Genomic DNA, 72089 nt, shown 5'->3' on the forward strand with positions numbered 1-72089 from the left:
TGATCGTTGTGGCCGCTTCCGAAACCAATTCCGATGCTGCGCTACTCTGATCATTATGCTCAGGTTCATAAACCTTATCAAATTATATTGTCCTCCCACTCAAATACTTCACTAGAAACAATTTCTCGGAAATAAGAAACATTGACAAACACTTTTGTCTTTGTCTCGTGGGAAGAATTCCCAATCAAATCTCTGGGATAACCAACAAAGACATTCATCCGATTTTGGTTGTAAACTTATTTACTTATGCTATGCATACCAAAATTTAAGAAAAGACTATCAGGTTTCTCACCTATGCCATAACTCTTATGGTGTCATTTCAACGGATCATGATGATGCTCTATTTAGTGTAAAAAGCGGTAGTCACTAAAGCATAATCCACAAAAATATAATGGCGTCATAATATTTTTATCTCATCATTAATCCAACAAGGTTTGCATACATATCTTGGATACTATATCATCATTATGATACTCCAAGAAATGTGAGTTGTAGAACAATTTCATAACTCTCTTAGATGTTCGCTAAAACTCGTAATTCAAATATTTCCACCATGATCCAATCATAGATATTTGACTTTTCTATTACGATGATTTCCACTTCATGCTGAAATTTATTTGAATCCATTCAAATGTTTCAAACTTCTTCCTTATTGAATATATCCACATATATATACTCAATTCATTGTTGAAAGTTTTCATAAAGTAGAAGAATCTCCCGCACACAACTATGCCTAGTGAACCACATACATCATCATGTATTTTTCCACTAAGTTAGTTGCCCGTTCAACTTTTGGCCTATGAACGGTATTTTAATCATTCTCTTTAGAAAAGATTTGCAAGCGCCAAATGATTCAAAAATCAAATGACTCCAAAAATCCATTTGCATAGAGTTCCTTCATGCGTTCCTTTCTAACATGACCTAAATGGCGGTTCCACAAATAAGTGGAATTCAAATCATTTGCCTTATGGCATTTTTAGCATCAGTGTTATGTATGTGTGTTTCACCATTAAAATTTATAATAACTTATCCATCGTTCATGGAGTAATGTCATAATTTGAACAACTCATTGTTTTTATTTGACAAGAGCAAAATAACAATTATTAAGTTCTTTATTATAAATTCTAAGGGCTAGATAGAATGCCAATGATGAACATAATAACACTTTATTTTTTGTTCCAGACGTGCATTCCTATCATATTCCTTGTCAGTCACTTAGGCCATTGTATTCTTGTATTGCGTTGTTTTGTATGACACTTCATACCAACCAATATGGTACAAATACCCAAGAATTTCATTGTGTGACCAAACGAGGAATACATCCATAACATGTATATCATTGATATACACCTGAGCTAGACTTTCTAGTCTTTTCTTTTTCTTTCTGCCAGAATATCTTTTGCAGTTTCTCTTTTAGCTTTCCTCATTATTCAGAAAAACACTTCAACATCAATAACTTCTAGGTTTGTTGGTCAAATACCAATAACCTTGAGGTTCTTACTTTGAAGTTGATCATCATATGACAAGTGTTCTAGATTTCACTTATTAGTAACTATGATGAACAATTTCACTCATAATTTTATCCATCAATTCATGACAACTTTTTGTGACCATGTCTGTACATGCTAGGCTCATAAAGTTTAACCTTAGTATTCGCATGTACAAATCTGGCTTGCACCCGTTGTATGCACACGTAGAATCTATCACACCCGATCATCACGTGATGCTTCGAAACGACGAGTCTTAGCAACGGTGCATACTAAGGATGATAACTTCATGGATATGCGAATATTATTAGTGCCCCAATAGTTGGAGGATTGTGACGCCTGGCGTCTTCAACCTTCATACATTCCCATAAAACTTATGAGTTTATGTAGTCTCACCAAATTTATATTCTATCATCTTGCAATAAGGTCTTAGATATCACATATATCTTTATACCTTGATTATTTCTGAAAACTAAATTTTCAGCTCCTTACTTTTCAAACAGATTTGAACTTCAAGTTTCACGGAGACAAGATAACTTTGGGTACTAATTGAAACCATAGCTCTTTGAATCAACAATGCGAGGTTTACTAAAAGTTTGCAATAGGACTTAATCAATTCTTGATACTTTAACAAATATGGTACTAATCCGTAAAGTTTCTTATCAGATTTAACAGTATTTCTATCTCAATAACAAGACTAGCGCATAGTAGTAAACGGATGCCAATACTACAAAATTAATACAAAATACTACTCAGACTATGTTTATGATAATTAGTTCATGTTTTAATCTAATTACTAATGAACTCCCACTTAATACAACATCCCTCATAGTTGTTAAGTGGTACACGATCCAAATCCACTACACCAAAACCGATCATCACGTGAGATGATGTAGCTTCAATGGTGAACATCAACATGTTGATCATATCATCCATATGACTCGTGTTCAACCTTTCGGTTTCCGTTGTCCCGAGGCCATGTCTGTACATGCTAGGCTCGTCAAGCAAACCCAAGTATTCCGCGTGTGCAACATGGCTTACACCCGTTGTATGTGAACGTTGAGTCTATCACATCCGATCATCACGAGATGCTTCGAAACGACGAACTGTGCAACGGTGCATACGAGGGGAGAACACTTTATTATCTTGATATTAATGTGAGGGATCATCTTATAATGCTACCGTCGCGATCTAAGCAAAATAAGATGCATAAAGGATTAACATCACATGCAGTTCATATGTGATATGATATGGCCCTTTTGTCTTTGCGCCTTTGATCTTCATCTCCAAAGCACGGACATGATCTCCATCATCAACGAGCATGATCTCTATCATCGTCGGCGTAGCGTCAAGGTTCATGGCGCCATCTTCATGGTTGTTCACCTCATGTAGCAAATATTACAACTACTTTGAAATACTACTCAACATGAAATTTAAAGACAACCATAAGGCTCCTGCCGGTTGCCACAATACAATAATGATCATCTCATACATATTCATCATCACATTATGGCCATATCACATCACCAAACCCTGCAAAAACAAGTTAGACGTCTCTAATTTGGTTTGCATATTTTACGTGGTTTAGGGTTTTCGAGAGAGATCTAATCTACCTACGAACATGAACCACAACGGTGATACTAATGTTGTCAATAGAAGAGTAAATTGAATCTTCACTATAGTAGGAGAGACAGACACCCGCAAAGCCTCTTATGCAATACAAGTTGCATGTCGAACGAGGAACAAGTCTCATGAACGCGGTCATGTAAAGTTAGTCCGAGCCGCTTCATCCCACTATGCCACAAAGATGCAAAGTACTCAAACTAAAGATAACAAGAGCATCAACGCCCACAAAACCATTGTGTTCTACTCGTGCAACCATCTATGCATAGACACGGCTCTGATACCACTGTAGGATAACGTTGCATAGAAAACAAAAATTTTCCTACCGCGAACACGCAATCCAAGCCAAGATGCAATCTAGAAGACGGTAGCAACGAGGGGGTATCGAGTCTCACCCTTGAAGAGATTCCAAAGCCTACAAGATGAGGCTCTTGTTGCTGCGGTAGACGATCACTTGCCGCTTGCAAAAGCGCGTAGAAGATCTTGATCACGATCGGTTCCGGCGCCACGAACGGGCAGCACCTCCGTACTCGGTCACACGTTCGGTTGTTGATGAAGACGACGTCCACCTCCCCGTTCCAGCGGGCAGCGGAAGTAGTAGCTTCTCTTGAATCCGACAGCACGACGGCGTGGTGTCGGTGGTGGTGGAGAAATCCGGCGGAGCTTCGCTTAAGCGTGCGGGATATGGTGGAGGAAAGAGAGACCGCTAGGGTTTGGGGAGAGGGGTGCCGGCTAGGGCACCCTTGAGGGGTGCGGCCATGGTGGTGGCTTGAGTGGCCGGCCAGCCCCTCTCTCCCCCTCTTTATATAGGTGGAAGCCCCAAGGCTTAGGTCAAAGAGTCCGAATAAGACCCCAACCAAAACCTTCCAAGTGTCCAAACCTAGGGGGAGTGGGACTCCCCCCTTTCCTTGGTGGGGTGGCCGGCCACCATGGTGGGGAGTCCACTTGGGACTCCTCCTCCCTTAGGTTGGCCGGCCAAGGTGGGTGGAGTCCCTTTGGGACTCCACCTTCCATCCTTATTTCTTCCGGACTTTTCTAGAACCTTCCGTAGAACCTTCCGGATCATTTTAATTCACATAAAATGACTTCCCATATATGAATCTTATTCTCCGGACCATTCCGGAACTCCTCGTGATGTCCGGGATCTCATCCGGGACTCCGAACAAATATTCGAACTCCATTCCATATTCAAGTACTACCATTTCAACATCCAACTTTAAGTGTGTCACCCTACGGTTCGTGAACTATGCGGACATGGTTGAGTACTCACTCTGACCAATAACCAATAGCGGGATCTGGAGATCCATAATGGCTCCCACATATTCAACGATGACTTTAGTGATCGAATGAACCATTCACATACTATACCAATTCCCTTTGTCTCGCGATATTTTACTTGTCCGAGGTTTGATCTTCGGTATCACTCTATACCTTGTTCAACCTCGTTTCCTGACAAGTACTCTTTACTCGTACCGTGGTATGTGGTCTCTTATGAACTCATTCATATGCTTGCAAGACATTAGACGACATTCCACCGAGAGGGCCCAGAGTATATCTATCCGTCATCGGGATGGACAAATCCCACTGTTGATCCATATGCCTCAACTCATACTTTCCGGATACTTAATCCCACCTTTATAACCACCCATTTACGCAGTGGCGTTTGGTGTGATCAAAGTACCTTTCCGGTATAAGTGATTTATATGATCTCATGGTCATAAGGACTAGGTAACTATGTATCGAAAGCTTATAGCAAATAACTTAATGACGAGATCTTATGCTACGCTTAATTTGGTGTGTCCATTACATCATTCATATAATGATATAACCTTGTTATTAATAACATCCAATGTTCATGATTATGAAACTAATCATCCATTAATCAACAAGCTAGTTTAAGAGGCATACTAGGGACTTCTTGTTGTCTACATATCACACATGTACTAATGTTTCGGTTAATACAATTATAGCATGATATATAAACATTTATCATAAACATAAAGATATAAATAATAACCACTTTATTATTGCCTCTAGGGCATATCTCCTTCATTCAATACCCCCATAGCCGTCACGTTTAGACTCGGATTTTGATTAGACTAAAAGTTAGCTATTGCTGCAACTCTCGTGTACTTCTTTTGAGGCCAACGCCCAGAATAAGACCGATTATTCGGAATCCCACCTTATTCAATAAATCTTTCATCTTTCATCCGCAATATTCTGATTGCATCATTAGTTCTTACTTGTTCTCGATTTCAGGTTGGAATTAAGACCCTCGCTGGTCAGGCTGATCGTGCATCCGCAAGATCAGTAACTCCCGGAGATTGTCCTAGCGATTGTATTGGCACACGAGCTTTGCACGTTTAGTCGGATCGTCAAGCACGAACTCCACCAACAAATCGATCTATCTTCATCTCATCGAAAGATCGGACACCTTTGCCCTATCAGAAAATGTTGCGAACCATGCACCGAATAAAGTTTTTTTTCCTTAGTCAAGTCTCGGCTCGTAGTAGCCATTGTGCCATACACCTCCACCTCCAAAGAACACACATAGCTTCTCACTCTAATTCGAAGGGTGTTGTACCGTCAGAAGGCTCAACATCTCTCCCTAGAGCACATATGCACACATGGGACGATTTTCCAAGGAACGGGACAACGAACACGAAACCCTCTTTACACGATGTTGTCGACCACAACGTTAACCACCCAGCAAGATGAAAGCTATAGGACGAGGTCACCAAAATAAGACACGGCAAGAAGAAGGTAGCAACATCGGCATGAAATGCGAGAATTCACATGTCCTAGGGCTTCGAATTGCCGGCAAGAAGAACCACTGGTGGAAGAGCTCCAACCGGACATGCCAACACCGCACCTCAGGAAACACTGACACATGTAGACCATGAAGTACACACAACATGACCACCTTCCCGCAGTCCTAAGACGACACCTCCAAGGAGTAAACATCGCTAGAACAACGCCGCCGCCCACTCCGGGGATTAGGGTTTTCACCCGGGTACAGGGGAAGGAGGGGGTGTACCGTGACCTCGCCTGCAAGTAGGGAGACATCGTTTGAAACATCGCTGACATCGTGACTGCCACTGGCGGACCAGAATTTTCTCGGAAAGAGCCCCCGATCAAGCCACCCCGACTATGCCCCAGATCTAGCCAATGAGCACCATGGTCTAAGGCTAGATGGGAGGGAACAACGTGACCGAGGTTGTCGCTTTTAGATCTGCACTGGAGGTCCTCGGGGTGACAAATGCCTCCTAGTACCAATGTCGCCCTCATCTCCTAAGGCTCCCCCTATATGATGAAGTTCTTTGTTGGAGCGCAAGGTCACCTTGTTGGAGAGAAGGAAGAAGTGTGGTGGGGAGGGTGCTGGGAGGCTAGGGTTTGTCGCCTCCGGAGTCGCCCTAGAGCAAAGTGACGCGGGGCCCGAGAGACGACTCTTCCCCTTTTCCTCGGTATGCTATATGCCCCTTCCCTACTCCCATTTTATCCATTTTAGGTCGAAATCCATTTGATCAAGATACCCCCTAGTGACTTGCATGTCAAGCAGTTATTTCCTGCTAATCTTAAGATGTCCTAGTATAAACTGTTTAAAAAGGGAGTTGCCATTTGATCTCAAGTTGTTTGTTTTTGAAATCAGAGCTCTGGAAGCAACCGAGGTGTGCAACCCAAAGGAGCCTATACTAAATCCTTCTTTTCTTATCCTAAGCTTATCATAACCCAAGGATCATGTTAGACTAACAAATTAAGTCCTGACACAAGCCTGAAACATCATAACTGAAATTGCAAGATAAAAACGGTCAAATTAACTTGGATCAGTATATACAGATATATATATATATATATATATATATATATATATATATATATATATATATATATATATATATATATATAGTCATAAATCAAGATTAAACCAATGGAGTAAACTAGATGGCAACTCGCGGACGTCGTCATGCATACTAGCCCCTGACAAACGGAACAGGAAGGCTTGGAACTTGTCAGAGCTAGCTATCGACAAGGTAGCCGTGCTCTGCCCGGAGCTCCTTCTGGGACTCGGCGAGCATCTTCCTCAGCTCGTCGAAGAAGTCGGCCGTCTCGTTATACTTCTTCATCTGCTCGGGGCTGAAGGTGTCGTGCACTTGGCGGTCGAAAGGCTTGTACTCTACGGTGAGGAGATAGTCCACCGCCTCCTTGTTCCCGTCGCCGGAGCCGGTCGGATCCAGCGTCGGCAGCTTGGCTGTCATGGATACCTCCGTCCTCGCCATACCTCCTTTGAAGAAGCACTCCTCACACAGACCGTCGGTCGCTCAATCCGATCTCTCCCTAAAGCAACAATATTGTTATGCTTGTAATCGTGATTTGTTTCATGCATGTGCGCTCAAGGTTTGTTCCACTTGGTTCAAATTTGCTTGACATGCGGTTATAATTTGTTTCAGTTGGTTCCACTTTTCTATTTTATGAACATGAGTAACCTACTCCACCTATTCGAGAGAAACCAACATAACACATGCAAACAAAGCTATTGAGTCGAAGCTATGCCATAAAAGGGGTACACTTAGGCAAATATCAACCTTCACGCGTGTCAGGCATACTCGTGCCACACTCAGATCGCCCCACCCAGCAAAATCGACTTTTATATTTTTCTTTTCTCTAGTAAGTAAAAAAACATGCAAAACATGCTAAGGACAAGGCACCAAAAATAGTAAGTACACATAAACATGAGAAGTACAAACAAACTGTGAAAACAGACTACACGTATACACAAAACAGAGTACGCGCACACTGAAAAAAGTTCAAGTACACCGAAAACGAAATACGTTTATAGAAAACAAAGGGGCACAAGTACACTTATAAACGATATAGATATGCACTAAAAACAGAGTAGGGATACATCAAAAACAGAGTGCACCTACGCTACAAAGCAAAATACACATACACTAACAGGAGAGTACATCGCAGGGTAATTGGCCGTGCGTGGCGCCTATACGCGTATGCTGAAAGAGGAATACACGTATACTAACTTTTGAAGTACAAAAAAAATACTGAAACCTATTATTCGTATGGGATCTTGTTTCAAAGATCTCGATAGGAGGACTACAATGGTGAAAACCACTTATAATTTGGACGCTCCGCTCAAATGAAATTTTGTTCTGAATTTTCATTTATCAAAATAAATGGAAAATGTTAGTCATCCACAGTCTCTTAACCCTCTTTCTCTCACGCTCATCCCGATTATGCTTATTCTTTCGACAAGTGGTGAGCGGGAGACACCTAGAAGGAACCTCACGGAAGGAGAACACAATACAAGGTGCAAGGAGAGCGCGCCAACATGGGCCTTTGATAAGCTCGATCTTTATCTAGAGATCTTGCAGAAAATCATCATGGAAATTCCATGATGTGGTTCACGATGGATAAATGTGTCATCCATGTCATGAATAATACAATGGAAAAAAAGAATACCTTAAAAACTTGCCACGCCTGCCGACTCGAGGGGATCACATCGCTGCCACTATAAAACCCACCAATGAAAATAGGTGTCACATATGTAGCTATGCATGTCATATAACACATGGCGCCATGTCACAAACATGTTAGAAAAGTTAAATGTCACACGCATGTGTCACAACTAAACTTTATTAACCGTGACAAAAAAAGTGCCACATGTCCCTTTTTGTGACAAAATTGTCATGAATATTTTAGCCTGGGCCCTACGTTGGGCCGGTAGACTTTGTGCTCAAGGAACGGTGAGAAACTTCCCTACTCGTGACGAAAATAGATGGTTTCTTCTATAAAACAGCACATACCAATATGTGCCATGATGTGAGTTTTTTTATCGCATAAAATGTCACAAATAGCCACTCATGACAACTTCAACATGTTAGTGACTATCAAAAAATGTCACCGACCTTCCGATTTCTTATAGTATGGTCGATGCACGTCGAAAGATCCTTAAATGGGGGTTTGATTATCCATGACACCTTGATTCCTTAAATTGGTGGGAAGTAATAATATGTAAAAGTTCGCCAAATTTAAGCTCTCAGTGATCATGACATGATGACTTAATCATGCTATCATTTTTGTGATCATGGAAATTGCAAAAGTGGATCATATTAATGACCCTTGAAACTATTAAATGTATTTTCGTTTTCTCAAGTCACATGTATGCCATACTATGAAGAGGGGTAATTTGAATGCATGAGGAAAAGAGAACCCCCACATAACTCCCACACATTTTCGGATCAACTTCCACTCAAATAACCCCCAACTCATATTTTTGAACATACTCGGTACCTCCCACCATGTGAGTTTGAGAGACTTGGCAGAGGAATGTGTTTTTGACATAACTATTTTTTCTGTTAGTACTGCCGAGTATAGTGCAGGCGGACCAATGAGCATTCATTCACTCTATCCATGAAAGTTTTTTGTATAGGGCCGGTAGTAGGGTTTCTAAAATAAAATTGTTCTGTTTGATCTGATACCTCCGAGGTGATTCGCATCTGGTACATTTGAGTGTTCACATTTCTCAGACAAAAATTACCCGTTATCCACACTAGAACCTTTGAGTTTTTTTTCCTTCAATTCTGGGTAAAAACAAACTTTTGAGTGCTTTGTTTGTGTCCGTACCTCCGAGCTCCACTTCTGGTACATCCGAGATCCAGTCTGTTCTCTCATGAATTCAAGTTCTATACATTTCCAGGTTTAACCTTTTGGTAGTATCAACTGGTTCAAATTTCCTACAAAATTCAAATTTCAACAGTTCCCTATAAATAGCGAGCCACCACTAAGGAAAAAAGAAGTGATTCAACGCAGTTTGTTCTGAGAGGATAGAGGCTCCTAGTTTCTCTACCTTTTTTCTATCTCTCATACACATAGATCTACACCCACACCTTCATAGTTTATGAGATCTAGAGTGCAATTTTAGGCCACACCTTTGTACTATCTTTTTTAGAGCTTCAGGAACCGAATCCTAGCCATGTATTGTTAGTTCTTGAGAGGTTGCGCCTCCTAGGCGGCTAGAGAGTCACTTGAAAACCTTTATGATGCTTTGTGAATGAACCAAGAGTTTGTGAATGACGGTGATCACCTAATTCATGTGAAGATCTCCCGTAGTGTTCATGCATGGATCCAAGCTCAAGGGACTGAGGACTTGGTGTCTTTTTTTTTTGAACAAGGACTTGGTGTCTTTTGAGCTTTGTGTCCTAACCATATACAACGAGGAGACAAGGAATCATCAACTATTTGAACCTCGGAATACATCTTTATGCTTGCGATCCCCCTACCTGGCTCCTTTACTTCTTACATTCTACTTTTCCGCAAGTTATACCTTTATAGATGTTCCATGTTTAGGGTGTTTCAGAAAATCATAGAAACAACTTGATAAAACTGCCAACTTTCATTAATATCGTTGATCATCGCCTATTGACTCTCCCTGTAGCTAGGTGACGTAGACAGTCTTTCACATGTGTAGAAGGGTATGGTCTAACCACGACCTACTCCAAAAAGTGTGGCAATAACTCAACATCCGAAATCCGTAATACATGAGAGTTGCATCATAGTCATGAGCCAGAGACGTTAGGCGAACCTCTTGACTCATTTCGTTCTCCTTATTCATGTGTACATCAATATTCAATTCAGAGATTGTTTGAGACTCACAATGACAGCACATTGGACTTCTTTTATATTTTGATATTCGAAAAACAAACTCATCTTAGTATACAACGCTTCATAAGGTGCATGTTTAAATTTACCCTACATACTAAAATGCTCTGGAGTTGCTAAAAGTAAGATAGGCAAATGCTCTCGAGTTGCTAACTGAACTATTACATTCCCAATCATCGATCCTCTCTCGCTGAAAAGGCTTCACTTCCATTTGTCTATCAGCTAGCGGTGCCTGCAGCCTGTGGCTAGATCATAGCCCAACATCTCCCTATACCAATAAATTCAGATCGTCCAATAATATACACCTGGCTAAACATTCTTTGTTGGGAAAATATAGAGAAGCGCCGCACAACTTGGTCCCGTGTGCGGCGGTTCATTACGATTCGTGAAACGTCATCGCGTCCTTATAGAGCACGTTGCTTATCCCCGACCGGGCGACCCCCATCTTATCCTTACCGCTGTGACCACACAATTCTCCTCTCTCTAAAACCACAATCGAAACAGCGCTGCGCCGGAGATGGAAGTGAGGAAAGAGGCCGCCACCGAGCACACAGCAGTGGTGGAGGCCGTCGCCTCTCGAGCACGTACCAGCGGTGGAGGCCGCCGCCGCGTGAGGAGGCACCAGCGGTGGAGGCCGCCGCCGAGCGGGGAGTGGGCGGCGCGTGCCGATGAGCACATCGCCGCCGCGAGAGCACATCGAGCACGCAGCATCCGGGAAGGCCACCGCCGCGCGAGCACGCTACAGAAAGGAAGGTCGCCGCTGAGCAGGTTGTGAGAAGGTGCGTGCCGACGTGCATCGAGGAATTGCCGTGAGGAGTCCTGGACATATCGGTGGTTTTGTCGAGGAGAAGCAGAAGAGCTCGACGGAGCCATGATGGCTGATGAGTTCCATGATGGCACATGGACCTCGCCAGAATCCATACTGTGCTATGCCTTCTCCTTTGTTATTAGGGATTAATTAATCTGGCAATTAGGTGTTGTGAGCCTGGGAATTACGCTTAATTAATCTGGTAACTATAGAACCTAGTTAATATGGTCATTATTTAACATGTAAACCTGGCAATTAGGGCTAATTCATCTGGCAGCGATGAACTACATAATATGGTAGTCAGTAACACGAGATCTAAGCTAATCTTGCTAGCAAACCTGGCAGCTATGCCGAATTGATCAGGTAATTATACAGACGAGAGGTGAGAGAGTGTGTTTTATCACATCGTTCGAGTAAACCTGGCAGCTATGCCGAATTAAACCTGGCAGCTATGCCATGTAGTAATTGGTACTGCAAAATGTCAGGCAATGAAACTCATAGACAGGTACGCTATGGAGTACTAGTGCAGCTCATCCTCTCTGGTGTTCTCATATTTTACTTAGCAAGGAATAACTTTACATCCAAAACGACGTGATAGCCGCACCAAGCGTACCTGTCTATGAGTTTGGCGGTTTTCGTGCGTCCTTTTGTGCTTATCGCTCGGGGCATACTCATAGCCGCCGCACGGATTCACCCATATGCAGCGCCCCCATATAGCAACGTCCTTGTTTGTTATAACCTGCATTATACTAGTGACCGAGGATATATACTATACTGTATTTCTATTTTTCTTGTAGGGACCAAAGGAATAGTTCCCCACGTATAAATGTCATCATGTCTACTTGAGACAGACGTGGCCAGCAATACTACCTTCCTGCAATCAACCAATCGGTCATCCATATACACACTGTCCAGAGCGACGCAAGTTCCAAAGTCAGAGGGGAGTAGTATAATCTCTCTCCAAAGCGATGGAAATCACGATCACAATGATAGTCTGGCAGCAGATGCTAGTCAAAAGGGTACATACTATTTTTAAGGGCTTTGTAGTCAACCATATGATACATTTTTTTTATCAGAGACATGTACTACTGAATACATGAATAATATTAGTTGCAACTTTACTTACAACTGAAAAATATTAGAGCATCTCCGGTCGCGTCTCCCAAACCGCCCTCCAAAGGTATTTGAGACGCGCCGGACAAAGAAACGTTCCCAGCCGCGCGTCCCAAAGACCCTTTTTGTCCGTAGCGGCCCAATACGGTGTCCGGCGTCCCGAGCCCGTCCCCGCTACAGGGGACGCTCCGGGCACGCCGGACACAACGAAATGAGAGGCGAGGACGCGCGGGTCCGACGCGTCAGCGGCTCGGATGCTCAACCACCGCCTACGTAGCGACGGTGCAGTTGCCGGGAAGCGAAACCGTCGCATTGGCAACCGCGTCAACCGACGCGCCAACCGCCGGAATCGCGGACTCCTCGGAAGAGCAACCGCCGCTCTCTTCGACTTCTGCGCTGCCGTTCATCCGCACTCAATAAGACTCGTACGTAGGCGCTTTCGGATCTTCAACCGGCCGCCATTCATCCAAGCTTCCATCCGACACCTCCAACGACGATGAGCTACATCTCCCAGCTTCCATCCGACACCTCCATCGAGGGCAAGACTGTTGGATGGCGCCATTGGTGGGACATAACCCGGACGCCCAGCAGCGACGGCGATTCCCCGCCGCCAGTTGACAGCGCGGAGGAATGGCTGGGCATGGAGGAGAACGCGGAGGAGGAAGGGTCAGAGGAGGCGGCGGCGGCCCGTGTGCGAAGGCGGAGGCGGACGCGAAAGCAAAGGCCAAGGCCAAGGCGCAACCGGCGAGCACCGACGACGATGAGGAGGATACTACTTCCTCCGACGCATCGGCCGATACCGCCTCTTCGGAAGAGGTGATGAGCAGGAAGCACCACCGTGATGACGACGACAAGGCGGGGCCATCATCATCGAAGAAGAAGAAGTAGTTTAAAATAATTTATATATAATTTAATTATGTTTTTTCGAAGTTTTATATGTAATTTGTTCATGTTGAACCGATTTGAATATTAGTAAAGAATTTTCTTCTATCTATTTAAATTATTTTTAATGTTTGGAGGCGGCGTTTGGGGGACGCGACTGAGGAGCGACGTCCCCCAAACGCGGCACGAACAAAACACGTCTCCCAAACGCTCGATCCGGCGCGGTTTATAGGACGATTTGGGGGACGCGACTGGAGATGCTCTTAGCTGCAACATTGTAATCCTACTTGCAACCAACAGTCTCAATTGCAATTCCGCTTAGAACATATAGGCACATGAGTCGCGATGCAAATCAGACGGTTTTTGAGTTGAATGAGTTCTAACTAAATTAGCAAAACCGTTATTTATTATTTGATAAGGTGTTTTTGCCTCCGTTTTAATTTTTTTTGCAGCGTTTCCATCTGAAAATATTAGTATTCTTAGCTACACTGATAATGCAGAGCAGTCACAAAGATCGTGCAACCTTATGGGAAGCATTGCGGGAGCTAGAAGGATACTCCGTCATTATCGTACCTGTTTTTAATTCCTCTCCGAGAGTTAACTAATCATCGGCTTGCCGTGCGTACCACTAATGTACTTCAAGAGTTCGTTCCGTCCATGGTGGATATTAGTAGTGTCGCATAGGAGCTAGGTCTGTCTGCTTTGTGACGTTGTAAAGCTGCAGAGATGAAGGTGCCTCTGCCTCTGAGGAGCAAGAGCTTAAAGAAAAGCAGGGGACATCCTTCATGCAGCCTTTCCCTGCTGCTGCTCATCGCAGGGGTTCAGTTCTTGGTGATAGGTATGTATACAAAAATTCTTTCTCGCAATGCATTGTTTTTTCAGAGAAATGGTTGCGATGTTTGATTAATTCATCAGTACCATGCCAATACTCATCGATTCTTGTAATGGAAATGTGGATTTGACGCTGAGGTTTTAATCTTCAGGCAAGCCTTTTCCATCACTCTTGATGGATAGCAGGAGCTTCTTCAATTTGGCAGGTGTGTATATCATCAACATGCATTATACAATGTGATTGATTAGTTCCTTTTGATCCAGGAAAAAAAATCATGATTTGTGATGTGAATTTGTGCAATGCAGAGGAGGAGTTCGTCCCTGAGCCTCATGTGAGCTGCGAGTTCAACGACACGAGGTCCGACTTCTGCGAGCTGGCCGGCGCTATCCGCGTCCGTGGAAGCACGTCGGAGGTCTTCATCGTGACGCCTCGCCGCGGCACCACCGCGGGGGATGTCGTGGGCGCGAACGCCACATGGATCGCCGCCGACGCGACAAGCTGGAAGATGAAGCCGTACACGCGCAAGGGGGAGTCACGCATCATGAACGGAATCACCGAGTTCACGCTGCGGCTCGCCTCCGCCAGCGAGGCTCCGGCGTGCGACGTGATGCACGAGGACGTGCCCGCCGTGCTCTACTCCAACGGCGGGTACTGCGGCAACTACTACCACGACTTCAACGACAACATCATCCCTCTCTTCATCACCACGCGGCACCTGGGGCGCGAGGTGCAGCTCCTGGTGACATACAAGCAGGCGTGGTGGTTCGGCAAGTACGGCGAGATCGTGGACGGGCTGACGCGGCACGAGGTGGTGGACCTCGACGCCGACGCGCGGGTGCACTGCTACCGGAGCGTGACCGTGGGGCTCAGGAGCCACAAGGACCTGAGCATTGACCCGCGCCGCGCGCCGAACAACGTGTCCATGGTGGACTTCAAGCGGTTCCTCATGTGGCGGTACGGGCTACCCCGGGAGCACGCCATCCGGACGGAGGAGGGTGACGAGGAGAGGAGGAAGCCGCGGCTGCTGGTCGTCACGCGACCGTCGCGGCGACGGTTCATGAACCTGGAGGAGATCATGGCTGCGGCCGAGGACGTCGGGTTCGAGGTGACGGCGTCTGACCTGATGACGCCGGCAAAGAAACCAGGCGACGAGATAGTGAAGGACGACAGCGGGCAGGCGCGGATGGCGGAGGCGTCGGCGACGGTGAACGCGTTCGACGCAATGCTGGCGGTGCACGGTTCCGGGCTGACGAACCTGGTGTTCCTGCCGATGAACGCGGTGGTGATGCAGGTTGTGCCGCTGGGGCGGATGGAGGGGTTGGCCATGGACGAGTACGGGGTGCCGCCGAGGGACATGAACATGAGGTACCTGCAGTACAACATCACGGCGGAGGAGAGCACGCTGTCGGAGCTGTACCCGAGGAGCCACCCGGTGTTCATGGACCCGGGCCCCATACACAAGCAGAGCTGGTCGCTCGTCGATGAGATCTATCTCGGCAAGCAGGACGTCCGGCTCGACATCGCCAGGTTCAGGCCCGTCCTCGAGAAGGCGCTCAAACTCCTCCGGTGACCGTAACAGTCGTGGCACTGATCGACATGACAACCGGCGCCGGCGATCAAAGCATGCACTGGTGTCGACGACAAGTACATTGCACAAACATATAAGACAACCTTTTTTGTTCTTCTTATTCTGTTTTCGCATCGGAACTGAAAATAGTGGTGTGCAATCAGGGTATCTATAATCTTTCTATTCTTAATAGATGGTCCCATTTTTCTGCACATGCAAGATATCCACCTCATCAAGCATCACTCAGCAATCATAACCTGCCACCTAAGCAATTCTTCCACGTCATCATGTACATGACCCATTATTAATATGATCACTAAATGGCAAGAACCATCAGATTAATGCATTTATTCTCCAATAGTACAAGTTGTGGCCTTTGTAAAAACCGATATGTTGAAGCCGCCCTCAATTTAAGCTTCCTCTTCCCCATGATCTCAGCGACGGGCCGTGCTTCAGTGTCCCCCCCCCCCCCCCTCAAAATAAAAGTTGAAGGGGTAAATGTGTGTTTGGTTCGTGACCAAAAAATATGGATGATCCCATCCCAAGAGCTGAATATTTCTTAGAAAAATTGGACTAGATGATCCGCCAATTTCATGACTAATCTCACCAACCGCCACGACCGCGCATGAGAGTCCATGGCCGTCGAAACGACTCCGACACCCGTCATCATCGTCTGTGTGGCTCCACAGCTGTAACATCCCAAAAATTTCAAAAGAAACAAAATGAATTTCCCTAGTTCCAAATTTTGGAACCAACAAAAACTTTTTAAATTAAGTTTGATACATAGCGATCTTGCTTTGATTCTTGTGCTATTGCCATGATTGCTTGTTTAATTAGTATTGGGGTAATCTTAAACCCTAAACCTCACACCACTTTTTACCATCCAAGTTAAAATAAAATAAAAAGAAATTTAAATAAGAAAAGGCCTACGTGCCTATGGCTATTTTTGTAAAGCTATTACCCTAGGCCTTTCCACTTTATTTAGAGGATTGGAAAACCTTCATAAACCTTTTCTAGTACTTCTCAAACCCAATCCAAGTTGAAACAAAAGAAATTAAAAAGAAACTAAAAATGCCATAGAGGCATATGAGAGTAAAATGCAAATTTGTGAATTTGAGGATCTTGACCCTAAGACTTGTGGTGAATGGTTGGATCACTCCTATATACCATTTTAACACTCAACAACATCATTTGGATCAAGTCAAGTCAACTCAAAAACAAATGCAACATATGCATAGAGGCATATGTGACACATAGCCATAATACCCAATTCTTCTCCTATGCCTTTACCTTGACCAAATGGTGTGAAACCATCTCTAAACCTAATCTAACACTAAATGGACCCTAACCTATGCCCAAGTAAAGCAAGGAGAACAAATTACAAGAATAAGAAAAAGTGACACATCACCTCTTATGTGTTATGGCCATTTTTGCAAATCTTTGAGCTAGACCCTTTGGAATGGTTTCAATGGTTTGGAAATGTTCCTAAACTAATAAGAATCACTTTGGAGTCAAGAAAAATCAAATCAAGAAGAGAGAAAACAAATAGGGAGAAAATCTCATTTTCACTCACATACACATTTAGCCATTTTTGCAAATCTTCAACCAAGGCCACTTTGGCTTGTGCCATTGTTTGTAAAACACTTATATATCAATAACAAACACAAATGCATCAAAGAAACCAGAATCAAATCAAAGAAAAATGCATTTTCTAACTTACATATGATAATGGTCATGTGACCCTTTTATATCATCTTCACCACTTTGCACCCCTGGTTTTGACTTTTCCTAAACCAACATTGAACAACTCTTGCCATGCAATCCAATACCATGTTAAGGTGAACCTTTTTTCTGTTGACCACCAGAGCTGACTTTGACCAGGTTGACTAGAATAGAGGAGACAAGATGAGACTTTGAAACAAAGAGAAGATTAACTCAAATTTGAAATCTTGCATACCTTCACCAAATTGACCACCACCACCACCATTCTACTTCAAACAATATATGAATGCAATCCACCAAAAATCTTTCCAAAATTTGAAAATATTTTTCATGCGGCCATTTCTACAAACACCTTGCAGGCCATAACCAAAATTGTGCCCATGCTAGGATTTTGCTTGGACCAAGTCCACCCCTGGCCCTCCTATGCTGCCCTGACACTTCACCTCACCCCTCAGCATCCATCCAAGCCACTGCACCCCTCTCTCTTGGTCACCATGACCAAAACTAAAACCATGCCGGCCCTCATGTCACTCCCCATGCCCTTCCACTCTCCTCTCACATCCACCCTGCACCACCATGTCCAGCATGCTCCTCTCACTTCCCTGCACACGTTGGACCCAGCCCTCGACCGAGTAGACGCGTGCAACGCTCAGCAAAGGACGTGCCCACGACAGCCCAGACACGCCAGAGCGTGCACAAGCATGACGCAGAGCACGCCAGAGCGAGTCGTCGCCTCCAACGTCCCCCTGACCTCAGCTTCTGCACGAAGCCTCGCCACGGTACCAGTGAGCTCCCAGACACCCCCATCTCCCAGCTCGAGCACTGTCGCCGTCGTCACGGACGACGACCATCCGCCGCAGTACCCTGGTGTCCGATGACGATAACGACGCGACCGCTCCTCCTCTGGCCACGCCTGGATGCGCGCTGTGATCACCGTGACATCGCCAACACTCTGCGCCCATGCCTTGCCCCTTCGTCGCCCTGGAACGACGACGTCTTTGACGACCTTGCCCGCACCCTCGCAGCACCCCTGGCCTCTATAAAAGCCGGCTCCCCCTGGACGAATTCGCCACACCCTCGCGTTCCCCTCTCACCACTGAGCCTCCTCGACCACCTCTCTCACTCAATTACTCACCGGAGCCGCCCAATTGATCGCTGGAGCCCGCGGAGGAGCTGAGATCACCGCCGTCGATTGCGGCCACCATTGGAGACGCCGTCTGCGCCATCTGCTTCCCCTTCCACGACAACGCCGCCGCCGCACTTCGCCACCCCTCGCCGGAGCTCCGGTAGGCCTCCGACCCCCTACCCACGCCACGGCCAGTGCTGCCTCTCGTCGTTGACGACGATGCACCTGCGTCGTTGGATCAGGATCTGATCGTGCGGCTGGTGTTGAAACATACCGTTTCGGTATTATCACTCGCTGACGCCTGGGCCCTACCTCGTCAGATGGCCCGCTGCGTTTAAAACGTTAGCTGGGCCGGCCCATCCCTCTCTCCCGCTGTGCAGCCCACCTAGCTTCCCGCCAGCCCAACCTTTTAAATTCAAATTTTCCAGATTAGATAAATATTGCAAACTGGTGCTGTGTTCAAAATTGCATAGTTTCAAATCCACTTGGCCAAAATTTACAAGTTTTATATATTTGGAAAGCTTAGAGTTTTCTCTACACAATGCCACTGGATTCAAACCCATATCTGTTGTAGAATTAAAGTAGCAAAATAAACAATACAGGGACTTTTCTGACTTAGAATAATTCTTGAAAATCAACCACCAATGCTTTTAAGTTAATTCCAACTCCTATAAATCACATTACACTTGTACTAATTATTTATGCAAAAATATGCCATGCTTACTTTGAATGATCATGGCCTAGCCTAATTAAAGGACTATATGACTATTTCTTGTCAAAGATATTATCCAAAACTATTAATAAATCCTATGGGAGTTTCTCTCTCATTTAAATCTTGTCATGAACATTTCAAAATGAGATAGAGACTCTGGTCATTTAGTTCTCATATGAATTGTTTGATGATATTAAATCTTTACCATGTTAGGATTAAATTGTATGAGGTGCTACACCTCATTTAAATCATTTTCTTAAATGATGAGTATGAAGAGGTTGACTTTGGTCAACCTAGGTCATATATTATTCATGAGAGAAATTAAATCTTAATAAGATAATGAGAGGAAATTATTTCTCTAAGGATTTAAAAGTAACACCTAAGTTAGTATGAGAGGAAATTATTTTTCTTAAATAAGAAAACACCTCCACCAACTTAATAGTAATGGGTGATGCTAGTTTAAGTTGTGTGACCTATGTGTGTGCTTAGTTTAGTATGTAAGTTTGGTATGATGATTGTGTACCTCGTATTCGTATTTTAGACGCTAGTACCAAGGAGTATCCAGAGGAGGAGGAGGTCTACTTCCAAGGAGAAGAAGACCACTTTGACCACTTTCGCAACCAAGACAAGATAATACTCTTGCAAAGTGCAAAGCTCACCATGAGCAAGGCATTACCCCATTTACTTTATGTTCATGATCCTATTTCCCAGTTTTACTTTACAAGCTTTATTTACTTTTGTTTTATCCAAGTACTTTTTGATTCATGATTCACTTGGTTAGTATTGGATTAGTACAGGGGTATCAAAGTTAGCCTAGAAGCAAAGCAAAGTACTTAGCATCCCTCATACCTAGATGCTAGTGCTAAATTAAAAATGACTACTCTAGATGGGAACATGTGTTTGTGAAATGATGATGTTGGAAACCTTGGAATGATGAGTCATTTCAATTGAAAGATTTTGAAGGTGAATATGACCGGTGAATGACTTGGTGAATTTTACCAAAACTGATGGTTGGGTTCGGATGCGATACCATTCCAATTTTACAAGTACCCCCACAATACCTGAATCTGGGTAAGGCTTAGCTGGAAATTTATGTGTCTTAGTATGGGTTCCCTCTAAAACAAGCATCATCGGGGTTATGCCGGAGGCTGCCTCTACAACAAAAGGAATGACGTGAAATGACGTGAAATGAGGTGAATGTCCGACCCAAGCCCTGTGCAGTTTCCAGGCTGACTGTCTGTCTTCACTGGGAGGCCAAGCTCATAGGGAGAGGTGCCTATACTAGGGTATGTAAATGAAATGTTAGGATTGATAGTTCGCGTACTGCGTACGATAAATCAGGGCCAGTTACCCCTGACGGGCTATTGCAATTATTGTGGCACAAGTGTACAACCTCTGCAGAGTTTAACCTATTCGAATAGCCGCGTCCGCGGTAATGGATAGTTGGGAAGGCCGTACAGTTCCGTCATCAGAACTTTTCTAAAAATATGAATGGTGACTTGTGAATTTGAATTTGAAAGGTGATTTTGACTTTGAATCACAACAGAGTTGTGGGAATGACACTAATGTTCCCACTTGAGTTAGTTAGCACCTAAGGAGTTGTTTACTAAAAGGTTTATGAACTAAAACTGGCTTTATGCAAACAACCCTAGAGCTTAGAACACTCTCAATAGCAATGTTAGTACTTACATTAGTATTAGTTTGCGAGTACTTTAAAGTACTCACGGCTGTGTCCCTGGCTATTCAAATGGCCAGACTATGAAGAGGAGCAGAACTATCAAGATGATGACCAGCAGGACGCCTACGACAACTAGGGAATCTTCTGACGTCAGACGTTGGCCTGTGGACTAGAGAGTCCTTTCTACTTACGCTTCCGCTATGAAACTATGAACTTTGTGTCCGTTGATCAATAGATCAACTATTTGTGTAATATGGATCATGTGATCTGAATTTGTAAGACGACTATGGTATGTAATGAATGATGACTTATGATATTCAACTGTTATGTCTCGCAACAACAATATTCCTGGGATTGCGATGTATGGCATAATAGGCATCTGGACTTAAAAATCCGGGTGTTGACAACAGCTCGGCGACAGCCACCACGTCACGGTGAGCGGCATCAGAAGTTGGCTCTATAGAGCAGAGCACCTCTTCATTTGTTTAATGTATTGGTTTCTGCAAGGATATGTGGCCACATTGGTCTGTACTGAGTATTCATATACATATATGCACGCGATCATCAGTGCAACAAGAGGAATCTGTTTAGCCAGCTTCTACTTTCAGTTTTACGCTATGCTCAGATTCTACATTAGGAATACGCCTGCTCATATTCAGGTTAATACATACCATTATTTGCCAAGGAGTTCATACAGCTACATATCAATTTTCCAATCTCCATCTTGGACAAGCTACAACGGCCGATCAATTTTTACCTTACGTCGTCTCTTCACTCGGATAATTTCTTTACAAAAACATATTTGTTTATTATGGTTTGCTTTCAGCACGTATGAGATATATGAGCTTATCTACAACAGCAACCAAGAACACGTCATTGTGCATACAAAAAAAACATCTTTTGGTAGAAGCCTCGGCGCTCATGTTGAGTTTAGCATTTTGCTGAATTGTATCAGGTTGATGGAAATCAAATACTACCTCCATCCCAAGGAATAAGGCGCACACGTATTTTAAGACGAACTTTGACCATAAAAATCGAACAACAAAATCTTAGTTATATTATATGTAATTAGTATCTTTGGACTCGTATTGAAAAGCACTTCTAATGATATTAATTTTATACAAACAATCTTTATGTATTTGAAGTAATACTTAGTCAAACGAAAATCACGTAAAACGAGGGCACCTTATTCCTTGAATCGGATGTAGTATATTGTTCTAAGTCATCATTTGATGCATTGATTTATATCTAAGTTTTATCTCTCTAAAACCTGGCAAACCATGATTATGACCACACTATATCCAAATTGTAGACTGTTGTCATTTCATAATCTTTTTATGTTATGACACTATATTTATATGATATTCCAACATTTACTTTGTGCAATATATTATTTTTAAGAAGTCCCGCAGCAAAGCGTGGGGTATCATCTAGTATCTAAATGAGAGCAACCCACTAAAAGTATTTCTCTTAACATGCAAGATGTCCACCTCACCAACCATTATAGAGCAATTGTAGTGTGCCACGTTGTGCAGCTCTACCACATCAGCATTTGTTGTCTGCATGTTTAGTCGTTTCACCTGCACACCACATGCTAATTAGAACATTGATGTCGTGGCTTTTTGGGCTGCAAATAAGATGCCCATCCGGAACGGCAATGCTCCACTTTGAAAAATTGTCAATGCTAATTATTAACAGGGCATCAACCATTCATCTACCAAAAAGAGGTGCACTATTCAGTTCCCTACTGATGGGTTGTGCATAAAAATTCCATGTGAATGAAACACTCAGCTGCATGACAAGTAACGGATGGAGGCATTCCAGGAGTTGTTTGGGAACGTCTCAGCCCTCTTTATAGAGCAACTATCCCTCAGCTTTTTGAGCCTTCTTCCATCTTCCGATGCATGTGAAGCATTGGCCATGAAACCATTAATACCACTTCTATGCCTGTGTTCAAGTCTCCTATTATCTTAAATCGCTCAGTCTTGCGAGCAAGGTCGTGGAAGCTGCTCCTCCGGATTGGTGACTCTCCTGTTGTTGAAGTGTTTGTACATTCCTGCGCCATACACACTCAGGTTGCTCCATTCTATGCTCTCTACTTCTTGCAGTTTCCGAGTGGTGTGTATTGTCTGCAGTTGAATACTAGAACCTGATACCTTTGACGAAATGTAAGTGAGGTTATGACTCTTCGTGTGTTTCCATCATGATGATTGGTTCCAACATTTCCTGAACCATGACAAAGGTCTTCTATCCATTTCTGCAATAGATGTATTTTGATTGAAATTATGGCTTTCTCATGTTCACACTTCATGATATGCAGTAAGGCCTATGGAAACTATCTAAGGAACCTAATAACATGCAACTATTAAATTATTTATTGCATTGTTCTAATGGAACGTCGTTGTTATTGGCTACTATCCATTCCTGTGGTGACTTTCAGTGGATCTAAAGATGTACTTCGAGAAGGAACCTTCAGAATTATAATTTTCTAGACAATAGTTTGGAGAATAATAAATTGTATTGTAGGCATCAACAGTCTAAGCCCGACAACATGCAAGAGTGACAACTGATTTCCTCTCTGTCAGGTGTCTTGCTCTTGATTCCTTGCTACAGATCTATACTCCAACAACATTTTGTATCTCCCATCATTGCAGAGGTATATATTTACCCAAAAGTTAGTTCTTTTTTGTTGCATACATTATATAATCGCAAGGTCTATGACTTCTTTTTTAGAAAGGTTTCCCTGCATATTCTTTGTTGTATTGGAAATATGTAAACATTTGACAATTGCACATCATAGTATAAATAGATCCACCTAGATACATGTACATGCATGGCATGATATCTTACACTATGCAATTCAAATAATAGCATGTACGTTGCACCATAAGTAAACGGCTAAATTAGCTTTTTCACTTATTAACTTCGCCCATCTATATGTCTAAAAATTACCACAACAACGCGCGGGAAATCATCTAGTTTCCTATATTTCAGGTAACATGTAATATGGATGCCCATGGGTATTTTAGAAAAAAAACTTATACTCCCTCCAACCCATATTATGATGTGCATGATTTTGCGTGCAAGTTAAATTTTGCAAACTTTAACTAAAAATATAGATAATAATATGAAGATCTACTGTACCAAATACATATAATATGAAAATATATTTCATGAAAAATCAAAAAATATTAATTTTTAATTGTATATATTTATATTTTTACCAATATACATGGTTAAATTCAGGGCCTTACCGCATGCATGTGCAACATGTTCGACCTATTTTAGAGGGCCTCCAGTTAATCTAGTACTCTAATGACCTATTTTGTTTAATTGGATCTCAATCAATTCGATGAGAGATGCTACAGAGTACTATACTCCATTAAGGCTAGCCATAGTGCTAGTATCTTAGCTAATATCATACATATTGGTTTCACAAAAATATTGATGTGGCAACTAATTAAGGAGGAGATAGGAGATTAGAGTAACATAGGTGCATACCGTATCATACATAGGTGCATACCGTATCATAGTGCATATTACGAGAAAAGTTAATGCCTAACAAATCTTGTACACAAATTTACACTGAGATTCTAAAAAATAATAAATATAGCATATCTATGATAGTACTCCATGATACCACCCACTATAGAGATACCATGATACTACTACATGATACTTAGCACTATGGCTAGCCTAAGGCAGTACTAGTGCTTAGAAAATTTGTAATCGCATTAACTCCAAAAGCCCCCAAGCCACCCACGCCTCTTTACCTGTATCTTTTCTTTCTCTTCCATCGCGAGTGCAGCTAATTCAGTTACTCTTCCAATGAATATTAATATTTTGTCTCAAGGATTTTTATGAAGACCTAATTGAAGATTCATTTTAGAAAGATGGCACGTTTCGACTAAAAATTAGCACATTTGAATTCTGAGATTGCTTTTTCACATGATGCACTTCTTTTAATTTATTTTACCACATACTATCTCCATTCCTATAAATAAGACGCACACACATTTCAATGTGAATCTTGACCAAATAAATAGGACAATAATATTACGATCATATAATACATAAGCAACATTGTTAGAATCGTGTTGGAAAATACTTTCTAATGATACCAGTTTTATATCAAATATTTTTTATATACTTCATCCTGAAAAATATAGTTCAACTTCATCAAAACTTGCATGTATCTACAAACTAAACTCATCTAAATACATGTATATCTAGATAAAATTGAAACATCCTTTTTAAATAGAGAGATATAGATTAATATTTTGTCAAAGATAAAATACGAAAAACAAGGACGCATTGTTTATTGAAATGGAGTGAGTAGTATATATAAAATCATCTTAGTTGCCAATGATTATGTTGAGGGCCTCTATTTCTTGTTTTGCTCAGGGCCTCCGTATTCTCAGGTACGGCCCTGATTAAATTTTACAAAATTTGACTTTGAACAAACTTTATATGTGACCTATTTTGAGCAGGAGGGAGTATACAATATAGTTGATCGCAGGTTTTTGACCGTTGTGTACCAAAATCGCGGTGTATGCCAAGCTGCAAATATATGCCTAGCCCAATGTGTTGGAGGCGCTCTTGTTTGACGCTGGAGTTTATGGAGAACAATTTTTTCATTGATGGACAGCATATATATTAACCTGGATAAATGTTTTAGATTTATCAATGAGTTGATTGAGCTTGTTAGGCATAAAGCCAAACCTAGCCTCAATTAAGGCATATCACAATGAGTGGACATTTTGTCATTTGTTTTCATAAACTCTCTGTACCTATGTTTTATATAAAATTAAAATGATGCAGTAGAGGTGTTTCGTACCCTTTGTTGCTTAAAAGATGAACAAATAAACTAAACTAACAAGAAAAAGATAAATTAATAATTTTGGATTTCCAGATAAGAACAAAAGGCAAACTAAGGTGTTTTTCCAAGTAAGAAAAATATAAACTAATAAAAATAAATAAACTTAAATATTAATTAAAATACTTAAAAAATCTTTAATGACCTTCCTTAAGTAGCGAAAATTACTTTCCAACAACGACACCAAAAAGAAATTGATATCTTCGATCTAGATTACGGATGTAGTATATTCTTTTCCTAGAGACATAACTTTATAGAATCTTAGGAAGCTGTTGCTTGGTGTAAGATCACTGCGAACGAGACTTCTATTTTTTTTTTTGTAGAATCACTTGTTTACAAGAATCTTTTCATGATTATACAAATAGATAGAAATAGCAAAGGGCCAAGATTTCACCTGCATTTGTGCACATTTAAATGAGGTAAAAAAGATAAAATGAAGCACATATATGTGTTTATTTTTTGTGAAAAGGCCCCGATTGCATTAAACCTCGGTTCTTACAGAACAGTCAAGGACAAAGATGAAAATTACAAGTAGGTCCTCCTGAACCCCGAAGACGAAGACGAAGACGACGACGAGAACGTCACGCCGGCGCGCCGCCGCACCACCTCCCTTACGCCTTGGATCGGGAGGCTCCCCTGCACGAACGGGAAGTCGATGCCACTCGGCTCCGAAGAGCCTCTGCCCTGCACCATCTTCACCAGCGACGAGATCAACGCGAGCAGCAAACTCCTTATTTTTCTCTTCCCAGATCCATCGCCACACAAGATCTGGCCGTTGACCAAGGTACGGCACGAATCCTCCGATTCGCGGGTACCAGAGAAGCAAGCGCGCCACCACGGAACTCCTCGGAGCGCCGTCGCCGGAGAGGACACACGCCTGCAAAAAAAAGCATCGCCGACGACCCCTCCGCGCGCCTCCACGACGCCGCCAGCTGAAGACCCACCAGACCCTACCTTATCTACACACGAGAGGCGGGGATCCCCCACCCTCCCGCCACCGGAGCGACCGGCGGAGGGCGAGGGATCCGACGGATCTGCGGCGAGGAGGTGGATCGGCCGGCGAGCTCAAAAATCGCCTCTCTGTGTTACTGTAGCGAGAGAGGAGTCATCCAAGGTCATAGTCAATATCACGAGGTACACTTTGACGAGAAAAGAAAAGAAAAAATGATGCATATATGTGTTAGAGAATAAATGGAAATTCATGATAAAGCTGAGAGATGTCTCTTAGTAGCACCATAGTCTACTAATCGTATGCACTAGGGATTCAATGGTCTGATCGTTACTCAACCTACTTGTGCGGGACTCCCACTTGTTATTAAGAGAAAACAAAGCAAAGTATTAAGATCTATGACATCACCTTTCATCCCTAAAGTGTCACTTCCTAGCTAGCCTACTACCCAAATCTTATCTAAGTTTGCGCAGAGCTGTTAAGTTCATATCCACTTGCACCTTTACCTTTACCGATCTTCAGGGTGTCGGATACCTGATAAGTCCTAAGATCGAGATAAAACTTTTTTCGATAAAGGGAATATATTAATATAAAAAAGATATCAATTACATTCAGTCTCTGCAACTACGCGCTACACCCAACCAAAAAATTAAAAGAAAACTAAGAAAAAAAAGTCCCGCTACGATGTTTCAGCCATAGCAACAACAATACATCCACCACCAAGACAACACCTGAACTCTAGACTCTCCAAAAGCGTCGCCACCAAGAAAGGAAACAGTGCACAAGCGCCGCTGTCGCCCGATTAAAGATCTTAAGCAAGATAGTCCTCGCTCTCAAACAATGCCTTCAATAAGGTCATTGCCAGGCACAATCAATTAAGGCCAGGCCTTGGATTTTTACCCTGAAAGGTAAAACTCTGAACTTCGCATGTGCTGCCGCCCCCACTTGCATACTGCTGCTGAGAGAACCAGAACACCAAGCAAGTCCCTCAACATCACAAAGACTCGAACCTCCATTGCCAGTCCTCTAATCCGACCTTCATGATATTCTCCGCCTCTGATTTTCACCATGATCGGAATTCCATCTGATGGCAACACATAACAGAGCTTCGCGCCGCTCCGTCCAGAACCAAATGGTCAGAATAAAAGCATGGGTGTGCGCAATCGAATACCACCTGATCCAACAAACTCTAGGCAAAAGATGCATTGTTCCATTCGCCGACGGCGCCTTCCGAAACTCATCACTCCGGCTAGATGAAGAAGGATCGGCATCCGGAAGGTCTTCATCTTCGCGAAAGAAGAACCCTAGGATTACGACCTTTATTCAAGCCATGTGAGCAACCACGCCACCCGCCGGAAACCTGCAAGCAGCCACACCAAACTCTACCAGCAGCCCTGAGGCTAGACCAGCACTGGGAAAGGAGACGGCCGAGCAGGGTCGATCCCCCCATTGGATCCGGCCCAACCACGCAGCGAAGAGGGACGTGGCGGTGTCAGGGGTACCTAGATTGAGATCTGAGGTCCACCACCCGCCGGCCCTGCTTCTTCACCGCCGGCCATGGCGCCGCCGGGTGAGGATCTCCGCCACCACCCCAACCAAGGGCGCCGCCCTAGTTGCTGCACAAAGATAAAGACAAAAACTAGAGACAAATAAATGGATCTAGATTATTTAATTACGCAAACAATCCCATATCAATTAGATGCACATTTTTGCGAGGCTATTCTCCATCCCTCAGTCCTTGACGATTACTCACATCATTAGATAAACAATTATAAACATCATTCTAAAAATCCTTGGTAGATGACTCTTACAATATCTCCAATCGTGGAGGAATCAATAGCACGGGCAGATAGTTATGGAGATGGAGATGGAGAGGAAATCAGTGGTTATGGCGGCGGAAGAGCTTCAATGGATGGTGATGGAGATTTGGCTTATGTGGAAGAACTTGTGGTTTTGTGTTTCTCTGTTCCTCTGATGACCTGGTGCCTTCACAAAATATACTCCATTCGATTGTACGGATCCACCGACATATGGTATGGCGGCGAGTATCGCGAGCTCCTGTCCTACAACTCGTCATTAAGCATGTTGTTGATTGGTTTCAAAGGATGGTTGACTTGGGACAACTTTCATCTCGTAATTATTCCTTGCTTTGCTCACATTTCATCAATGATATGCCCATATCTGCATAGGAAATAAATAACAAAATAGATTTACACATCTATGCAAATTATTAGTGATTGGTGACACGTGTATAGAAATAATCTTACTATCATGGTGAGTAATATCCGGTTTAAACGAGAATAAAAATGAGTGTATTTTGCACTCATTAGCATGCACAAATGATCTCGGGTCGTCCTGTTCCCGTACCAAGCCAGGTCTACGATATGCTCTGCTAGTACTCCTCGAACGTTTAGCTTCAAAACAAAACATCAAAGGAGGCATATGTGTGTCTACGATATGCTCCAATACTCCTGGGACGTTTAGCTTCAAAAAACAAAACATCAGAGGAGACAATCAATCACACTAATAGATGCTTGCAAAAAAAAATCACAATATTAAAAATCGCGGCAACAACAATGCACGTGGTGCAAAGCGACCCAGAGGTTGCAAGGTAAGATAGGTGGCACCTCACAAATGGCAACGGAATCATGCAGAATCAAACTGACAGTCTGACACGAGATGCTAGTCAAAAGGTATATTTTGAAAGGTTTTGTAGTCAACCATATGATACATATATTATCACAGACATGTGCACCGCGATTTAAAAATTCTGGTGTCAGTTGGCGAGACGAGACCTAGGTTGGCACCGGCTTGATCGATGCCCCATGATTGGTTCTTTCCGTGAACCCCATGCACCATGTTTGTTTAATCAATACCGGATGTATGGAGGAGCAATTATTATGTTGTAAAGATATAAATGCATAAATATATCTTCATACATTTTTTTCTTCCAGGTCATAATTTCATTATTTTTTGAAGATGTCCAACGAAAAAATAATAATAGATACCAAGGAACAGACTTGTAATACCAACAAAGGTTCTTCCATAATCCTAATTTGAGCCGCTATGCCATGATTTGGTGTGGCTAATTCTCATTCAATTGAGAATTAGTTTAATTCTCAGTTAACTAATATCATTCTCACGATTTTGTACTACATGACCAATGTTTTATTGTGGACTATTTTTTAATTTACAACTCATCGACAACTTTATTTACAACTGAAAAAACTTAGTTGCAACCCTATTTGCAACTGAAAAGTATTAGTTGCCACTCACTTGCAAGGTTTGCAACTCATAGACACACGAATTGCAAACCAAATCAAACGGTACTTAAGTTGAATGAGCTCCATCCTAATTTTCAGTTAACTAAGAATCAGCCAAACCGTTATTTAATAGTATTAAATATGGTAAGCTTCTTTGCCCTCCAGAATTTCTCTTCTGCGGAGTTTTCATCTGATATGATAGTGGTAGTGCAGAGAAGTTGCAGAGATGGTGCAACCTTAGGGGAGCACCGTGGGAGCGAACATTTAAGCGAGAGTAGACATTTTTTACGTGAGATGGTTTTTTTTTCTCATATGTAATGTTGTTTAATAAATAAATAAACATGCAAAGTTTCGATATTAACAAATATTGACATTATTATGTTGCCGGCATAGCTGTGCATATTTTCCTATCTATCCCACATTATTGTATCCATTTTGATTTCCTTTAGGAGGCAGCCATAGTATTAGTATTTTAACTAGTACATCATGCACCCTAATCTCACGAAAATGCTGACATGGCGAAAAAACACATGTGGATACCTTATCGTACAGTACATTATGAGAAAAGTTAATATTAAATAGACCATGTACATAATTTTGTATTGAGATTTACAAATCGATAAAGGTAATAAGACTATGATGCTAGTCAATGATACCGTGCATTATGAAGATAGTATAATACACATAGCCATATACTACTATATGATATTATCTATTATGAGGAGCCTTCAGAGCTTGTTCAGTCCATGGGGATATTAGTAGTGTCGCATAGGAGCTAGCTCTGTTTTTGTGAGGTTGAAAGCTGCAGAGATGAAGGTGCCTATGCCTGTGAGGAGCAAGAGCTTCAAGAAAAGCAGGGGAACTCCTGCATGCAGCCTTCCCCTGCTGCTGCTCATCGCTGGGGTTATGTACGTGATGATAGGTATGTACCCCAAATTCTTTTCTCGCATAGCATTGCATTGAATTGTTTTATCGGAGAAATGGTTATGAACTTACGATGTTTGATTCAAGGGTGAACTCATCAGTAGCATGCCAATGCTCATCGATTCTTGTAATGTAAATGTGGATTTGACCCTGAGATTTTAATGTTCAGGCAAGCCTTTTCCATCATTCTTGATGGGTAGCAGGAGTTTCTTCAATCGGGCAGGTATGTATATCATCAACAGGCAATCAATCTTATACAGTGTGATTGATTTGTTCCGTAAATCATGAAAATAAAAATGATTTCTGATGTGAATTTGTGCAATGCAGAGGAGTTCATCCCGGAGCCACAAGTGAACTGCGACTTCAACAGCACGAGGTCCGACTTCTGCGAGATAGCCGGTGCCATCCGCGTCCGGGGAAGCACGTCGGAGGTGTTTGTCGTGTCCCCTGGCCGCGGCGCCACCGCCCGGGACGTCTTCGGCCCCAACTCGACGTGGGTCGCCGCCAACGCTACGAGCTGGAAAATGAAGCCGTACACGCGCAAGGGGGAGTCACGCATCATGAACGGCATCAGGGAGTTCACTGTGCGGCTCGCATCCGCCGACGAGGTTCCGGCGTGCGACGTGATGCACGAGGACGTGCCCGCCGTGGTGTACTCCAACGGCGGGTACTGCGGCAACTACTACCACGACTTCAACGACAACATCATCCCTCTCTTCATCACGACGCGCCACCTGGGGCGCGAGGTGCAGCTGCTGGTGACGCAGAAGCAGGCGTGGTGGTTCGGCAAGTACGGCGAGATCGTGGACGGGCTGACGCGGCACGAGGCGGTGGACCTCGACGGCGACTCACGGGTGCACTGTTATCGGCGGGTGACCGTCGGGCTAAAGAGTCACAAGGACCTGAGCATCGACCCTCGCCGCTCGCCCAACAACGTGTCCATGGTGGACTTCAAGCGGTTCCTCATGTGGCGGTATTCACTGCCCCGTGAGCATGCCATCCGGACGGAGGAGGACGACGAGGAGAGGAGGCGGCCGCGGCTGCTGATCATCACGCGGCGGTCAAAGCGGCGGTTCATGAACCTGGAGGAGATCGTGGCCGCCGCGGAGAAGGTCGGGTTCGAGGTGACGACGTCGGACCTGATGACGCCGGCCAAGAAACAAGACGACGAGGCGGTCGTGGACGACAGCGGGCAGGCGCGGATGGCGGACGCGTCGGCGACGGTGAACGCGTTCGACGCAATGCTGGCGGTGCACGGTTCCGGGCTGACGAACCTGGTGTTCCTGCCGATGAACGCTGTGGTGGTCCAGGTGGTGCCGCTGGGGCGGATGGAGGCGCTGGCCATGGACGAGTACGGGGTGCCGCCGAGGGACATGAACATGAGGTACCTGCAGTACAACATCACGGCGGAGGAGAGCACGCTGTCGGAGCTGTACCCGAGGAGCCACCCGGTGTTCATGGACCCAGGCCCCATCCACGATCAGAGCTGGTCGCTCGTCGATGAGATCTATCTCGGCAAGCAGGACGTCCGCCTCGACATCGCCAGGTTCAGGCCCGTCCTCCAGAAGGCGCTCGAGCTCCTCCGGTGATCGTGAAACCTGTGACACTGATATAATAACCGGCGCCGGCCGGCCGTGACAACAACGACGGCGACCGAAGCATCCACTGGTATCGACGACAAGTACATTACACAGGCATATAGAACAACTAACCCTTTTTTCTTTCTTTGTTTCTTTTTCAAAATAGATTTGGTAGTTCTCAGCTAGCAGAGAACTAGGTTAGTCTTACACCACAGGACTGCATCGCCTATTCACGCACATAGAAGTTGCTACTTAAATTGCAAATGAGTTTTTTCAGTTGCAAGTGTGAGCTTGCAACAGGTTATGGGCTCTGGCGACAAGATAGGCGATTTTGGGTTAGGTATGGCTTCGGTGCCGCCGTCGACGGCGTGCGGCGCCGGAGCTGGGCCGGCGGTGGCTTCCGCAGAGGCGGGGTCAGGCGGCGGCAGGTTCGGCGGGGGGATGGGAAACAGGTTATGGGCTCTGGCGACAAGATAGGCGATTTTGGGTTAGGTATGGCTTCGGTGCCGCCGTCGACGGCGTGCGGCGCCGGAGCTGGGCCGGCGGTAGCTTCCGCAGGGGCGGGGTCAGGCGGCGGCAGGTTCTGGGCGTTGGCCGGTCTCTCGGACGACGACGAGGAGCAGGGTGGTGCGGCCGCCAGCGGCGCGGAGGAGGAGTCGGGGTCCGATCTAGAGCAGGGGCTCTCGCCACGGCGCAGTCCTGCGGCGGCGACCTTGGGCGACTTCATCGCGAGGGCGGCGGAGCTCGGGGGCTCCCTCCGTCACCGGCGGCGTGCAGCCTTTGCTCCCGGCGGGAGAGGGTCGCGGTTCCTCTGCTCCACTCCTCCGCGTTTCCGCAGGCTGGGGGATGGCCGGTGGAGTGGTGCCCTGAGCGGGGCAGGTGAGGTCCGGTGCGCTGGGTCGGCGCCGGCGGCGGTGCGGCCGCGCGCTGTGCCGACGACCTCGACGACCTCGTCGGTTTCCCCCCCGGCAGATCCGGCGACGAGCGAGCTGCGGGATTTCGATCGGAGGAGCGGGCTGCGGGGGGACAGGTGGGACCCGCTGTCCCAGGGTGACGTGTCTTCCACTCCCAATGGGCTTGAGGGTGGGGGACTTCTTTCGGTGGGCCTGGTGACAGATTGGGCCAGCCCACCTGATGGGACCGGTGTTGGTCTCCTGCGGCCTGGTCCGCTGGGCCGTCCTAGCAGGCCTCCAGGCCCTTGCACGCTCCCCCGTTTTAGGTGGCTCTGGCTCCGGTCGGGCTGCACCGAGCCAGAGCTAGGTTTCCCTGCTAGGCCATCTGAAGTGCGGCGGCGGCTCTCAGACCCTTCCGCGCCGCGCCACCGTCTCCTTCGCCGCGTCCCTGATCCGACGCCGTTGACTCGCTCCTTCGCGACCGTGGTCATGGCGGGCGGCTTCGACGAGGGGCGCAAGCGCCGTTTCGAGGAGGGTTCGGGGCCGCGTCGGCAAGATGCGGGCGGGCGCGCGGCTGGCGGTCGCCAGGATGGTGGCGGAGGGGGGCGGCTTGAGGGAGGAGGCGGCGGGGGTCGGCAGGATGGTGGTGCTGGAGGGGGGCGTGCAGGTGGAGGGCGCCAAGATGGTGGTGGTGGGGGCTGGCAAGATGGAGGCGGCGGAGGTGGTGGCCGGCTTGAAGGTGGAGGCGGGCGGCCTGAGGGCGGCGGCGGCGGACGCCAGGACGGGGGCGGCTACCGCTACCTCGACGGCCCCGGTCGCCAAGACGGCTGGCAGGAGGGTGGAGCTGGCGGGTTCGACCGCGGCCGGGGCGACTTCGGCTCCTTCGGAGCTCCGCCTCCTTGGTGGGAGGAGCAACGCTGGAGGGAGGAGGCCTTGGCCAACCGCCGCTCCGACGGCAACTCGAGCAGGGGCTCGGGACAGCCAGGTCAGGGTGAGCGGGGCAACTCGCGCGGGCAGCAGCAGCAGAAGAACAAGGGCAAGAAGGTGGCCGGTGGTGCTTCCGGGGACGGACAGCCACCCGCCAAAGGCAAATCCAAGCAAGCCCCCGCCCGGACAGGGGCTCCGGCGGCGGGCGAGTGCTTCAAGTGCGGTCGCGAGGGTCACTACCAATCTGACTGCTCCTTTGACCCACTTTGCGTCGTGTGTTCCGGGGAGGGGCACTCGTCCGCGAACTGCCCGTCCAGGGGTAAAGGGTTGCGGCTGGAGACCATGGGACATGCCATCACTGGTGGCGGTTTCTACAACATAGATGTGGAGCCGCTGCGGGGAGGCAGGGGCAATGGCAAGGTCTTTGCGGCGGTCATCAAGTTCAGCTCAGCCCCGCTTTCTGAGGATCAACTGTCTGATGAGCTGAAACACCTCGTGGACGATCTGTGGGACTGGCAGGTTCGCAAGCTCTCCGACTCGGAGTTCTCCGTGGTCTTCCCCACTCGGCAGACCTTGAAGCTCAGCACCGGGAGTGGGAAGCTGTTCCTCCCTCTGAGCAGGACCGACACTGAGATTCGGGAAGCTTTCCTCGCGCCAAGGCCGAGCCTCATCCTCCCTTCCACTTGGGTCCGCCTCACAGGGGTGCCGGAGGACCTACTGGTTAAGGATCGCCTCATGGCGGCGTTTACCATGATTGGCAGGCCTATTGACGTGGACGAGCTTTCCATCAAGAAATGTGAGCACGAGCCCATCCGCATGCGCTTCCACTGCCGCTATCCGGAGCGGATCAAGGGTTCGGTGCAGGTCTTCGTCAATGGAGAAGGGTACACTGTTGGGGTTCAGGCGGAGGCGCCACCGAGAGGTACTCCCGGGGCGGGGCCAGAGGGCCCTCCGCCGCCTCCACCTCGCACGGACAGGGATGAGGATTCTGATGAATTTTCCTCGGACAGTGAATGGAACAAACATCGTTCTCGCCGGGGTGGCAAAGAGAAAGGCAAGGGTGTTGATCCCCCTCCCTTGGCCGGGGGTGCCTCGGGGCCGGCGGGCTCGAAATCTGTGGGAGTGACGCTGGGTACCGCTCTTGATCTGGATCAATACGGGTCCAACCTCTCGGCCTCGTCGGATGTGCTCCCCTCCTTGCGCGTTCTTGACGCCTCCAAGATCTCGGTCGCGGACGGCGGCACCCTTGGCGCTATCGAGGAGTCGCTTGAGTCTGGGGAGTTGGACTCTCACCTCACGGACCCCTTGGCCTCTTGGGTCGAGGACAGCCAGCAGGCGGAGGGGCCTCCGGCCAAGGTGGCGAGACGCTCGGCGGGCGAGTCGGAGGTGGAGACGGTGGAGGAGTCCGAGGGGGAGGAGCTGGAGGTGCAGGGGGCGGTCGCGGTCGGGGACCTGAGGTCGGAGGTTGCGGTGGCGACGCCTCTTGCCCAAGGTCTTCGCTCGAAGGCCATCTACTACAAGAGCGCGCAGACGACTCCTGCTACTGCCGTGCGGAAGAGCGCCAGGAACGCTACTGTGGCGCCGGGGACCTCTGCTCTGGCTCGGGCACAGCAGCTGACCGCTGAGAAGAACCTGGAGGGGAAGTCGGCGACAACCACGACATCGGCTGGCAAGGAGAAAGGTAACGACTTCGCTGTTCTTGACTCTTTTCCTGACTCGCACCTTTCTTCTGTTGTCTCGGATAGTTGCATGTTGTTCATCCCATCGGCGGGGGAGCCTGGGGAGGCGCTCTCAGTCATTCGGGCAAAAGAGAAGGTTCAGGCTGCTATTGCAGAAACTGCCCGCCGCTTAGCTAGGGAAGCTGAGGCGGCGGCCGGGTCTGAGGCCCGAGGGGTGGCCTCGGAGGAGGGCTCGGCGCTGCCGCAGCCCGTCCAGGATCCTGCGCCACCGGAGGCAGGGGCCTCTGCGTCGGCCTCGCGGGCCAAGGCCCGGCGTGCTTCGGCCAAGACCGCGTCGGCTGAGACGCGGTCTCGCCCCTTGAGGAAGTGTGTTTTGGCCTCTGTGCGTGCTGTCTCTACGAGACAGTACAAGAGACGCTCGTCTCCATGAGAGCTCTCTTCTACAATTTGCGCGGGTTCGGGGGACGAGGGCGTCGCACCCAACTTCGCGACTATATGCAACAGGAGCGAATCGACATTCTTGGTCTTCAGGAGACGGTTAGACAGGACTTCACCGCCGCCGAGCTGAGGAGTCTTGAACAAGGCGGTCAGTTCAATTGGAACTGGGTGCCGGCCAACGGCCATTCCGGGGGGATGCTGCTTGGTTTCCGCGATGAGTGCTTCGAGGTAGGGACCTGGAGGAAGGGAAGCTTCTTCATTAGCGCTGACATCTTCCATCGTAGCAAGAGGCTCATCTGGACTTGTATTCTTGTCTACGGCCCAGCGGACCACTCCAGGACTAGGGAGTTCCTGGACGAGCTGGTGTCGGAGGTTGAGGCCTGCCAGCACCCTCTTATCTTGGGTGGCGACTTCAACCTCATCAGGGGTGCGCAGGACAAGAATAATAACAACATTAATTGGCCCAGGGTGCGCCAGTTTAACGACATGATCGCTGGCCTTGCCCTGAGGGAGCTTAATCGGACTGGTGCCCGGTTTACCTGGACCAACAAGCAGATCTCTCCGGTTCGCTCCGTTCTGGACAGGGTGTTCGTCTCCCCGTCTTGGGAGCAGATCTTCCTGCTTTGCTCGCTCTTGGCTGTCACGAGGGTCGGCTCTGACCACAACCCCCTTCTCCTTGATGATGGGGAGAATGGGGTCAGAAGGGCTTCTAGATTCACTTTCCAATCGTGGTGGCTTAGGGTGGCTGGGTTTGACCACATGGTCAAAGGGAAGATCGAGCACTGCATCCTTGCGCTGGGGCCGCATCGCTGCAGTGTTGACCTCTGGCAATGCATTGCCAGATGCCTTAGACAGCATCTCCGAGGGTGGGGGGCGAATCTTGGCAAGTTGCGGCGTCAGGCCAGGGTAGACCTCATTTCCCAGATCCAGGAGCTGGATAGGACAGCGGACTCGACGGGTCTCGACGACGACGGCTGGGCCCTCAGATATTTTCTTGAGGACCAAGTTGTCAACCTGGATGGGATGGAAGAGGAGTATTGGCGTCAGCGGAGTAGGCTTCAGTGGACCCTGAAAGGTGACTCCTGCACAGCCTACTTCCACGCCTTTGCCAACGGGAGGCGAAGGAAATGTATGATTCCCAGACTCATCTCGGAGGAGGGGGAACTTACTTCCCAGGAAGACATGATGGGCCATGTCTACCAGTTCTACCAGGGTCTGATGGGAACGGAGGGAGAGGAGAGGGTCTTCTCCCTGGCACCTAACCTCTGGCCGGTGTCCCATAGGATTGGCGAGGATGAGAACAGGGCCCTAGAGCTAACCTTCACGGGGGAGGAGCTGGATGAGGTCCTAGCTAGCATGAAACCTGACTCAGCGCCGGGTCCTGACGGCCTTCCTGTGCTCTTCTTTAAGCGGTTCTGGGGAACCCTTAAAGCTCCTATTCTTCAGATGCTAAATGATTTCGTCCTTGGGAGGATCAACGTCGCACGCCTTAACTACGGAGTTATCTCCCTCATCCCTAAATCTCAGGGCGCCGACAACATCAAGCAGTTTAGGCCTATCGCGCTTATCAATGTTATCTTTAAATTCTTTGCTAAAGCTTATGCTACACGTCTTGCCCCAATCGCGCTTAGGACCATCGATCGTAGTCAGACGGCTTTCATCAAGGGGCGGAGCCTGCACGAGGGAGTGTTGGCGCTCCACGAGATTGCTCATGAGCTCAGAGTTAAAAAACTGAGGGGGCTCCTCCTCAAATTGGACTTCGAGAAAGCTTTTGATCGTGTCAGTTGGAGTTTCCTGAGGGAGGTGCTCCACTGCAAAGGTTTTTCCCCTATGATTGTACATCGCTTGATACAGTTGGTCTCGGGTGGACAAACTGCTGTCAATGTCAACGGTGTCATTGGGGATTACTTCCGGAATGCACGGGGAGTGCGTCAAGGAGACCCTCTATCCCCGATTCTTTTTGACTTCATGGTGGACTCCTTAGCGGCAATCATTGCCAGGGCCTGTGAATCAGGGCACCTCCAGGGGGTTGTGCCTCATCTGATTCCCGGGGGTGTCACCCATCTGCAGTATGCAGATGACACCCTGATCCTTATAGAACCCTCGGACGTTGGAGTGGCTAACCTCAAACTCCTGCTACTCTGCTTCGAGAACATGTCAGGTCTCAAGATCAACTTCGCAAAGAGCGAGGTGGTCGTGACAGGGGTCACCGACCAGGAGCGTCAGAAGTTTGCCGACGCCCTGAACTGCAAGCTTGGGAGCTTGCCGTTCAAATACCTTGGTCTCCCGGTGAGTGACAAGCCACTAAAGGTGGCAGACTGGAATTTCCTCACTGACAAGGTGGGTCACAGGGTTGAGCCCTGGCAAGGTCCTTTTCTCGCCTCTGCGGGGAGGCTTGAGCTTACCAACTCATGCCTCTCCAGCTTGCCGTTGTTTGCTATGGGTCTCTACCTTCTGCACGACGCGACTCATGGGACTATGAACCGACACCGTTCCCGCTTCTTCTGGGAAGGAGTTGGACCCAAGCGCAAGTACCACATGGTTAATTGGGCTACGGTGTGCAAGCCAAAGGCGTTTGGAGGATTGGGAATCCTCAACACTAAATTCATGAACATTGCTCTTATGCTCAAATGGATCTGGAAGATCTACCAGAACAGCGAGGGGCTGTGGGCTGACCTGCTGAAGGCCAAGTACCTGGGCAATCACGACTTGTTCTCGCCTGCGGTGCCTACTAAGGGATCGCAGTTTTGGAACGCCGTTCAGAAGATCAAATGGTACTTCAAGATGGGAGCCAAGCACAAGGTGCGCAATGGGAGGCGTACCTATTTCTGGCTTGACTGGTGGACGGGCACGGGGCCCTTGCGTCTGACCTTTCCCCGCCTTTTTGCTTGTTGTGACAACCACTTCGCCACTGTGGAAGGGGTCCGCGACAACGAAGGCTGGCATATCAGATTCAGACGCTCCTTCGGTCTTGCGGAGACGGTGGAATGGGAGAACCTTTGCAGGATCTTCGACCTCTCTCCGATTCTACCCGGGGAGGACGAGATCAGCTGGGCTTTGGAACCTTCCGGGGAGTACTCCACTAACTCCATGTACTGCAGGCTGTCCCAGGGAGGGGCAATCGCTCACTTCAAAGAGGTCTGGCGCACCAAGGTGCCGCCAAAGATTCGTGTCTTCCTCTGGCAGCTCATTCGAGGCCGGCTTCCAGCGGGAGATCAGCTGGTCAAGAGGCGGGGGCCCTCGGATGGCAGCTGTGCCCTTTGCGGGGAATGGGAAACGTGCGATCACATCTTCTTCAACTGCCACCTCGCGAAATTCATGTGGGCGGGAATTAGGGAACTCCTGCACTGCTCCTGGAACCCGGCTGGGGCCGCGGATTTCATGGCCATTGTGAATGGCCTTACGGGTCGCCTCCGTAGGATAGCTTGGTACACCTTTGCGGCCCAATGCTGGGCCCTCTGGAACATCCGCAATAAGCTTGCTATTGAGGGATCCCTGATCAACAACCCTGCTGACGCGTTCTTCAAAATGTCTATTCATACGCAGAGTTGGAGGGTTCTGGTCAGACCGAGGGACTTACCGCTGCTGGACGCGGCACTGGACGAGGTTAGGAGGCTGCAGCGGCGGCTACGCGACGGCGATGGAGGATGAGCAGCTCTACGGCACATCATGCACCTTCCTCCTGATGACGTCTCTAGCTCCGTGTGTGTGTTGTCGTCCTTCGAGTCTAGACTTCTATGTTGGTTTGTAATGACTAAGGCATCAGACTTTGAGTTTGGGGTGTGAGTTGTATCGCTACTTTGTTCGTGTGCTTTATTTATAAAGCAGGGCCATGGGCCTTCCCTTTAAGCTTGCAACAGAGTTTTTTCAATTGCAAACAGATGTAACTAAGAAAACTTATCTGAACCATTTGTTTTGCTTTTTGATTCGTGAGTTGACTGAAAATTAGACACACGAGTTTTTTTTTTGGCAGTGATAGAGTTTGGGAGAATGAAAACAAAACGTTGCCGGATTTAATTTGGTATGGCCCCAGGCAAGTATCGCTTTCCTTTTGGGTTTTTAGTTGAAAAAAAACATAGCTATCGGTATCGTTGAGATTCGGTCGCCAATACAAAATCCGGACAGCACGAGTTAGTTTTTTTTTTTTGACAAGGAAGAAAATATATTAATATAAGAAGATACCAAATACACCAAGCATCTGCAACAACGCAATGTCCTATTAACATTACGAATGCACACAGTGAAAAAAGAGAAAAAGAAAACTAAGAAATAAAAGTTCCACTACTGTATCCCAACCCTAGCAACAGTAATACATCCACCACCAAAAAAACACCTGAAATTCAGACTTTTCAAAAGCAACGCCTCCAAGAATTGAACAGTGCACCAGCGACGTCGTCGCCCAATCAAAAATCTTAGATTTTCACCCTGAAGATAGTCTCCTCTCTCAAAACAATGCCTTCAACAAGGACATTGCCAAGCACAACCAGTTAAGACCAGACCTTGGGTTTTCACCTTAAAAGTTAAAACTCCGAACTTCACATGTGCTGTCGCCCCCACTTTCATACCACTGTTGCAAAGTCCGGAACACCAAGCAAGCCCCTCAACAGCGCAAAAACTTGAACCTCCATTAGTTAGTTCTCCAAATCCGGCCTTCATGATATTCTCTTCTTCTGACTTCACCATGGATCAGCTGTCACTTGGTGTCAACACAAAAAAGAGCTTCGCACAGCACCCTCCAAAACCAAACGGTCGGAATAAAAGCATGGGCGCGCATGACCGAATACCACCGATCCAGAAAACTCCAGGCAATAGAAGCACTGTTACATTCGCCGGCGGCGCCTTCCGGAACTCAACACTCCAGCCAGATCATGAAGGGCAGGTCTTCATCTTCGCCCAAGAGAGACCCTAGGACCGCTGCCTTTATTTAGGTCGGGCCCCCATGTCAACATCCGGATTTTTAAGTCCAGGTGCCTATTATGCCATTCATCGCAATCCCAGGAATATTATTTTTGCGAGACATAATAGATTGATATCACACATCATTTATTTACAACATCATAATAGTCTTACAAATAAAGGGATCACATGATCCAGTCTCATTACAATAATAGTTGATCTATTTGATCGATTACAAAACACATAGCGGAAGCGAAGTAGTGGTTGTGGTCCATCTGTTCCAAAGGCCACTATTTACGTCAGGAGTGGTCCTAGTTGTCGTAGACGTCCTGCTGTCCTTCATCCTGGTACTGGGGCTCATAGTCTGGCCATTTGAATAGCCAGGGACACAGCCATGAGCACTTTAAAGTACTCGCAAACTAATACTAGTGTAAGCATTCTCAACTATATCCATGGGGTTCTAAGCTCTAAGTTCATTTGCAGAAAGCCAATTTTATTTCATAAGCACTTTAGTAATAAGAGACTCTTTGACTGCCTAACTTAACTCAAGTAGAAACATTAGTGTCATTCCCACAATTTCTATGGTTTGTTTGGTTCAATTTTGAAAAGTTCAAAACTTGAAAAACTTGAGTAGTGTTGAGGGGGTAAAAACCAACAACACTTTTTCATTCATACCAAACATAACACATTACAAAGCTAACACACCGTTGGTTTTGAAGAACCATTCATTCTTTCTACGATACATGGGGATCCTGATACAAACTTACACCTACGAAAGTGCTCTAATGATACTACTCTCCATCCGGAAGGGTGGGTTCTTCGTCTTCATGGGTAATGTGCTTGGCGAAAGGTGAGGGCGTTTTCCAACTCCTTGCTGGTCTTGTACTGACAAGGGATTAACTTGTCAATGCCTACGGGTGGTAGACTAGGGTTTAGTTGGAAGTAGAGGGCAAGTAGATCTCGAAGGTTTCAGCCGAAAAGTACTCGACGATTATGAAAACTAGGGTTTGTGAGACAATGATTCGATGATTTCTTTGTCCCTCGACTCCCCCTTATATAGGAGGTGGAGTCGAGGGATTCGTATTGTACAAGTTACAGAGTCCGGGAGGGTTTCCAACTCATCCCGCAAGATTACAAACATCATCTCCTAATACAACTCTAGCTTTCCTAAATATCAACTTGGGCTTCCGATTCTTCTTTATTCTTCGAGTCGTGGGCCTTCAGTAAACCCCGGGTACTATCTTCGGCAGGCCCATTGGGGATGCCTATGTCAGTATCCCCCGAGATTTTGCTTGAATCGTAGAGTCAGGGAAAATCTCCACTGTTTATATTTACTCGACAACTTTACACTTCTCTATATTTCTTCATGTAAATTTCTATATTGTACAGGGATAATGGTAGTTGGGGCTAGTTCATCTGACGGATCAGGTACTAGTTAACTGCTCTAGTGGCAATCCGCAAAAACCTACTTCAAAATCACGTCCCTGGACATGATCTCGGGATACTGGTGTAAACTTCGACAGGTGCCGTTTAAGGTCTTACCATTCTGTCGAGTCCCAGTCATATTTATCGGGTACCTAACGCGTCCGTTAGGATTTTTCTTCGTATCTGTTGATACGGATAAAAGTAGCAACCCGACGTCAGAGACAGCGCCACGCCACACAGAACGGATCTGGGGTCTTACCTTCGCAAAGTTTTGCGGCATTCAGAAATTGTTCGCAACTTTGGCGTTCTGAGAATATATTGTCGAGTGCTTATTCGGCTGTTGGAATGGCACATTTTATTGAGTCAACGGATGACTTATATTGACCTCCCGATGGGAGTATATGTAGAGTTACTTATAACTCGGAATATACTCTCTTGTTCTTCTATCTTTCTTTTTTATAATTTCATCGGGCACGCGAACATCGTTCCCGATGGGAGTAGCCCCCGAGTCTACAGCCAAGGACTTGTGCTCGGGTGTAGGCTCCACGCCTTATGCCGCTATATTTTTTCCTCTGACGAAATTTTCAAACCTCTCGGGTGCGCGAACAGCGCTCCCGATGGGAGTAGCCCCCGAGGCTATGAGCAAATATTTTTATTTGATCATAGCCTCACACCGTTTCTATTTTGTCTTTCTCGAACTTTTCATTTTTTCCAAAGTAGCCCCCGAGCATTTGATCAAAAACTTGTATTTGATCAAAGGCTCTCCAATATCTTTTGCTGTCGCCATTTTTATGAAGCTGTTGAGTCGAATTTTTCTCTTGCTAAAGTGATGTCATTGCTGACGATAGCCACGACCGCATTTCCTGGAAATCACGAGATGCTCTCTTTCGCTGCCTTGCGGGCCCAAATTCCGCATCGTATTGACACGTCGTGCAAGTGGGGGACACACGTCCTCCGCTTTTCCTGGCGCACGCACTGTAACTCCTCCAGGGTGAAATTACTTTTTTACCCCTGTTCCACGTGTACATCATCTGCCACACACTTTTTCCATCCAACGGTGCGCCGCTTCGCCGCACCTCTATATAAGGTCCCCTTCTTCTTCCTCCAGCACTTTCGCTCGCGCCGTTCTCCTGCTCTCCTCTGCAAAAATCTCCTCTTGCGCCCCATAGTTCCTTGAGCTCAACTTCCCTCGAGCTGTACTCCTGCGCCATTGTTGATGCCACCGTGCAGACTAACAAGGCACAGCACGCCAGAATCAACAATGGCTTCCGTGGATCTGGGGAGCGCTGAATGGGAGAGATCCAAAATCTCAACCCAAGACATCAATCTCCTGAAGAAACTGGGGATAAGCAAGAAGCCCAAGGCGCTGTGCTTCCCCAGCGAAGAGAGCTACCCAACCCCTCCAATGGAGTATCGGGTTAGTTTCGTCGATCATCTCATCCGTGGCCTTTCTGCCCCCATTCACCCTTTTCTTCGGGGGTTGCTTTTTTGTTTATGGACTGCAACTTCATCACCTCACACCAATTCTATCCTCCACATTTCCATCTTCATCACCCTCTGCGAGTCCTTCCTCGGCATCCAGCCTAACTGGGCGTTGTGGAAGCGCATTTTCTTTTGTCGCCGCAATGGCACTCCCAATGTCGCCTATAACATAGGCGGCGTTGTTATCTGCATTCGCCCTGATGTCTATTACTTCGATGTCAAATTCCCTGACTCAGTTCAAGGGTGGCGCAAAAAATGGTTGTACATCCATGAGGAGAATCACGGATGTGCTGAAGACAACATCCCTCCTTTTGATGGTGCCGAAAAAATCTACCGCCGCCGCTCCTGGGATGCAGAGGCTACCGAGGAAGAAAAAACGGTGACGGAGGAACTAATGACCCGCATCCACGAGCTCCAAAACACCCACGGTAAAGAACTGTCGGGTATCCAAATCACGGCGTATTTCCTTAGGATCAGAGTACAGCCTCTGCAGGCTCGCAAAAATCCCCTCTGGAAGTATGCCGGCGACAATGATGTGGATCGCCTGTCGGTGGATTTACCGGTCAAGGACTTAGAAAAACTTGTCCGGAAAATTTCCTCCCTCAGCAAAAAAGATCCCGTCCCTTCTTCTTGTCGCGTAAAACCATACAGCGCCACCAATGCGCTCCCCGAGGTAACCTTTGTCGACTTTGCTCACTTTTATTTGCCATCCTTTGCATAACTCTTTTGCTGACGCCTCCCCTTGTTTTTGTATAGAACCATCCAGATCTTGTCTCGCTTCCTCCTCTTCCTGAAGGTGGAGAAGTCGAGGAATGAGCTGTTGTCATCGAAGACAACCAAGATGCTCCTGTCCCTGGTAGTGAACCCGCAGGTTCTCGAAAATCTGCGGGATCCTCTGAAAAGGAAGCTGAATCCGAGGGTACCACCTCGACACACTCTCCTCCTCCTGCTGTTTCTCCAAAGAACAAAAGGAAGAGGACTGATGTCGAAGATTCCGGCACCTCCAAAGCCGAAGAAGCTGCTCCTTCACGTCGGAAGGCAGCTTTCGATCCATACCTTGAAGCCCTCGTCAGTTCATAAGTCACCTTTTGTCTCTTACTATTTTGCTATTTGAAGAGTTTTGTCTATCTTGCTTCTTATACTGCCGCCATTTAATCGTAGTGGCGACGAGGAAGAAATGCCAGCTTTTGATGCGACTGCTCGAACGAGTACGTCGCATACTCTAGTTGTTTCTGAAGTGCAAGTTGAAGGAGAAGAATCTTCGCCTCCTCAACAAAACACCGACGAACCTGCTCCTCCTGCGAGCCCCCTTGTCCCTTCACCAAAAAGGGCGAGGGTTGAAACAATCACAGAGCCTACCCTGCAATTGGGTAGCTCCTCGACTCCTCTTCTGGATGATGTAAGTTCTTGTAAGCTTTCTGATGCTTTCGATATTTTCACTGTTTGCTTCTTTTTATTTTGCGATATTGCATTTTGTCTACTACCGACACTTTCTTTCTTTGTCTTTCTTTAACAGCCTTTAATTAAGGAGTTCATCCGCTTCGGTGCCCAATTCGTTGGGTACCGCGAGTATGCCAGCAAAACTGAAGGTACTGACTTCCTGCTTCTCTTTGCCCATGACTTCTTGCTCCATTCTTGTCATAATTTTTACTTACTTTTGACTATTTTGGCAGAAAAACTTGCGGAGGCCAACAAACGCGCCGACACGCTTGCTCAGAAATTAGAGCAAAGTGAGGAGGCTCGTAAAAAGGCCGAATCTGATGCTAGTAAGGCTAAGGCAGAGGCTGATAAGGCCAAAGCAGAAGCTGCTGGTGTCGAAGAGCTTCAGAAGAGGCTTCATGACGCCGAGACTGCCTTGAGCGAGCATAAAACCGCACAAGCTGCTCGTGAAGAGGCGATTCTCAAGCGCTTGGATTCACAAAACCGTCGCTTTGTCAGTAAGTACTCGATCTATTTTGCATTCCTTAGACTTGCTTTTATTTACTTGTTTGTTGACCAACATATTTTTTCCTCGACAGGGAAAACAAACCAAGAATTTGAACTTGAAGATCCTGACAATGATCCCCTCCTCGACGCACTTTCTTTCCTTGAGTTTCACGGAACAAAAACCCGTGAAGGCATTGAGCAGGCCCAAGAAGGACTGTCGCGGCTCTATCCTTACTTCTTCCCGAAGAAAAAGGAACCCGCGACTTTCCTTGCTCTTGCCAAGGATTTTAATCCGCCAGAAGATCTTGGACTGAAACTGCACCAAGAAAATATGAAGATTGCCGTTGAAAGCACTGTCGCTCTGGTTGCTGACAGTCAACAAAACATCGACTGGACCAAGGTTGGCGACACACAGGAGATGGAGTCCACAAAGTGGCGATCGCTGATCAAGGCTGCGAAGCCCAACACGAAGAAAATCCTTGCTTATCTTGGATTCAAGCCCACTCCTGCTCCTAGCTCGTCGAAGCCGGAGGTCTAGTAGAATGCCCTATCTTTTTTATTTTCCTGTTTCTTTTGAAGCTGTCGCCATAGTAGCTTTGGCGACAATTGTCGTAGCAACCCTTTTGAAGACCCCTTTCTGTAATATCTATGTAAATTTCCTGAAGATCAATGAAATTCTATTTTGCATGATCATTGATACTGAAATTTTCTTTTCCAGTTGATATTTGATAACTACTCCGCCAATCCTTGTCCTGCTGATACTTCGCCTGCTTCTTCCTTCTTGAAGAAAACCCTTGTCGACGATAACCTTATCGAAGGTTCTTCAAGTAAACACTTGTCGCAAGATTTGCAAGAACTTCGCCAACAACTTCAATCCATGAAAAATCAAACTCTTGTAATGACGGAGCAATCTCGCAAAGCATCCGAAAGGGAGAGGATTGCCCTTCAACAAGATAAAGAAACCATAACTGCCAAGGAAGCTGCTATTTCGGAAGCTGAAAAAGCAACTACTCGAGAAAATAGTATGCTCGAGCTAATGATTGAAGCTAGTGTGGATATGTTTGGCATGCTTTTTCCATCTTAGAGCTTCCTCTGTCTTTTGCTGTATCCCCCTTTTTGTTAAATTTCTTGTTCTTTCGCCTGATAGGTTCTGTGCTCGACACTGCTGCTGAAGATGAGAGGGTAAATGTAAGGACGAACCTCCTCGTTAATCTCTCTCTCAACCATGGCTGTCTATTCTGGGCCACTCCCGAGCGGACCCAACAGATTGTCAGGTTCCAAGATCGCGCGTGTCAGGTTCGCGAATTCTTTAACTTCTGCACGAGAACCTTGACTCTTGTTTACAAGACTATGTTTCCGCGAGATGAAGCTCCCGATACTCTTCTTGGATTGATGGAAAAGTTTCGAGATGCTCCTCGGATTCATAACTTTGTGCGAGCTCAATTGACTGCTGGAGCAAGATTCGCCATGATCATGATACATATTTTCCATCCAAAACTAGATCTGACGAAGATTGTCCCTGACTGCCTGGCCAAGAAATCGCGATGAAAGAATAACGTCGACGATATCATTGAAATGGTGACTCCTGTGGCCGAAACGATGATGGATGAACTTCTTCGCATGGATTCTGAATTCTTCATCAAGGGGAGCTATGCTGAGCACAAGACAACTGCTGCAAATAACAAAGGTTTATCCATAGATAGTATATTAGGTCTTGACTGAGTTGTACTATATTGCAAAAAGTTATGTCTATATTTTTTGTCGGACTTTTTGTATTGATGAAGTTGTCTATATTGCGAAGTGTAATCTATATTGCAAAGCCCCCGAGCCTTTGGCTGGGGCCTATAATATTTTGTCTTCTTGAAGAATTTACTGTTTTGCGAGAATATATGTATTTTGCTGTCGCGGGTTATGAGCCCCCGAGCGTGTCGAAGAAAAAAGATGTATCTCATCACTATCTTTTATTATACTGCAGCACCGCGAGCCCGCCTCATTAAAAACCTTTCCAGCCCCACTCGGTGCCCTGAAAAGGAAAAGAGTGCGTCTGAAAACTCGCGGGCGTTTCAGTACATTGTATTTTTACAAGGAAGGACTATATTTTCGGCTCTAAGCGTAGAACCGTCTAAGCTGCGCCACGTTCCAGGGGTTTTTCTCGAGGACCCCTGTCTTCTTGTCCTTGATCCTATACGCTCCTCCTTCGATTACTTCTGTGACAACGTAAGGGCCCAGCCATGGTGACTCGAGCTTTTCAGTACTTTGTTGATTGAGCCGTAGAACCAAATCTCCGACCTGGAAAGATCTTGGCCGCAATCGTCGACTGTGGTAGTTTTTCAGGTCCTGCTGGTACTTGGTGACTCGTGATAGTACTTCATCTCGAGCTTCATCGAGTGCATCTACATCGTCCTCCAAAGCTTTTCTTGAAGTTTCCTCATCATACTCTGTCACTCTTGGGGAGTCATGCTCTATTTCAATTGGTAGTACTGCCTCAGCTCAATGGACTAAAAAGAACGGAGTTTCTTGCGTCGCCGTATTCGGTGTTGTTCGAATACTCCACAGGACACTTGGCAATTCTTCTGGCTAGGTATGCCGAGCCTTTTCAAGCGGTCCTAGCAGGCACTTTTTAATACTGTTGCAGATGATACCATTGGCTTTCTCGACTTGGCCGTTGGTTTGCGGGTGCCCAACTGACGCGAAGTGCAGTTTAATGCCTACTTCTGCGCAGTATGCCTTGAACTCCTTGGACGTAAAGTTACTACCGTTGTCTATGACGATGCTGTGAGGTACTCCGAATCGAAAAACGATGCCCTTCACGAATTTTATCGCTGACGCTGCATCTGGTGAATTTATTGGCTTTGCTTCTATCCACTTGGTGAATTTATCGACAGCAACCAACATGTACTCGTATCCTCCTGGCAAAGCCTTGTGCAATTTTCCCACCATATCGAGTCCCCATTGGGCAAACGGCCAAGACAATGGTATTGGCATCAGCTCTGCTGCCGGAGAGTGGGGTTTTGCGGCAAATCTTTGGCACGCGTCGCAGGTTCGTACTATCTCTTTTGCATCCTCGATCGTTGTCAACCAGTAAAATCCAGCCCGAAAAACCTTAGCTGCAATAGCTCGACTGCTCGCGTGGTGACCACATATTCCCTCGTGTACGTCCTTTAAGATTTTCCTTCCTTCTTCGGGTGTAACGCACCTTTGCAGCACGCCCGAAATACTTCGCTTGTATAACTCTCCTTTGACCACTGTGAAGGCTTTGGATCGTCGAATAACTCGCCTTGCTTCAACTGGATCGTCGGGTATTTCTTTCCTTAGGATATACGATATGTACGCTTGCATCCATGGAACTTCTACCATCATCACCAGCTCCTGGTCCTCTTCTTCGTCTGGAGCTTCTTTGAGAGGCGCCGAAGTTTTCTCCTCCTTCGTTTTCTTCTGCGCCTGATACGTCTCCGACGTATCGATAATTTCTTATGTTCCATGCCACATTATTGATGATATCTACATGTTTTATGCACACTTTATGTCATATTCGTGCATTTTCTGGAACTAACCTATTAACAAGATGCCGAAGTGCCGCTTCTGTTTCTGCTATTTTTGGTTTCAGAAATCCTAGTAACGAAATATTCTCGGAATCGGACGAAATCAACGCCCAGGTTCCTATTTTGCCCGGAAGCATCCAGAACACACGAGAACCGCCAGAGAGGGGGCACAGGCCCACCAAACCCTAGGCCGGCGTGGCCAGGGGGGGCCCACGCCCCCCTATAGTGTGGCCACCCCTTCGACCTTCTGACGCCGCCTCTTCGCCTATTTAAGGGCCCTCGACCTAAAACCTCGATACGAAAAAGCCACGGTACGAGAAACCTTCCAGAGCCGCTGCCATCGCGAAGCCAAGATCTGGGGGACAGGAGTCTCTGTTCCGGCACGCCGCCGGGACGGGGAAGTGCCCCCGGAAGGCTCCTCCATCGACACCACCGCCATCTTCATCACCGCTGCTGTCTCCCATGAGGAGGGAGTAGTTCTCCATCGAGGCTCGGGGCTGTACCGGTAGCTATGTGGTTCATCTCTCTCCTATGTACTTCAATACAATAATCTCATGAGCTGCCTTACATGATTGAGATTCATATGATGATGCTTGTAATCTAGATGTCATTATGCTAGTCAAGTGAATTTTACTTATGTGATCTCCGGAGACTCCTTGTCCCACGTGTGTAAAGGTGACAGTGTGTGCACCGTGTGGGTCTCTTAGGCTATATTTCACAGAATACTTATTCACTGTTATGAATGGCATAGTGAAGTGCTTATTTATATCTCTTTATGATTGCAATGTGTTTTGTATCACAATTTATCTATGTGCTACTCTAGTGATGTTATTAAAGTAGTTTTATTCCTCCTGCACGGTGTAATGGTGACAGTGTGTGCATCCGTGTTAGTACTTGGCGTAGGCTATGATTATGATCTCTTGTAGATTATGAAGTTAACTATTGCTATGATGGTATCGATGTGTTCTATGCCTCCTTTCTTAGCATGAAGGTGACAGTGTGCATGCTACGTTAGTACTTGGTTTAGTCTTATTGATCTATCTTACACTCTAAGGTTATTTAAATATGAACATTGAATTGTGGAGCTTGTTAACTCCGGCATTGAGGGTTCGTGTAATCCTACGCAATGTGTTCATCATCCAACAAGAGAGTGTAGAGTATGCATTTATCTATTCTGTTATGTGATCAAAGTTGAGAGTGTCCACTAGTGAAAGTCTAATCCCTAGGCCTTGTTCCTAAATACTGCTATCACTGCTTGTTTACTGTTTTACTGCGTTACTACTGCTGCGTTACTACTGCTTGTTTACTGTCCTGGGCAAAGCACTTTTCTGGTGCCGTTGCTACTACTTATTTATACCACCTGTATTTCACTATCTCTTCGCCGAACTAGTGCACCTATTAGGTGTGTTGGGGACACAAGAGATTTCTTGCTTTGTGGTTGCAGGGTTGCATGAGAGGGATATCTTTGACCTCTTCCTCCCTGAGTTCGATAAACCTTGGGTGATCCACTTAAGGGAAAACTTGCTGCTGTTCTACAAACCTCTGCTCTTGGAGGCCCAACACTGTCTACAGGAAAATGAGGGGGCATAGACATCAAGCTATTTTCTGGCGCCGTTGCCGGGGAGGAAAGGTAAAAGGTACTCACACTCCGGATCTCGGCTACTAAGCTATTTTCCAGCGCATTGTAAGTACTCAAAGCTATTTCCTTTAGATCCTGCAATTGCAACTTTTTGTTTCTTGTTTACACTAGTTTGTCATAATGGACAACAATGAGCTTCTTATTCTATTTCCTGATTTAAGACATGGATGGTTTGATCCGAAAATTAAAAAACCCATGGAACATGTTAGCATGAATACTTTGAACACCATTGTTGCTAATGATATGGAAAATTCTAAGCTTGGGGAAGCTGGCTTTGATGAGCATGATCTTTTTAGTCCCCCAAGCATTGAGGAGAAAATTTACTTTGATGATACTTTGCCTCCTATTTATGATGATTATAATGATAGTAGTCTTTTGGTACCACCTGTTATGGAGGATAAATTTGATTATGATTACAATATACCTCCTATATATGATAGCTACTTTGTTGAATTTGCTCCCGCTATTACTAATAAAATTGATTATGCCTATGTGGAGAGTAATAATTTCATGCATGAGACTCATGATAAGAATGCTTTATGTGATAGTTATATTGTTGAGTTTGCTCATGTTGCTACTGAAAGTTATTATGAGAGAGGAAAATATGGTTGTAGAAATTTTCATGTTACTAAAATACCTCTCTATGTGCTGAAATCTTTGAAACTACACTTGTTTTATCTTCCTATGCTTGTTACTTTGCTCTTCATGAACTTGTTTATTTACAAGATTTCTATGCATAGGAAGCATTTTAGACTTAAATGTGTTTTGAATTTGCCTCTGGATGCTCTCTTTCGCTTCAACTACTATTTCTTATTAGTGCATCATTAAAACTGCTGAGCCCATCTTAACGGCTATAAAGAAAGAACTTCTTGGGAGATAACCCATGTGTTATTTTTCTACAGTACTTTGTTTTATATTTGAGTCTTGGAAGTTGTTTACTACTGTAGCAACCTCTCCTTATCTTAGTTTTGTGTTTTGTTGTGCCAAGTGAAGCCTCTAATCGAAGGTTGATACTAGATTTGGATTTCTGCGCAGAAACAGATTTCTATCTGTCACGAATCTGGGCTGTTTTCTCTGTAGGTAACTCAGAAAAATATGCCAATTTACGTGCGTGTTCCTCAGATATGTACGCAACTTTAATTAGTTTTGAGTTTTCTGATCTGAGCAACGGAAGTATTTATTAAAAATTCGTCTTTACGGACTGTTCTGTTTTGACAGATTCTGCCTTTTATTTCGCATTGCTTCTTTCGCTGTGTTGGGTGGATTTCTTTGTTCCATTACCTTCCAGTAGCTTTGAGCAATGTCCAAAAGTGTTAAGAATGATTGTGTCACCTCTGAACATGTGAGTTTTTGATTATGTACTAACCCCTCTAATGAAGTTTATGAGAAGTTTGGTGTGAAGAAAGTTTTCAAGGGTCAAGAGAGGAGGATGATATACTATGATCAAGAAGAGTGAAAGCTCTAAGCTTGGGGATGCCCCTGTGGTTCATCCCTGCATATTTCAAAGACTCAAGCGTCTAAGCTTGGGGATGCCCAAGGAATCCCCTTCCTCATCGACAACATTATCAGGTTCCTCCCCTGAAACTATATTTTTATTCCATCACATCTTATGTGCTTTTCTTGGAGCGTCGGTTTGTTTTTGTTTTTGTTTTGTTTGAATAAAATGGATCCTAGCATTCACTTTGTGGGAGAGAGACACGCTCCGCTGTAGCATATGGACAAGTATGTCCTTAGGCTCTACTCATAATATTCATGGCGAAGTTTCTTCTTCGTTAAATTGTTATATGGTTGGAATTGGAAAATGATACATGTAGTAATTGCTATAATGTCTTGGATAATGTGATACTTGGAAATTGTCGTGCTCATGTTTAAGCTCTTGCATCATATGCTTTGCACCCATTAATGAAGAAATACATAGAGCATGCTAAAATTTGGTTTGCATATTTGGTCTCTCTAAAAGTCTAGATAATTTCTAGTATTGAGTTTGAACAACAAGGAAGACGGTGTAGATTCTTATAATGTTTACAATATGTCTTTTATGTGAGTTTTGCTGCACCGGTTCATCCTTGTGTTTGTTTCAAATAACCTTGCTAGCCTAAACCTTGTATCGAGAGGGAATACTTCTCATGAATCCAAAATCCTTGAGCCAACCACTATGCCATTTGTGTCCACCATACCTACCTACTACATGGTATTTCTCCGCCATTCCAAAGTAAATTGCTTGAGTGCTACCTTTAAAATTCCATCATTCACCTTTGCAATATATAGCTCATGGGACAAATAGCTTAAAAACTATTGTGGTATTGAATATGTACTTATGCACTTTATCTCTTATTAAGTTGCTTGTTGTGCGATAACCATGTTCACTGGGGACGCCATCAACTACTCTTTGTTGAATTTCATGTGAGTTGCTATGCATGTTCGTCTTGTCTGAAGTAAGAGATCTACCACCTTATGGTTAAGCATGCATATTGTTAGAGAAGAACATTGGGCCGCTAACTAAAGCCATGATTCATGGTGGAAGTTTCAGTTTTGGACAACATCCTCAATCTCTAATGAGAAAATTAATTGTTGTTACATGCTTATGCATAAAAGAGGAGTCCATTATCTGTTGTCTATGTTGTCCCGGTATGGATGTCTAAGTTGAGAATAATCAATAGCGAGAAATCCAATGCGAGCTTTCTCCTTAGACCTTTGTACAGGCGGCATGGAGGTACCCCATTGTGACACTTGGTTAAAACATGTGTATTGCGATGATCCGGTAGTCCAAGCTAATTAGGACAAGGTGCGGGCACTATTAGTATACTATGCATGAGGCTTGCAACTTGTAAGATATAATTTACATGATACATATGCTTTATTACTACCGTTGACAAAATTGTTTCATGTTTTCAAAATAAAAGCTCTAGCACAAATATAGCAATCAATGCTTTCCTCTTTGAAGGACCTTTCTTTTACTTTTTATGTTGAGTCAGTTCACCTATTTCTCTCCACCGTAAGAAGCAAACACTTGTGTGAACTGTGCATTGATTCCTACATACTTGCATATTGCATTTGTTATATTGCTTTGCATTGACAACTATCCATGAGATATACATGTTACAAGTTGAAAGCAACCGCTGAAACTTAATCTTCCTTTGTGTTGCTTCAATGCCTCTACTATGAATTATTGCTTTATGAGTTAACTCTTATGCAAGACTTATTGATGCTTGTCTTGAAGTACTATTCATGAAAAGTCTTTGCTTTATGATTCAATTGTTTACTCATGTCATTACCATTGTTTTGGATTGCTGCATTCATTACATATGCTTACAATAGTATGATCAAGTTTATGATGGCATGTCACTCCAGAAATTATCTTTGTTTATCGTTTACCTGCTCGGGACGAGCAGAAACTAAGCTTGGGGATGCTGATACGTCTCCGACGTATCGATAATTTCTTATGTTCCATGCCACATTATTGATGATATCTACATGTTTTATGCACACTTTATGTCATATTCGTGCATTTTCTGGAACTAACCTATTAACAAGATGCCGAAGTGCCAGTTCCTGTTTTCTGCTGTTTTTGGTTTCAGAAATCCTAGTAACGAAATATTCTCGGAATCGGACGAAATCAACGCCCAGGTTCCTATTTTGCCCGGAAGCATCCAGAACACACGAGAACCGCCAGAGAGGGGGCACAGGCCCACCAAACCCTAGGCCGGCGCGGCCAGGGGGGCCCGCGCCCCCCTATAGTGTGGCCACCCCTTCGACCTTCTGACGCCGCCTCTTCGCCTATTTAAGGGCCCTCGACCTAAAACCTCGATACGAAAAAGCCACGGTACGAGAAACCTTCCAGAGCCGCCGCCATCGCGAAGCCAAGATCTGGGGGACAGGAGTCTCTGTTCCGGCACGCCGCCGGGACGGGGAAGTGCCCCCGAAAGGCTCCTCCATCGACACCACCGCCATCTTCATCACCGCTGCTGTCTCCCATGAGGAGGGAGTAGTTCTCCATCGAGGCTCGGGGCTGTACCGGTAGCTATGTGGTTCATCTCTCTCCTATGTACTTCAATACAATAATCTCATGAGCTGCCTTACATGATTGAGATTCATATGATGATGCTTGTAATCTAGATGTCATTATGCTAGTCAAGTGAATTTTACTTATGTGATCTCCGGAGACTCCTTGTCCCACGTGTGTAAAGGTGACAGTGTGTGCACCGTGTGGGTCTCTTAGGCTATATTTCACAGAATACTTATTCACTGTTATGAATGGCATACTGAAGTGCTTATTTATATCTCTTTATGATTGCAATGTGTTTTGTATCACAATTTATCTATGTGCTACTCTAGTGATGTTATTAAAGTAGTTTTATTCCTCCTGCACGGTGTAATGGTGACAGTCTGTGCATTCGTGTTAGTACTTGGCGTAGGCTATGATTATGATCTCTTGTAGATTATGAAGTTAACTATTGCTATGATGGTATCGATGTGTTCTATGCCTCCTTTCTTAGCATGAAGGTGACAGTGTGCATGCTACGCTAGTACTTGGTTTAGTCTTATTGATCTATCTTACACTCTAAGGTTATTTAAATATGAACATTGAATTGTGGAGCTTGTTAACTCCGGCATTGAGGGTTCGTGTAATCCTACACAATGTGTTCATCATCCAACAAGAGAGTGTAGAGTATGCATTTATCTATTCTGTTATGTGATCAAAGTTGAGAGTGTCCACTAGTGAAAGTCTAATCCCTAGGCCTTGTTCCTAAATACTGCTATCACTGCTTGTTTACTGTTTTACTGCGTTACTACTGCTTGTTTACTGTCCTGGGCAAAGCACTTTTCTGGTGCCGTTGCTACTACTTATTTATACCACCTGTATTTCACTATCTCTTCGCCGAACTAGTGCACCTATTAGGTGTGTTGGGGACACAAGAGATTTCTTGCTTTGTGGTTGCAGGGTTGCATGAGAGGCATATCTTTGACCTCTTCCTCCCTGAGTTCGATAAACCTTGGGTGATCCACTTAAGGGAAAACTTGCTGCTGTTCTACAAACCTCTGCTCTTGGAGGCCCAACACTGTCTACAGGAAAAGGAGGGGGCGTAGACATCAGCGCCTTCTTTGGCTTTGTGGATCTCTCAGCTATTTCTTCCCAAAACACTCCTGACGGTATTGCAAGGCACTGCGACCCGATATTTGTAAGAACATCAGCTTCATCGTTGCTCAGCCTACTGATGTGATTTACTTCGCATCCATCAAACAGCTTCTCGAGTTCGTTGTATACCTCCTTGTATGCCACCATACTGTCGTTGACTGCATCACATTGGTTCATAACCTGCTGAGCTACCAATTGTGAGTTGCCAAAGATTTTTTAGTCGAGTTGCACCGCAAGCTTTCGCCATCTTCATCCCATGTATAAGGGCTTCATATTCTGCTTCATTGTTAGATGCGTTCGGGAACGTCATCCGTAGGACGTACTTTAATTTGTCGCCTTCAGGTGATATTAGTATCACCCCTGCACCAGCTCCTTCTACTCTCTTGGATCCATCGAAGTTCATGGTCCAAGTTCTCGACAAATCTGGGGGTCCTGTATTTTGTAGCTCCATCCACTCTGCAATGAAATCTGGCAGAATTTGCGACTTGATTGCTTTTCTTTTTTCATACGTGATGTCCCGAGGGGAAAGTTCTATTCCCCAAAGGGAGACACGTCCTCTAGCTTCTGGATTGTTCAGTATATGTGATAGAGGTGCTTCATTGACCACAATGATCGGGTGTGCCGAAAAATAGTGGCGCAATTTTCTTGCTGTCGTGAATACTCCATATGCTAACTTCTGGTACTGCAGGTACCGCTGTTTGGAAGGAGATAAAACTTCACTGATAAAATATACCGGCCTTTGCACTCCATGGAGTTTTCCTTCTTCTTCTCTTTCAACGACTAGCACCGTGCTAACCACCTGAGGTATGGCTGCGATGTATAGCAGGAGAGGTTCCTTCTCTTTCGGCGCCACCAGGATTGGTGGTGTCGAAATTGTGCGCTTCAAATCCTCGAAGGCTCTTTCGGCCTCTTCGTTCCACTGGAATTTCTCCCCTTGCTTGATTAAAGCATAGAACGGTAACGCTTTTTTCTCCCAGCCTGGCGACAAATCTGCTTAAAGCTGCAACTCGCCCAGTTAGCTGCTGTATTTCCTTCAACTTTGTTGGCTTCCTCATGGTTACGATAGCTTGGATTTTTTCGGGATTCGCTTCAATCCCTCTTGCTGAAACTAGAAAACCAAGAAGTTCTCCTGCAGGGACGCCAAAGGAACAGTTCGTCGGGTTCAACTTGAGGCAGAATTTGTCAAGGTTGTCGAAAGTTTCCTTCAGATCCTCAATTAGCGTCGTTCCCTTCTTTGATGTTATGACGGCATCGTCGATGTACACTTGTACGTTTTTCCCAATTTGTGTCGCCAAGCACTTTTGCATCATCCTCTGGTATGTTGCTCTCGCGTTTTTCATACCAAAAGGTATTGTTCTGTAGCAAAACACGCCGTAAGGTGTGATGAACGCTGTTTTGACCTCATCTTCTTCTTTCAATCTGATCTGGTTATAACCAGAGTATGCATCCAAGAAGGAAAGACGTTCACATCCTGCCGTGGAGTCGATGATTTGACCGATCCTCAGGAGGGGAAAGTGATCCTTTGGACAATGTTTATTGAGACACGTAAAATCGACGCACATGCGAAGGACTTTAGTGTTTTTCTTCGGCAGCAACACTGGATTTGCTACCCATGTGGCCTCTGTATGCAGCTCTTTGATAAAACCAGCTTCTCTTAGTCGATCTATTTCTGACAGCATAGCTTTGCGGTTTGGCTCCGAAAAACGCCACAAAGGTTATTTTATTGGTCTTGCTAATGGATCCAAGTTTAGGTGGTGCTCGGCAAGTTCCCTGGGTACTCCAGCTGGACACCATGCGAAGATTTTCCAGTGCTCATGGAGGAACTCGACGAGCGCGCTTTCCTATGCGAGGTCCATGTCTTTTGCGATGGACGTCGTCTTCTTCGGGTCTGTCGGGTGAATCTGCACCTCCTTAGGATTTTTCTCAGTGTTGAAAGTTGATTCTTTGTTTGGCATTCCTACATCTGGCAGCACATCATAGTCAGTCGTGAGTCTTGACGCCATGTACTCTGCTTGCATCCCGAAAGTTTCTGACAGTCGATGAAAATCCTTATCTCACTTATCGGCTAGCGCAAAGCTTCCTTTGACTGTGATTGGTCCCTTAGGCCCAGGCATCCTCCATAGCAGGTACGTGTAATGTGGTACCGCCATAAACCTAGCATATGCTGGGCGTCCCAACAAAGCGTGGTACTGTGATGGGAAATCCACGACTTCGAATTCCAGCCTCTCTATTCTGTAATTTTCTCGGGTTCCAAACTGAACGTCGAGATTAATCTTTCCTAACGGATAACTTGGCTTCTCTGGTGTGATACCGTGGAATCGCGTGTCGGTTGGTTTTAGGTTTACTAGGGATATGTTCATCTTCCTTAATGTATCTGCATACATAAGGTTTAAACTGCTGCCGCCGTCTATGAACACTCGAGATACGTCGAATCCTGCAATTACTGCTGGTAAGATAAGTGCTGATTGCCCTGGTCGAGGGACCTGCTGTGGATGATCCGCTATTGTGAAGCCAATATCTTGCCCTGACCAATTAAGATACTCGACTGTTGGTGGAGGCATCTTCTCTGCCATGAACACCTGTCGCGAGATTACTTTCTGAGCTCTATTGGATGGCCTGCCTTTCTGAATCATCGAGACCGCTCCATTGGAATTGGGATCAACATAAGGCGGTGGTGCAGGTGCTGCCGCAATTCTGAGCTGATGTCGATTATCGTCCGTGATTGCGGGAGGAGGTGGCAGGTGAATCTCACTCCTGGGTCCTTGAGGATTTTTGGGTGCTGCCTGAGCATTGGCATGCCCTGCCCACCTTAACATTGCCTGAAAATTTCGGCAATCCTTCTGCAAGTGTCCTGATTGTCTTTTTCCGTTGTTGTCAAGATAAAAATGCATTTGACACGGCCCGTTCATCATCTCCTCGGGTGACACGAAAGGCCTCTGAAACCTCGACCCGGTATTTTGCCTGTTTTTTCGAGAGTCATCTCTATTGTCGCCTCGCTGCTCGTTGCTCCTCTGGTAATCATCTCTATTGTTTCCTCCGGCGCTTGCTCGGAAGCCAGACGAAATTTGCCCAGGTGCATCATAAACCGAGTACTGCCGAGGAAATCGTCGCCTATTTTGATAATTTCGGCCGCGGTCCTCCTCTGGTGACCTATGCCGTTTGTTGTGAACAACATATTCTCCATCTGCCCATCTGTTTGCTATCTCCATCAATGCTGATACTGTCTTTGGATTGGTTCTCCCCAAATCCTTGACAAAAGCTCCTCGCCTGATTCCTGCGACAAACGCATCTATCGCTCTCTCGTCAGATATATTCTCTGCCGAGTTTTTGATAATATTCCACCTTTGGATGTATTTTCTCATTGATTCGTCTGGCTTCTGTCGACACGCCCTCAATTCCTCTAGCGATGCGGGTTTTTTGCAGGTGGACCGGAAATTCTTGACGAATATGTCCTCGAAGCTATCCCAGCTGTCGATAGATCCTGGAGGAAGCTTCTTGACCCAAGATCGCGCGGCTCCACTTAAATGCACCTGGATGCTTTGCATAGCTGTTGCTCTGGTCCCTCCAGTGAGCTTCACCGTCTCGAGGTAATCAACTAGCCAATCCTCTGGATCTTGCAGGCCATCGAATTTCTTGAAGTTATCAGGCAACTTAAATCCCGAAGGGACTCGAGTTTTTCGTACTCTCCTCGTGAAGCATGGCAAACCGCACATATCCTCGTCGTTTAGTTCTGGGGAGTGCCGATGTTCCCTTCTACTTTGTCGTGCTCTATCCACCCTTGCTCCACTTGTTCCTTCGGGAGTCGCTGCTGCTGCTGCCGCAGGTCGTGGACTATTTTGCCTTGCTGTTCCTTCGGGAGGTGTTGATGCAAACGCCGTTCCCATGGCTCCAACTCCTGCCATTGCCATGTTGTACAGTGCCTCCCTTGGATCTCCTGGAGGTGGCCTGGATGAAAGGATAAAGGCTTGTGTCACCATATACCCAGCTTCTGGTGTCTTGGGGATAATATTCCCTCTCGTGTCTATCGACATAAAAGACATGTCGAGGTTTTGAACCAAGTGCTCTCTTTCTCCTTCGGGTATATGTTGCAACCTTGATCTTGCTATGTTTCGAGCTTCCCTGTGGCTATCTCCCGAGGTTCCAGATTGTCGACTCAGCTCTGCCCTTCGCCTGCTTGACGCAGAGGCTGCCTCCTTTCTTCTGTTCAGGGCAGCTGTCTGTTTTTCCAATTCCCTCGCAGCCCGTGCGAGCCTATATTGATATGCCTGCAACTCTTCTGGCGTGGCTGTTGTGGCCATTGGTTCTGAACCATCCATAGCTCTTGCGGCTCTATCCCATGCTGCTTGTGGGAGTTGAACTCTATCACGAGGCCCAGATCCGGTATATTTGTTGCCTAGACCTCGTCGTAAATCCGAGGGATCGACATATGGATTTCCCAAATCGTCGAAAGCCTCAGATGTTTCCTCCTGATCGCGGCTTGGCTCTCCGATGGCATAAATCTGATGGTATTTTATATTCAGATCTGTGCTGGGTTTGGTGACACCATCATAAAGATTGGTGAAGACCTTGCCCACTGTAGTGGATTTGTCGATGAAGTTGAAGCTGTCGACACTGCTCGAGTCATCGCTTATATAGGAGTCCACAGATGACTCGAAGGACATGTCGCTGAAGATCTTGGCGAGCTTTTCGCTTGCCCTGGTGCTGATGAAGCGTGGCGATGAAGTCTCCTCTTCGTCTGACTCGATTGACGATGTTGAACTCAAAAAATCGGAATCGACCGCCGACAATCCCGACGAAATCGGAATTTCGAGACGATACGTTCCCTGTTTCTCGACGCGAAAGTGAAATCTTCCGAACGTCATCTCCATAGGCTCCTCCAGATACGCATATGCATCCAAACGGGAGGGCGGGTGAGGAACAAAATCGACAGGACCAGTTGCGATCTGTTTACCTCGATCCATCGCGTTGCTTGCAGTTGATGAAGTCGACGATCTTGAACGTGCCATCGAGATCAGATCCTTGACGCCTCTAATTCCCACAGACGGCGCCAATTGACAAGGGATTAACTTGTCAATGCCTACGGGTGCTAGACTAGGGTTTAGTTGGAAGTAGAGGGCAAGTAGATCTCAAAGGTTTCAGCCAAAAAGTACTCAACGATTATGAAAACTAGGGTTTGTGAGACAATGATTCGATGATTTCTTTGTCCCTCGACTCCCCCTTATATAGGAGGGGGAGTCGAGGGATTCGTATTGTACAAGTTACAGAGTCCGGGAGGGTTTCCAACTCATCCCGCAAGATTACAAACATCATCTCCTAATACAACTCTAGCTTTCCTAAATATCAACTTGGGCTTCCGATTCTTCTTTATTCTTCGAGTCGTGGGCCTTCAGTAAACCCCGGGTACTATCTTCGGCAGGCCCATTGGGGATGCCCATTGGGTACTATCTTCGAGGTGAGGGCGTTTTCCAACTCCTTGCGGGTCTTGTACAACATGAAATCCAGCTATGCCACATAGTTGTTCATCTCCGGGTGCGGTGGCATGGTTGTTGGTCTTCCCATGGGGTCATGTCTTGGGTAGTAAATGAAGCGGGTGTTCTTGATCTTGTTCACATTCTGTCCACACAGACGGGCAATTGCTTCTTGTATGGCTTTGGCTATTCCATCCTTCCAAGTATTCCCCGTTACAGAAAACCAGATGGTTTCCCAAATTGGGGCTCCTAGCTTTCCTCTCAGATCTGCAGTAAGTTCCCACCGAGGTTGTCCTCCCGACTGATTATTGAGTGGTATTCCGAAGAACTCGGGATACGGGCGTCCTAGATATTCAACTAGTTGCTTCAAATCCTTCTCAAACATTAGGTTTCCTCCGTGGCCAAGCTGATAGGATTTGCAGGTGTACTCCATCTGTGAACAATTAGGATGAGTAAGTTAGAGAAGTGAGTAGTGATACGTCTCCGACGTATCGATAATTTCTTATGTTCCATGCCACATTATTGATAATATCTACATGTTTTATGCACACTTTATGTCATATTCGTGCATTTTCTGGAACTAATCTATTAACAAGATGCCGAAGTGCCGATTCTGTTTTCTGCTGTTTTTGGTTTCAGAAATCCTAGTAACGAAATATTCTCGGAATTGGACGAAATCAACGCCCAGGGTCCTATTTTGCCACGAAGCTTCCAGAAGACCGAAGAGGAGACGAAGTGGGGCCACGAGGTGGCCACACCCTAGGGCGGCGCGGCCTGGCCCTTGGCCGCGCCGACCTGTGGTGTGGGGCCCTCGTGTGGCCCCCTGACCTGCCCTTCCGCCTACTTAAAGCCTCCGTCGCGAAACCCCCAGTACCGAGAGCCACGATACGGAAAACCTTCCAGAGCCGCCGCCGCCGCCAATCCCATCTCGGGGGATTCAGGAGATCGCCTCCGGCACCCTGTCGGAGAGGGGAATCATCTCCCGGAGGACTCTACGCCGCCATGGTCGCCTCCGGAGTGATGTGTGAGTAGTCTACCCCTGGACTATGGGTCCATAGCAGTAGCTAGATGGTTGTCTTCGCCCCATTGTGCTTAATTGTCGGGTCTTGTGAGCTGCCGAACATGATCAAGATCATCTATCTGTAATTCTATATGTTGCGTTTGTTGGGATCCGATGAATAGAGAATACTTGTTATGTTGATTATCAAAGTTATGTCTATGTGTTGTTTATGATCTTGCATGCTCTCCGTTATTAGTAGATGCTCTGGCCAAGTTGATGCTAGTAACTCCAAGAGGGAGTATTTATGCTCGATAGTGGGTTCATGTCTCCGTGAATCTGGAGGAGTGACAGAAACCTCTAAGATTATGGATGTGCTGTTGCCACTAGGGATAAAACATTGGTGCTATGTTCGAGGATGTAGTTACTGATTACATTACGCGCAATACTTAATGCAATTGTCTGTTGTTAGCAACTTAATACTGGAGGGGGTTCGGATGATAACCTGAAGGTGGACTTTTTAGGCATAGATGCATGCTGGATATCGGTCTATGTACTTTGTCGTAATGCCCAATTAAATCTCACAATACTCATCATAATATGTATGTGCATGGTCATGCCCTCTTTATTTGTCAATTGCCCAACTGTAATTTGTTCACCCAACATGCTGTTTATCTTATGGGAGAGACACCTCTAGTGAACTGTGGACCCCGGTCCAATTCTCTATACTGAAATACAATCTCTTGCCAATACCGTTCTACCGTTTTTACGCAAACAATCATCATCCACACTATACATCTAATCCTTTGTTACAGCAAGCCGGTGAGATTGACAACCTCGCTGTTTCGTTGGGGCAAAGTACTTTGGTTGTGTTGTGCAGGTTCCACGTTGGCGCCGGAATCCCTGGTGTTGCGCCGCACTACATCCCGCCGCCATCAACCTTCAACGTGCTTCTTGACTCCTACTGGTTCGATTAAACCTTGGTTTCTTACTGAGGGAAACTTGCCACTGTGCGCATCACACCTTCCTCTTGGGGTTCCCAACGGACGTGTCAACTACACGCATCAAGCAAATTTCTGGCGCCATTGCCGGGGAGATCAAGACACGCTGCAAGGGGAGTCTCCACTTCCCAATCTCTTTACTTTGTTTTTGTCTTGCTTTATTTTATTTATTACTTTGTTTGCTGCACTAAATCAAAACACAAAAAAATTAGTTGCTAGCTTTACTTTATTTACTGTCTTGCACTCTATATCAAAAACACAAAAAAATTATTTACTTGCATTTACTTTACTTGATTCATCATGTTTCCTTTTAATTTTACCACGAAAAACATACCGGCAGGACGTGGGTCTATAATTGGGAGAAATAATATAGAAGAATTTTTCAATCATGTCAGTACCGTTGAAGATTTTGAAGATAAACACTTGGTAGAACTTGCTCCTACTTATGAAATTGCCGCTGCTGCTTTAGTTCGTATGATGGAAACTAAATTTGTTAATCTCAATCCTATAATCCAACACATGTTTCTTACACTCGGTGATATGGAAGAAGGGGAAAAGAAAGACTTTGTTTTAGAAACCCTTCTTAGAGAATTTGGTGGTATAGCAAGAGAGGCTAGAAAGGTCTTTGCTAAATATAATATGCTTGGTTCTTATACCAATTTTGTTAGTCTCCTTGAAAAGATGGATATGGATAGAATAAAGTACATTAATAATATTAATGATGGTGGGGAGATCAAAGCACCAATACCATGTAAGCGCCTAGCAATGAATGAAGCGTTAGAAAATAACTATGCTTGGCTTGTTCCTGAAAATTTGTTTGATGAGAGTAGCAAGCCCAAGACTAATGAAAAGGGAGCCGCTGAAACTTATGTATCCAATATACTATGCATGGTTGAGAAAACTCCAAACCCCGCTGAAAATTCACCGTCTCTCGATAATACTTGATTTACACTTTCTGCGCCTAACTGAAAGGCGTTAAAGAAAAGCGCTTATGGGAGACAACCCATAGTTTTTACTACAGTACTTTGCTTTTATTTTGTGTCTTGGAAGTTGTTTACTACTGTAGCAACCTCTTCTTATCTTAGTTTAGTGTTTTGTTGTGCCAAGTAAAGTCGTTGATAGTAAAGTTCATACTAGATTTGGATTACTGCGCAGAAACAGATTTCTTTGCTGTCACGAATCTGGGCTGTTTTCTCTGTAGGTAACTCAGAAAATTATGCCAATTTACGTGAGTGATCCTCAGATATGTACGCAACTTTCATTCAATTTGAGCATTTTCATTTGAGCAAGTCTGGTGCCTCGATAAAATTCGTCAATACGAACTGTTCTGTTTTTGACAGATTCTGCCTTTTATTTCGCATTGCCAGTTTTGTTATGTTCGATGGATATTTCGATTCCATTGACTTTCAGTAGCTTTGTGAAATGTCCAGAAGTGTTAAGAATGATTATGTCACCTCTGAACATGTATATTTTGATTGTGCACTAACCCTCGAATGAGTTGTTTCGAGTTTGGTGTGGAGGAAGTTTTCAAGGATCAAGAGAGGAGATGATACAACATGATCAAGGAGAGTGAAAGCTCTAAGATTGGGGATGCCCCGGTGGTTCACCCCTGCATATATCAAGAAGACTCAAGCGTCTAAGCTTGGGGATGCCCAAGGCATCCCCTTCTTCATCGACAACATTATCAGGTTCCTCCCCTGAAACTATATTTTTATTCTATCACATCTTATGTGCTTTTTTTGGAGCATCGGTTTGTTTTTGTTTTTGTTTTGTTTGAATAAAATGGATCCTAGCATTCAATTTGTGGGAGAGAGACACGCTCCGCTGTTGCATATGGATAAGTATGTCCTTAGGCTTTACTCATAGTATTCATGGCGAAGTTTCTTCTTCGTTAAATTGTTATATGGTTGGAATTGGAAAATGATACATGTAGTAAATTGCTATAATGTCTTGGATAATGTGATACTTGGAAATTGTTGTGCTCATGTTTAAGCTCTTGCATCATATACTTTACACCCATTAATGAAGAAATACATAGAGCATGCTAAAATTTGGTTTGCATATTTGGTCTCTCTAAAGTCTAGATAATTTCTAGTATTGAGTTTGAACAACAAGGAAGACGGTGTAGAGTCTTATAATGTTTACAATATGTCTTTTATGTGAGTTTTGTTGCGCCGTTCATCCTTGTGTTTGTTTCAAATAGCCTTGCTAGCCTAAACCTTGTATCGAGAGGGAATACTTCTCATGCATCCAAAATCCTTGAGCCAACCACTATGCCATTTGTGTCCACCATACCTACCTACTACATGGTATTTCTCCGCCATTCCAAAGTAAATTGCTTGAGTGCTACCTTTAAAATTCCATCATTCACCTTTGCAATATATATCTCATGGGACAAATAGCTTAAAAACTATTGTGGTATTGAATATGTACTTATGCACTTTATCTCTTATTAAGTTGCTTGTTGTGCGATAACCATGTTCACAGGACGCCATCAACTATTCTTTGTTGAATATCATGTGAGTTGCTATGCATGTTCGTCTTGTCTGAAGTAAGGGAGATCTACCACCTTATGGTTAGAGCATGCATATTGTTAGAGAAGAACATTGGGCCGCTAACTAAAGCCATGATCCATGGTGGAAGTTTCAGTTTTGGACAATATCCTCAATCTCAAATGAGAAAATTAATTGTTGCTACATGCTTATGCATAAAAGAGGAGTCCATTATCTGTTGTCTATGTTGTCCCGGTATGGATGTCTAAGTTGAGAATAATCAATAGCGAGAAATCCGATGCGAGCTTTCTCCTTAGACCTTTGTACAGGCGACATAGAGGTACCCCTTTGTGACACTTGGTTAAAACATGTGCATTGCGATGATCCCGGTAGTCCAAGCTAATTAGGACAAGGTGCGGGCACTATTAGTATACTATGCATGAGGCTTGCAACTTATAAGATATAATTTACATAACTCATATGCTTTATTACTACCGTTGACAAAATTGTTTCATGTTTTCAAAATCAAAGCTCTAGCACAAATATAGCAATCGATGCTTTTCCTCTATGGAGGACCATTCTTTTTACTTTCATTGTTGAGTCAGTTCACCTATTTCTCTCCACCTCAAGAAGCAAACACTTGTGTGAACTGTGCATTGATTCCTACATACTTGCATATTGCACTTATTATATTACTCTATGTTGACAATTATCCATGAGATATGCATGTTACAAGTTGAAAGCAACCGCTGAAACTTAATCTTCCTTTGTGTTGCTTCAATGCTTTTACTTTGAATTATTGCTTTATGAGTTAACTCTTATGCAAGACTTATTGATGCTTGTCTTGAAGTACTATTCATGAAAAGTCTTTGCTATATGATTCACTTGTTTACTCATGTCATATACATTGTTTTGATCGCTGCATTCACTACATATGCTTTACAAATAGTATGATCAAGGTTATGATGGCATGTCACTCCAGAAATTATCTTTGTTATTGTTTTACCTGCTCGGGACGAGCAGAACTAAGCTTGGGGATGCTGATACGTCTCCGACGTATCGATAATTTCTTATGTTCCATGCCACATTATTGATAATATCTACATGTTTTATGCACACTTTATGTCATATTCGTGCATTTTCTGGAACTAACCTATTAACAAGATGCCGAAGTGCCGCTTCTTTGTCTTACTGCTGTTTTTGGTTTCAGAAATCCTAGTAACGAAATATTCTCGGAATTGGACGAAATCAACGCCCAGGGTCCTATTTTGCCACGAAGCTTCCAGAAGACCGAAGAGGAGACGAAGTGGGGCCACGAGGTGGCCACACCCTAGGGCGGCGCGGCCTGGCCCTTGGCCGCGCCGACCTGTGGTGTGGGGCCCTCGTGTGGCACCCTGACCTGCCCTTCCGCCTACTTAAAGCCTCCGTCGCGAAACCCCCAGTACCGAGAGCCACGATACGGAAAACCTTCCAGAGACGCCGCCGCCGCCAATCCCATCTCGGGGGATTCAGGAGATCGCCTCCGGCACCCTGCCGGAGAGGGGAATCATCTCCCGGAGGACTCTACGCCGCCATGGTCGCCTCCGGAGTGATGTGTGAGTAGTCTACCCCTGGACTATGGGTCCATAGCAGTAGCTAGATGGTTGTCTTCTCCCCATTGTGCTTAATTGTCGGGTCTTGTGAGCTGCCGAACATGATCAAGATCATCTATCTGTAATTCTATATGTTGCGTTTGTTGGGATCCGATGAATAGAGAATACTTGTTATGTTGATTATCAAAGTTATGTCTATGTGTTGTTTATGATCTTGCATGCTCTCCGTTATTAGTAGATGCTCTGGCCAAGTTGATGCTAGTAACTCCAAGATGGAGTATTTATGCTCGATAGTGGGTTCATGTCTTCGTGAATCTGGAGGAGTGACAGAAACCTCTAAGATTATGGATGTGCTGTTGCTACTAGGGATAAAACATTGGTGCTATGTTCGAGGATGTAGTTACTGATTACATTACGCGCAATACTTAATGCAATTGTCTGTTGTTAGCAACTTAATACTGGAGGGGGTTCGGATGATAACCTGAAGGTGGACTTTTTAGGCATAGATGCATGCTGGATAGCGGTCTATGTACTTTGTCGTAATGCCCAATTAAATCTCACAATACTCATCATAATATGTATGTGCATGGTCATGCCCTCTTTATTTGTCAATTGCCCAACTGTAATTTGTTCACCCAACATGCTGTTTATCTTATGGGAGAGACACCTCTAGTGAACTGTGGACCCCGGTCCAATTCTCTATACTGAAATACAATCTACTGCAATACCGTTCTACTGTTTTCTGCAAACAATCATCATCCACACTATACATCTAATCCTTTGTTATAGCAAGCCGGTGAGATTGACAACCTCGCTGTTTCGTTGGGGCAAAGTACTTTGGTTGTGTTGTGCAGGTTCCACGTTGGCGCCGGAATCCCTGGTGTTGCGCCGCACTACATCCCGCCGCCATCAACCTTCAACGTGCTTCTTGACTCCTACTGGTTCGATTAAACCTTGGTTTCTTACTGAGGGAAACTTGCCGCTGTGCGCATCACACCTTCCTCTTGGGGTTCCCAACGGACGTGTCAACTACACGCATCAAGTAGTGTGTCAAAATTTTATGTAGTAGTATAAGAAAAATAGAGCATGGTTTTCTCTCTTTGGGAAAAGGTCTCAAGGTAAGAGGGAGAATAAGTTTTCATAAATATTCACTTCATTGGTTTTGAAACTAAGTTTTTCAGACGTCCATTCTAACTAGGGTCTCCTAAGGTCAAACAATGGCTCTGATACCAACTTGTCAACACCCGGATTTTTAAATCCAGATGCCTATTATGCCATTCATCGCAATCCCAGGAATATTGTTTTTGCGAGACATAATATATTGATATCACAAAACATCATTTATTACAACATCATAATAGTCTTACAAATAAAAGGATCACATGATCCAGTCTCATTAGAATAATAGTTGATCTATTTGATCGATTACAAAACACATAGCGGAAGCAAAGTAGTGGTTGTGGTCCATCTGTTCCACAGAAAACTGTTTACGTCAGGAGTGGTCCTAGTTGTCGTAGACGTCCTGCTGTCCTTCATCCTGGTACTGGGGCTCATATCTTCATAGTCTAGCCATTTGAATAGCCAGGGACACAACCATGAGTACTTTAAAGTACTCGCAAACTAATACTAGTGTAAGCATTCTCAACTATATCCATGGGGTTCTAAGCTCTAAGTTCATTTGCAGAAAGCCAATTTTATTTCATAAGCACTTTAGTAATAAGAGACTCTTTGACTGCCTAACTTAACTCAAGTGGGAACATTAGTGTCATTCCCACAACTCTGTTGTGATTAAAGTAAAAGTCACCTTTCAAACTCAAGTCACAAGTCACCATTCATATTTTTGGAGAAGTTCTGATGACGGAACAGTATGGCCTTTCCAACTGTCCATGACCGCTGACGCGGCTATTCGAATAGGTTTACACTCTACAGAGGTCGTATACTTGTGCCACAACATTTGCAATAAACCGCCAGGGGTAACTGGCCCTGATTTATCGCACTCAGTGCGCGAACTACCAATCATAACCTTTCATTTACATACCCTAGTATAGGCACCTCTCCCCATGAGCTTGGCCTCCCAGTGAATACCAACCGTCAACCTGGGAACTGCACAGGGCTTGGGTCTGACATTCACCTCATTTCACGTCATTTCACTTTCAGTGGAGGCAGCCTCGGCATAACCCCTATGAAGCTTGTTCAGAGGGAACCCATACTAAAATACATAAGTTTCCAGTTAAGCCCTACCCAGATTCAGGTATTGTGGGGGTACTCAAGAATTGGAATGGTATCGCATCAGAACCCAACCATTAGTTTTGTAAAATTCACCCAGTCATTCACAAGTCATATTCACCTTCAAAATCTTTCAATAGAATGACTCATCATTCCAAGGTTTTCAAAGTTATTTTATTTCACAAGTTCCCATCTAGAGTAGTCACCTTTAGTTGTTAGCACTAGCAACTAGTCATGAGGGGTGCTAATTAGCTTGTATTGCTCTAGGCTAAATCTTATGCTCTTGTACTACTCTATATCTAGACCAAGTGAATCATGAATCAAAAATAAACTTTGATAAACCAAAGTCAAAACTTGTAAGGTAAAAACTTGGGATAGGATCATTAAGCATAAAGTAATATGGAATGTTGCCTTGCTCTTGTAGAGCTTTGCACTAAGGCAACTTGCAAGAATATTAGTTTGCCTTGATTGGGGTAGTGACCAAAGTTCTCTTCTTCTTCCTCTTGGTAGAAGACCTCCTCCTCTTGGTAGTCTCTGGTACTAGCATCTATAAACGAATACGAGGATACAATCACCAAACAATACTTAAGTAGACTAATTAGCCTTAATGGCTCACACAAGATGATCTAGCATCATCCCAATCATTAATCAACATTAGACCATGGTTTCTTCTTAGGGTTTGGAAAATAACTCTTCTTATTGAACTAGGGATTAGGGTTTCTATTTAGTTCTTTGGAGAAATAATTTCCTCTCATTGAATCTTCTTAAGATTTAATCTCCTCAATTAATAAGTGTGAGATCATGTTGACCAAGGTCAATACTTCACATTTATCATTTGGGAAAAGGTTTAAATGAGATTCATCATCTCATGTAATTTAACTACTACTTTGATTTAAGATCCTCAAGTAAGCAAAGATGAGACCATGACTAGGGTCATCACTTTACTTCACCTTACTTGGGAAAATGATTTAAATGAGGTGCTACACCTCATAGATTTACAATCCTAAATTTGAAAAATGATTTAAATGGGCTAGTATTGACTACATAGCCAATTTTTGATTCTAGCCCATGATCATGCACACAACTATGTAATGTTTTTGCATAATCAATTAGACAATGTGAAATGTGATTTATGAGAATTGGAATCAACTCAAAATCTCTTATGGTTGATTTTTAATAATTGTTTGAAATCTGAAAAGTCCCTGCCTTGTTATTTTTTATACTTTAATGCTACAACACATCTAAAGTAGAGATTGGTGTGGTTGGATAGATAATTTCACAGGATTTCCAACCATATGAAATTCATCAAATTTGGCCCAGGGGATTTGATTATATTCAATTTCTAATTAGGCACCAGTATCGAATTTGACTGAAAAGGTTTAAATCGAATTCAAAAACTTGTGCTTTGGCGGGAAAGAATTTGGGCTGCAGAGAGGGAGAAAGAGCTGGGCCAGCCCAACTACGCGCCAGTGCGCCATGGGCTGCCTGACAGTGAGGGCCCCACCTGTCAGTGAGG

General features: G+C 45.3%; 2 protein-coding genes across 2 annotated transcripts; both read left to right on the forward strand.

Annotated features, from left to right (window-relative positions):
- The first annotated feature begins 14265 nt into the window (after positions 1-14265).
- On the forward strand, positions 14266-16195 carry LOC139829780 (beta-1,2-xylosyltransferase XYXT1-like). The gene is made up of 3 exons (XM_051343121.2): positions 14266-14422; positions 14568-14621; positions 14722-16195. The coding sequence occupies exons 1-3, from the start codon at positions 14311-14313 to the stop codon at positions 15984-15986; spliced, it is 1431 nt and encodes a 476-aa protein (XP_051199081.1). The 5' UTR covers positions 14266-14310; the 3' UTR covers positions 15987-16195.
- Positions 16196-31098: 14903 nt separating this feature from the next.
- On the forward strand, positions 31099-32921 carry LOC127312599 (beta-1,2-xylosyltransferase XYXT1-like). Its single transcript, XM_051343123.2, has 3 exons — positions 31099-31231; positions 31403-31456; positions 31561-32921. The coding sequence occupies exons 1-3, from the start codon at positions 31120-31122 to the stop codon at positions 32820-32822; spliced, it is 1428 nt and encodes a 475-aa protein (XP_051199083.1). The 5' UTR covers positions 31099-31119; the 3' UTR covers positions 32823-32921.
- Positions 32922-72089: the final 39168 nt, after the last annotated feature.

This window comes from Lolium perenne, chromosome 7 (genome assembly GCF_019359855.2).
Source record: "Lolium perenne isolate Kyuss_39 chromosome 7, Kyuss_2.0, whole genome shotgun sequence".
Lineage (NCBI taxonomy): Eukaryota > Viridiplantae > Streptophyta > Magnoliopsida > Poales > Poaceae > Lolium > Lolium perenne.

Coding starts and splice junctions, on each gene's coding strand:
- LOC139829780 (XM_051343121.2), top strand. CDS start 14,311: ATGAAGGTGCCTCTGCCTCTGAGGAGCAAGAGCTTAAAGAAAAGCAGG. Junction 14,423..14,567: donor GGTTCAGTTCTTGGTGATAG/GTATGTATACAA, acceptor TTTAATCTTCAG/GCAAGCCTTTTCCATCACTC. Junction 14,622..14,721: donor GAGCTTCTTCAATTTGGCAG/GTGTGTATATCA, acceptor TGTGCAATGCAG/AGGAGGAGTTCGTCCCTGAG.
- LOC127312599 (XM_051343123.2), top strand. CDS start 31,120: ATGAAGGTGCCTATGCCTGTGAGGAGCAAGAGCTTCAAGAAAAGCAGG. Junction 31,232..31,402: donor GGTTATGTACGTGATGATAG/GTATGTACCCCA, acceptor TTTAATGTTCAG/GCAAGCCTTTTCCATCATTC. Junction 31,457..31,560: donor GAGTTTCTTCAATCGGGCAG/GTATGTATATCA, acceptor TGTGCAATGCAG/AGGAGTTCATCCCGGAGCCA.